We start from the raw sequence: 72,089 nt of genomic DNA, 5'->3' as shown, positions 1-72,089 counted from the left end.
ACAAGTTTTCTGGTCACCCCCTGTGTAATCTGTCATCACACAACTGGTGCAGCAATGGGAAACATCCGGGGATGTGTGTCTGGCTGCAGTGGACAGAGAGAGGGACTGACTGGGCATCAAGCCCACAGAGGATTGAGCCATGAGAACAAACAGTCTGCTAAAGTGTTCTACTCTCTCTCTCTGACTTTATGCCACAGATAGTATAACTAAGATGAAGGGTAATGTAGACAGACAACATTAGAATTATGAGCTCTGTATGAATGTTTCTTCTCACTTGGTACTGAGAGGACATATGGTAAGACCCGTATCAGAGTTATCTTCACCTCAATTTCATCTAGACGCATCAAAGGATGGAACCTGTATCAAATTGCTATGGGTAGTCATTTACATGAAACAATAGATCACCTTGGTGCAAATTATGAGCGCTCACATTTCCATCTCTGGTTCATTCAATAACCTAGGCTACCAGCTGACCTGTGTTATGCACACCTGTCTACATTGTAATTAGTCTGCAGCTGATAAGAGCTTGATTAGACACAGTAATGAAAGTCTCAGTGACATATAATTGAATTACTACTTTGCAACTGTTGGTGTTCTTACCCTTAATGAACATTGGGTAATCCTAGATTGTTCCATGAAGCCAGATCCAAATCCCAATGCACTACTTTGTGCCTGGCCCCAATGGCATCACTTGCGTCACCCCGACGGGATGGGAAGGAAAATTGTTTAGCTGGACAAATTACATATAGTTTGCAGAATGACAAAGAACAGTGATGTCAGGGATTCAATCAAATAACTCATCCTGAAATGTGATTACTGGCAATTCAACCTTGGGATGAAATCCCACTGGTATTTGGACTTGATCTGCAGAGTGTACAGGCTAATGTCAGGCCTCTGTTTCTCTATATATGTATTTTGAAATAAATACTCTTCTCCAACGCGGGAACTTTGCCGTTAAATTTCAGTTGGGCTTTAACGCTTCCGCGTTAAGGTTTGAATAGAGCCCTAGCTGTTCTATTTCAGAATTCAGAGGAACAGGTCTGTGCTCGCCGCCAGCCTTCATATACCATTAGCAATGTGAGTAATGTTCCAAAGGAAAGGGAAGCGGGCTTCAGAAATGCTATCACAGGCCAGGATCTCATGTTTTCTCTCCCCTCTCTCTCACCCCCTCCTGTCTCAACCTACAGTAGGTTATAAACTTGGCTGTCTCTCCCTCCTCTGCCATGCCTGTCGACTCCCCACCCCCAGACAACCCAATCTTACGACACCCTCCTCTCTCCTCTCAGTCTCCATTTTGCTCTCTCTGTCTCCTCAGATCAACTCAAGCATTAACTGGCCAGGCCAGATTCTTCAGTGCATGCAGGTGAAAAACAACAAGTTGTATCACAAAGGAGTGTTGAGGTATGTCTTTTGCTCCTTAGCAGTCTGACCCATGTTAAGGAGGTGAGTATGTTCAGGGACTTGCGTGCAGCGAAAGAATTCAACAACAAAAGAAGGCAGATGCCTCAAAGTCTTCCAGCCTCTCTCCTCTCGCGTTATCTCTAAGCCCCCTGGGATCATCAAGAGTACTGAGAAAGACCAAAACAATGCTTTCCCAGAGCCACAGGAGAGAAGGAAAACATATACTATCATAAAATGCATGTATAATGTAAGGTTGTAAAGGCTCATTACAGATTACAGGGTGTTGATTTAAAGTGAGAGATTTTTCACTGGTTCTTTTAATATAATTCAATCCCCTTTCCTATTTTCCTCGTGTAGCTTTATCTGCAATCAGCACAGCTAAGCCTTATTACAATATGTGTAGCCTGGCGCCAGGGGCAGAACCATCACATGCACTAACTCTTTAGACATGCTGCTCAGAGCCACAACTGCTGAAACCATCATTGTGGAATCCCTAAAGACATAGAAAGAGTAGATGCTCGGTAGACATACCTCTGTGATTAATGCCCAAAGACGTTGGGGGCATTAAAGAGCCACTGACCCTGCCGATTGGCGCTTGTTTTTCTGTTGCTAATTAGAAAAACTTGATTTCAGTCTTGGAGGTGTGTTTCCTGACTGATTCTGCAGTTGGTTAATGACGTTTGTCCCCATGACACACTGTAGAAGCAGAAGCCGATTTCACATCCAAGTCCCCAGAATGAATCTAAAATAACCCAAGAAATATGTCATTATTTTTTTACGGTTTTTGTTGAGGGTGTTTTAGTTCCCCAATTTTACATCTACAGTTGAAGTCGGAAGTTTACATACACTTAGGTTGGAGTCATTAAAACTCGTTTTTCAACCACTCCACAAATTTCTTGTTAACAAACTATAGTTTTGGCAAGTCGGTTAGGACATCTACTTTGTGCATGACACAAGTAATTTTTCCAACAATTGTTTACAGACTATTTCACTTATAATTCACTGTATCACAATTCCAGTGGATCAGACGTTTACATACACTAAGTTGACTGTGCCTTTAAACAGCTTGGAGAATTCCAGAAAATTATGTCATACCAGAAACTTCTGGTAGGCTAATTGACATCATTTGAGTCAATTGGAGGTATATCTGTGGAAGTATTTCAAGGGCTACCCTCAAACTCAGTGCCTCTTTGCTTGACATCATTGGAAAATTTGTAAAAATCTGCCCAAATCAAATTTTTTAGCCCTCCACAAGACCACGCACTCGTCATACCGCTCAGGAAGGAGACGCGTTCTGTCTCATAGAGATGAACGTACTTTGGTGCGAAAGTGCAAATCAATCTCAGAACAACAGCAAAGGACCTTGTGAAGATGCTGGAGGAAACTGGTGCACTTCACAAAATAGATGGCATCATGAGGGTGGAAAATTATGTGGAGGCTTGGTCACAAACGGTTCTTCCAAATGGACAATGACCCCAAGCATACTTCCAAAATTGTGGCAAAATGGCTTAAGGACAACAAAGTCAAGGTATTGGTGTGGCCATCACAAAGCCCTGACTTCAATCCCAGAGAAAATTTGTTGGCAGAACTGAAAAAGCGTGTGCGAGCAAGGAGGCCTACAAACCTGACTCAGTTACACCAGCTCTGTCAGGAGGAATGGGCCTAAATTCACCCAACTTATTGTGGGAAGCTTGTGGAAGGATACCCAAAACGTTTGACCCAAGTTAAACAATTTAAAGGCAATGCTACCAAATACTAATTGAGTGTATGTAAACTTCTGACCCACTAGGAATATGATGAAAGAAATAAAAGCTGTAATAAATCATTCTCTCTACTATTATTCTGACATTTCACATTATTAAATTAAAGTGGTGATCCTAACTGACCTAGGACAGAGAATTTGTACTAGGATTAAATGTCAGGGATTGTGAAAAACTGAGTTGAAATGTATTTGGCTAAGGTGGATGTAAACTTCCGACTTCAACTGTAACTAAGGTGTTTAGTGCAGTATTTCTCAAGTAGAAAAATGCCAGAGCTGCCCACTTTCTATGCTTTGGATAGACAGCAAACACCGTAACTGTTCACACCATGTCAGTGGGCAAATGGACATTTTCAAATCGAAAACCCAACCTCCATTCACCCGTTGTGACGCACAGATGTTCCAAACTCTGTTTAAGACGAGACAGACTTTATAACCAAAATTATCCAAAATTATCCTGTAGTCAATTTTGACAATAGAATAAATGTTTCTGACTCGTATCAATGTCATAAAGGCCATTTTCTAAAAGGAATTTGTTGCTTTTTAAAGGCAGTCGCTCTTTAAAGCCCACAATGTTGCCATTGGAATACATGCTAGTCTCAACATCAGCTTTTGAGGAGCTTAGTTGACATAAATAGAGAGAGCAACATGACACAATCTGAAATTGCCCTCATTTCTTTCAAATGTCTATCTCGGTGAAAATGCAATAGCATCACACATTAATCATGCGTTTAAAAATTGTGAGAGAGCTAGCAAAGGAACTAAGAAGTTTAAGCAGTAGTTGCACCGGACTAGAAATCCTGTTTTTTCTGGATGTGCCCTCAGTGTATTTGGTAAATAGCCTGACATTTGAAAATGTAGTGAGAGCACCGGTAATAGACCTCAACCTCGGTGAATTAGGCAGTGCTGGTGATAATGGGGGCATGCAATAGAATCAGAGTAGGGCTAATGTTTTTGATGGGGCATGATAGAGTATGGGTAGGGGCAATTAGAGCTGAATAAATGTAGGCTATAAAAGGGCATTCTCACGAGTAACAACAAATAAAGCAGAGAGAGGGTGAATGAAAAGGATTGCTAGAAAACAGGTTTTTCACTTCATCATGTTGGTGGTGTTGTATGCAGTAAATATGGAAACTATACCTACAGTGCCTTCAGAAAGTATTCACACCCCTTGACTTTCTCCACATTTTGTTGTATTACAAAGTGGTTTAATTGTCATTTTTTGTCAACGATCTACACAAAATACTCTGTAATGCCAAAGTAGAAGACTTTTTTAATTAATGGAAAATAAAACACTCATATTTTGATTAGATAAAAATTCAACCCCCTGAGTCAATACATGTTAGAATCACCTTTTGCAGTGATTACAGTTGGTAGTCTTTCTGAGTCTCTAAGAGCTTTGCAAATGTGGATTGTACAATATTTGCCCATTATTCTTTAAAAAAAAGTCAAGCTCTGTCACGTTGGTTGTTGATCATTGCTAGAAAGCCGATTTAAGTCAAAACTGTAACTAGGCTGCTCAGTGTTGTGTTGGATTTGCCCCAAACATAACCGTTCTATTCAGGACAAAAAGTTAATTTCTTTGCCACATGTTTTGCAGTTTTACTTTAGTGCCTTATTGCAAACAGGATGCATGTTTTGAAATATTTGTATTCTGTACAGGATTCCTTCTTTTCACTCTGTCATTTAGGTTAGTATTGTAGAGTAATTAATGTTGTTGAGCCATTCTAAGTTTTCTCCTATTACAGCCACTAAACTGTAACTGTTTTCAAGTCACCATTGGCCTCATGGTAAAATCCTTGAGCGGTTTCCTTCCTCTCCGGCAACAGAGTTAGGAAGGATGACTGAATCTTTGTAATAACCGAGTGTATTGATACATCATCCAAAGTGTAATTAATAACTTCACCATGCATAAAGGGATATTCAATGCCTGCTTTTTATTTTATTTTTATCCAACTATCAATAGGTGCACTTCTTTGCGAGGCATTGGAAAACCTCCCTGGTCTTTGTTGTTGAATCTGTGTTTGAAATTCATTGCTCGACTGAGGGACCTTAGAGATTAGATATTCAACACAGAGTCTTTGTGTCTTTTTTATGTGACTTCTTAAGAAAAATTTTACTCCGGAACTTATTTAGGTTTTCCATAACAAAGGGGTTGAATGCCATAACAAAGGGGTTGAACTGCTTTGGACTCAGCTTTTCATTTTAAATTATTTTGTAAAAACGAAATTCCACTTTGACATTATTGGGTATTGTGTGTAGGCCAGTGACACAAAATCTCAATTTAATCCATTTTAAATTAACTCACCAAAATGTGGAATACGTCAAGGTGTGTGAATACTTTCTGATGGCACTTCCGTGTTTTATTCCTTATGTTTTTCATTTTTCTTATTTAACTCTGCATAGTTGGGAAAGAGCTTGTAAGTAAGCATTTCACTTTAATGTGAGAAATACAATTTCCTTCTTCCCACCATATGGATTCACATGCAGTCCTAAGGATGATGATTATGGTGACTAAGTCACCAAAGGTGTTGATGCTGTGAGAGAAGAGGTCTGACAGTGTCTCAGACTGCCTTGTAATCAGCTTGTACACAGTGTGGAGAGATAAGTCTCCCTCCGAGCCCCTGCCAAGCAACAGGGCATCAAGTTCTAGTACTGCAGGAACACACAGCATCAGTAAAGGACATTTTGAACAACAACAAACCAACTGCTACCTGTAGTAGTATTATGTAAACATATAGCATGTAGACTTCTAACAAAGAGAGCCTGTGAAAGTATTTCACTAGAGGACCGAGAAAGGCAATATATCCAGTATATCTCCATTTCTGATACACTACTAAGCTAACTACTAAGCACTCCACAAACCATATACCCACCTTACACATACAGTACCAGTCAAAAGTTTGGACACACCTACTCATTCAAGGGTTTTTCTTTATTTGTACTATTTTTTACATTGTATAATAATAGTGAAGTCATTAAAACTAACCAAAAAAGTGTTAAACAAATCTAAATATATTTTAGATTTGATATTCTTCAAAGTAGCCACCCTTTGCCTTGATGACAGCTTTGCACACTCTTGGCATTCTTTCAACCAGCTTCATGAGGTAGTCACCCGGAATGCATTTCAATTAACAGGTGTGCCTTTGTGGAATTTCTTTCCTTCTTAATGCATTTGAGACAATCAGTTGTGTTGTGACAAGGTAGGGGTGGTATATAGACGATATCCCTATTTGGTAATAGACCAAGACCATATTTAGTCAAGAACAGCTCAAACAAGCAAAGAGAAACAACAGTCCATCATTACTTTAAGACATGAAGGTCAGTCAACACGAAACATTTCAAGAACATTGAAAGTTTCTTCAACTGTAGTAGCAAAAACCATCAAGCGCTATGATGAAACTGGCTCTCATGAGAACCGCCACAGGAAAGGAAGACCCAGAGTTTCCTCTGCTGCAGAGGGTAAGTTCATTAGAGTTAACTGCACCTCAGATTGCAGCCCAAATAAAGTAACAAGTAACAGACACATCTCAACATCAACTGTTCAGTGAATCAGGCCTTCATGGTCAAATTGCTGAAAAGAAACCACTACTAAAGGACACAAATAAGAAGAAGAGACTTGCTTTGTCCAAGAAACACGACCAATGGACATTAGACCGGTGGAAATCTGTCCTTTGGTCTGATGAGTCCAAATTTGAGATTGTTGGTTCCAACCGCCGTGTCTTTGTGAGACGCCGAGTAGATGAACGGATGATCTCCGCATGTGAGGATCCCACCATGAAGCATGGAGGGGGAGGTGTGATGGTGTGGGGGTGCTTTGCTGATGACACTGTCAGTGATTTATTTAGAATTCAAGGCACACTTAACCAGCATGGTAACCCCAGCATCCCATCTGGTTTGCGCTTAGTGGGACTATCATTTGTTTTTCAACAGGACAATGACCCAAAACACACCTCCAGGCTGTGTAAGGTCTATTTGAACAAAGAGAGTGATGGAGTCCTGCATCAGATGACCTGGCCTCCACAATCAATTGAGATGGTTTGGAATGAGTTGGACCACAGAGTAAAGGAAAAGCGGCCAAAAAGTGCTCAGCATATGTGGGAACTACTTCAAGACTGTTTGAAAAGCATTCCTCATGAAGTTTGTTGAGAGAATGCCAAGAGTGTGCAAAGCTGCCATCAAGGCAGAGTGGCTACTTTGAATAATCTATTAGTTTAACACTTTTTTAGGTTACTACATGATTCCATGTGCTATTACGTAGTTTTGATGTTTCTACAATGTAGAAAATAGTAAAAATAAAGAAAAACCCTTAAATGAGTAGGTGTGTCCAAACTTTTGACTGGTACCCACACATTACCTACACTCTCAAAGAAACACAGAAACTATGTTGTAAACATACACTATTGACTATCTGAGGTAGTTTTTGTGAGAAGGCGCCCTGTGAATTGCCCATCGCTGGAGTGGTATGAGCCCAAGGGGTCAGACAGAGACAGGGCATCCAGGAAGGCTCTGGTGTGAAGATGGAGAGGTAGATAGGAACGGGTGAGTGGAGGAAGATGATCGAGGAGAAACATGTGCCACTGGCTGGACAGACTGATGGCAAGACTGGGTTACAGGAGGTTAAGAATGGTGCCCAGATTAGGTATACAGTGGTGATAAAATATACTAGATGCTTATCTCTCCCACTGTATCTATATCTATACACAGAACCATGAGAGTCACTGCGTCAACCATACACTATCTGCCCCTTCATTTGACATTGCATTATAAGGTTTAAGGTTATACCAGGCATCCCACCTGAGGTGGTTATTGTAGAGTTACTCTGCATTGGCCTCTTTAAATACAATCATTATGAATAAACTGGCCAGTAATTGCTGGGCCACTTACTGGGGGAGTTGGGGTACTCTGCTGGGAAAGGCAACTACAATGTCCCACTCGGGTTAGCCAGAGTGGTCTCATAGACTAGACGTAACAGAGTAAATGTAAATCCAGGACACTCAAATTGGTATGATATTCTAAGTTTGGTATGGTTACTTTATTAAGGCAGAAGGTTACTTAAAGCCAAAACAAAAGAAGGGTGGTTGGTCGAGGTGGATAGGAGGGTATATGACACGAATGTCTGGCATCCCAAAGTTTGTGTGTTCGAATCTAATCACAGATAACTTTAGCATTATAGCAACTTTTCAACTACTTACTACTTTTTTAGCTACTTTGCAACTAAACTCAGCAAAAAAAGAAACGTCCCTTTTTCAGGACCCTGTCTTTCAAAGATAATTCGTAAAAATCCAAGTAACTTCACAGATCTTCATTTTACAGGGTTTAAACACTGTTTCCCATGCTTGTTCAATGAACCATAAACAATCAATGAACATGCACCTGTGGAACGGTCGTCAAGACACTAACAGCTTACAGACGATAGGCAATTAAGGTCACAGTTGTGAAAACTTAGGCCACTAAAGAGGCCTTTTTACTGACTCTGAAAAACACCAAAAGAAAGATGCCCAGGGTCCCTACTCATCTGCGTGAACGTGCCTTAGGCATGCTGCAAGGAGGCATGAATATTGAAGATGTGGCCACGGCAATAAATTGCAATGTCCATACTGAGACAGCCCTACAGGGAGACAGAACGGACAGCTCATTGTCCTCACAGTGGCAGACCACGTGTAACAACACCTGCACAGGATCGATACATTCAAACATCACACCTGCAGGACAGGTACAGGATGGCAAAAACAACTGCCTGAGTTACACCAGGAATGCACAATCCCTCCATCAGTGCTCAGACTGTCCGCAATAGGCTCAGAAAGGCTGGACTGGGGACTTGTAGGCCTGTTGTAAGGCATGTCCTCACCAGACATCACTGGCAACAACGTTGCCTATGGGCACAAACCCACCGTCACTGGACCAGACAGGACTGCCAAAAAGTGCTCTTCACTGACGAGTCGTCGTTTTGTCTCACCAGGGGTGAGACCAGGGGTCGGATTCATGTTTATCGTTGAAGGAATGAGCGTTACACAGATGCCTGTACTCTGGAGATGGATAAATTTGGAGGTGGAGGGTCCGTTATGGTCTGGGGTGGTGTGTCACAGCATCATCGGACTGAGCTTGTTGTCATTGCAGGCAATCTCAACGCTGTGCATTACAGGGAAGACTTTCTCCTCCCTCATGTGGTACCCTTCCTGCAGGCTCATCCTGACATGACCCTGCAGCATGATCTGGGCTCTTCTCTGGCAATGACCCAGCCGTACTGCATGTTCTGTGATTTCCTGCAAGACAGGAATGTCAGTGTTCTGCCATTGCCAGAGAAGAGCCCAGATCTCAATCCCATTGAGCACGTCTGGAACCTGTTGGATCTGAGGGTGAGGGCTAGGGCCATTCCCCTCAGAAATGTCCGGGAACTTGCAGGTGCCTTGGTGGAAGAGTAGGGTAACATTTCACTGCAAGAACTGGCAAATATGGTGCAGTCCATGAGGAGGAGACTGTTACTTTTGATTTTGACCCCCCCCCCCCTTTGTTCAGGGACACATTCCATTTCTGTTAGTCCCATGTCTGTGAAACTTGTTCAGTTTATGTCTCAGTTTTTGAATTTTGTTATGTTCATACAAATATTTACACATGTTAAGTTTGCTGAAAATAAACGTGGTTGACAGTGAGAGGACGTTTCTTTTTTTGCTGAGTTTACTTAGCATGCTAGCTAACCCTTCCCCTAACCTTAACCTTTTTAGCTAACCCTTCCCCAACCTTAAACCTTTAACCTAACTCCTAACCTTAACCCAAGCCACCTAGCTAGCGTTAGCTACAACAAATTGGAATTTGTGACATATTTTACATTTGGCCAAATTCGTAACATATTGTAAATTTTTCAAATTAAATACATATATGAATTGTAGCATGTAGCATATTACTCAAAATGGATGATGGACATCCAGAAATTAATACATACCATACAAAATGTAACATATCAAAGTTAACGGAGTGTCCTCGGATTTAAGTAAAGAATAATACGAAATGCTCTGAGACCTGGTTGGGTTAGCCCCTGTGACACACTCTCTCTCTCTCTCTCTCACACACACACACACACACACACACACACACACACACACACACACACACACACACACACACACACACACACACACACACACACACACACACACACACACACACACACACACACACACACACACACACACACACACACACTGACCTTAACCTGCTGTAGCCTGTGCACTGTGCAGCAGACATACACAAGATGCAGCCAAGTCAGTGGAAACATTCCTTTACAGCTGTGGCGAGGATGATCAATCAGGACCCAGGCCAGTCAAAAGGAGCTCTGTAAACCAGAATAAAGATACTTTTTATGTTGCTGTTGTACAAAATGTTTATATCTATGGGCTTCCCACATATTAACTGAGCTGAAAGTAAAGGGGGGTCATTGAAACAGTCAGAGAAAGGGGTGGTGATGGTTGTAAAGGTGGGGCCAGTCTCAGTAGGCAGCAGTGAATGATTGTGATGTCAGACTTTAAGGTAGGCTTCCACGATATTAAGGAATGACATTGGACTGGAAAATGTATTGTCTAAATCTCTCTCTCATTACCTGCTATAGAATAGAATGTCAAAGTGTTAGACTCAGTAACGTCTCGAGAGCAGTGCAGTGCTTAGGTCACTGAAACACTGAACTGGTCTAGAATGTCTGTTCTACAGAACAGCAAGATACAGTAAGATACACACCTGATAATGAACAAATGCAGTGGAACACAACATGAAAGCTATCTGGCAATCTGGATGAGTAAGAATAAAGTGTTTACAAGACAATTCCTAGACATTTTCACTTATCTGGATATCTTGGACATGTTTCATATTTTAGATTCTGTTGGAACCCGTCTAAGATTTTTAAACTGTTATTTCACTGCTCAGGCGTATCTGATCACTTTGTGGCTAAATACAGTACCCAATGGCCTGATCATTTCAGTTCAATGGGTTTAGATGTGTTCTAAGAGGAAAAACATTTCAAATGGTACAGTATAGAGAAGTAGATATTTGTGAACTAGGCCTCTGTGTAGTGATGTTTTTGAGCAAACTGTCAGGCCTTTGTGAATGTGGACAAAATCCGCTCCCCCCTTCTCATGCAAGAACCAAAAAAATCCTCTAGTTGGTCCACACCACCATGATTGTCACGCCCTGACCTTAGTTATCTTTGTTTTCTTTATTATTTGGTTAGGTCAGAGTGTGACGAGGGTAGTTTGTTCAGTTTTTGTATTGTCTAGGGGTTTTGTATGTCTAGGGATTTTGTAAGTCTAGGTGTTTATATGTCTATGGTTGCCTAGATTGGTTCTCAATCAGAGGCAGCTGTTTATCGTTGTCTCTGATTGGGGACCATATTTAGGTAGCCAAATTCCTTGGGTAGTTTTGGGGTTCTTATTCTATGTTCAGTTTCCTGTTCTGCGTGGCGCATATTAGCTTCACTGTTTGTTCAGTGGTCTTTCTTCATTAAAGTAAGTATGTACGCTTACAACGCTGCGCCTTGGTCTCCTCCATATGACGACCGTGACAATGATCCCTGAGTGTCCTCTCAGTGACCACTGTGATAACTTCAAACCCAGTTGGATCTCATGTAGAAGAGAACACTGACCTTCCTCTGCTGAAATGCATTGAAGCAGGGAAGGGCAACTGGCGGCCCTCAAATCAATATCCACAAAAATGAAACAATACAAAATGTATTTATTACTATTTGGGGGGGGAACTCAGTCAGGGTCTCAACTTACTGTTGCAAGGTGGAATAGTAGAATGCACAACGTTCAAATTTGGTTGTGCGTCAACAGGTTTTGATAGTCACTCAATTGGCCCATATCAGCTAACATGTTTTAGATTTTTAAGTTAGTCTAGCGGACAACTATCTGAACTTGTAGTAATCAAGGTCGAATTAGAGCCCAGGAGGTTTCACATTGATTTTGTTAGTCAATCTCAGATATCATATTAGAAACCGCAAACATTTCTCTCCACCCTATGGCAAAATGTGTATAATTGCAAGGAATTATCTGTATAAAACTGGGTTGGGCAACTGCAACCCCTCATTAGTTTTTTTGTGGCAACCCACCTCCATCAAAGTTGCCCATCCCTGCATTGGAGTCTCAATAACCTCCACTGAACTCAACAAACCTCTTCATTGTCTTGATCACAGCACCTGTCTATTACACCAGTGAGTTGTTAAATATGTATTATAACAAAGGGAGTAGGCAAAGGCAGGTTGGGGACAGGCGAGAGTTCATAAACCAGGTCAGAGTCCAAACAGTACCAGACCACAGGCAGTCTCGAGGTCAGGCCAGGCAGGGGTCAGAAACCAGATCTGAGTCCAAAACAGTACAAGGGGATAGGCAGGCTGGTAGTCAGAACAGGCAGAGTGGTCAGGCAGGCGGGTACAGAGTCATGACAAGCAAGGGTCGAAACCGGGAGGACAAGAAACAAACAGAGACTGGGAAAAATACAAAACTGGCATAGAGAGACAGGACACAGGGATATATACAGGCAGAGTAGTCAGGCAGGTGGGTATGGAGTTCCCGAGTGGCGCAGAGGTCTAAGGCATTGCATCTCATTGTAAGAGGCGTCACTGCAGTCCCTGGTTCGAATACAAACTGAATCACATCCGGCTGTGGTTGGGTCCCATAGGGCGGTGCACAGTTGTCCGGGTTTGGTCGGTGTAGGCAGTCATTGTAAATAAAAATGTGTTCTTAACTGACTTGCCTAGTTAAATAAAGGTTACACACACATACAGTTGAAGTTTACATACACTTAGGTTGGAGTCATTTTTCAACCACTCCACAAATTTCTTGTTAACAAACTATAGTTTTGGGAAGTCGGTTAGGACATCTACTTTGTGCATGACACAAGTAATTTTTCCAACAAATGTTTACAGACTTTCACTTATAATTCACTGTATCACAATTCCAGTGGATCAGACGTTTACATACACTAAGTTGACTGTGCCTTTAAACAGCTTGGAGAATTCCAGAAAATTATGTCATACCAGAAACTTCTGGTAGGCTAATTGACATCATTTGAGTCAATTGGAGGTGTATCTGTGGAAGTATTTCAAGGGCTACCCTCAAACTCAGTGCCTCTTTGCTTGACATCATTGGAAAATTTGTAAAAATCAGCCCAAATAAATAAAAAATGCCCTCCACAAGACCACGCACTCGTCATACCGCTCAGGAAGGAGACGCGTTCTGTCTCATAGAGATGAACGTACTTTGGTGCGAAAGTGCAAATCAATCTCAGAACAACAGCAAAGGACCTTGTGAAGATGCTGGAGGAAACTGGTGCACTTCACAAAATAGATGGCTTCATGAGGGGGAAAATTATGTGGAGGCTTGGTCACAAATGGGTCTTCCAAATGGACAATGACCCCAAGCATACTTCCAAAATTGTGGCAAAATGGCTTAAGGACAACAAAGTCAAGGTATTGGTGTGGCCATCACAAAGCCCTGACTTCAATCCCAGAGAATATTTGTGGGCAGACCTGAAAAAGCATGTGCAAGCAAGGAGGCCTACAAACCTGACTCAGTTACACCAGCTCTGTCAGGAGGAATGTGCCAAAATTCACCCAACTTATTGTGGGAAGCTTGTGGAAGGATACCCGAAACGTTGACCCAAGTGAAACAATTGAAAGGCAATGCCACCAAATACTAATGTGGCAGTGTATGTAAACTTCTGACCCACTGGGAATGTGATGAAAGAAATAAAAGCAGAAATAAATCATTCTCTCCACTATTATTCTGACATTTCACATTCTTAAAATAAAGTGGTGATCCTATCTGACCTAAAACAGGGAATTTTTACTAGGATTAAATGTCAGGAATTGTGAAAAACTGAGTTTGAATGTATTTGGCTAAGGTGTATTTAAACTTCCGACTTCAACTGTATACACCGGGGATAATAAGGGACACCTGAAGGGGGTGGAGGAAATCACAAGGACAGGTGAACCAGATCAGGGTGTGACACAGTTAGATCATGGATGTTAATAATACACAATGGCAAAGGTGTGACATGGTTCAACGCGCCTGTAAATCAGGACAATACACTTTTTCGTTTTTTTCAAATGGCCACAGTCTTGAAGCTAGAATTGGCTGTATACTATGCTAATGACGACACAAAAAAGAGTAAAGAAGAGCAATGTACAAAACAGCAAACTTAGCAAACAAGGCATTTGTTGAAAGTGCATAGGGGCTGCCATCTTTATGATCCTCCGCTATTACAATGAGGAATGTGTAATAAAGTACACTAAAACAGGCCAGCAGGGTACTGACACTCTCCCCACTGATCTATCCCAGAGGACACAATGATGAACTGAAGCGTCACTGCTGCAAACTGTCTCCTCTCCTCCTCCCCTCGCTGTCTCTGTCTGTGTCTTTCTCTCTTTCTCTCTCTCATCCCTTTTTGTCCTCTGTTGCCATTGTGCTGGCGCCAGACCAAGTGAACCATGGCCTCCTAACTCAGCTCTATGACCCATTCACTCATCCAGAGGAAGTGCAGAGGGACATGACTCTCTTAAAGAGATGGTGCCATATAGGGCTGTGGTGGTCATTCAATTTTGTCAGCTGGTTATTGTCATGCAAAAGATGGCCGGTCTCACGGTAATTGACCGGATTATGAATTGGCCTACTGTAGGCCTATGTTATCTGGCTATGCTCCATGCCATTGGCTGTAGGCTTGTTCATTTAGCTGACAAGATATGCTTATAAGTCCCGTGCCATTATTTTATTTTATATGATTTTATAGTAAGAAGACTATAATTGAGCTTGGCTGAATAAAATAGAAAGGATATTTTTTCCATTACAGAGTGGGTTCTTCTGTATTTTGTCCATTACAGAGCAGGTTCTTCTGTATTTTGTTCATTACAGAGCGGGTTCTTCTGTATTTTGTCCATTACAGAGCGGGTTCTTCTGTATTTTGTCCATTACAGAGCGGGCTCTTCTGTATTTTGTCCATTACAGAGCGGGATCTTCTGTATTTTGTCCATTACAGAGCGGGATCTTCTGTATTTTGTCCATTACAGAGCGGGATCTTCGGTGCATAAAGTGGCAAAGTTGAGCGTAAAAGTGATCATTTGAAACAGGTCCTATATATGCTAGATTTAGAGTTATTTGGCAACTTTAGTTGTGAATGATACGAACCTTAGAATGTCTTAGAAATCAAACCATATATGGGCTGCATGGTGCGACAGTAGGCTATTGATGATTTCAGAAAGTACAGTGTTCCTTGCCTCAGGCTGCACAGCTGTTCTCTCCTCAAGGGACCATATTTTCACCCATCAGACTCAATTCTCAATTTAATCTTGTCTTTACTAATATGTCAAATTAGTTTTGATTTAGAATGGCCCATTATTAAATGGGAAGGAACAGGGGCAGGGGAAAAAATACATCATCTGAATGCACTCAAATAGCGAATGGAGGCTGCACGCTTTCCCGCAGGTCCATTTTGTAGGCTACTTAGGTTTTTATAGCAGAGCATGTGCTTAATATGAGCAGCTGAGAAATACATATAAGAACACTTATATTACTCCAGTATCAACCACTGTTTGGGGAGCATGCTCTTGCTACACGACAGGTGATATTCCGCCCAATCTCTATACTCTATAAAAGGTTCCATGTAGAACCCTTTCCACAAAATAGTTCTACCTGAAAACAAAAAGCTTTCTCATATGGGGACAGTCAAATACCTTTTTTCTAAGAGTGTATGCCATGGGCACTCAAACCTTGTTCCTGCAGCTACCCATTGGGCTGGCGCCAGACCAAGTGAACCGGGACTTGAAAACGGGTGGAATATGCTCCAAAATTAGAAGTGGTTTGATGTGAACACTGACAGTGATAGGCTACTGGACAAAACCGAGTTGCGCAGGACAGCAAGACGGATCAATCAATTCAAGCTACCACATGGAGAATTCAGTAAATCTTATTTTTAATACGAATAAATTTGCTAAAGTGCCAAAATTCTGCATTTTGGCACTTTGGCACCCTCTGTGACTTCTAGGAAGATTTGAACCACTTAACCCGAACATTTATCTAAGTTTTCACCATCATTGTAAAGCCCTAGTTATTTTGTTGCTTTGACAGTCATTTTCTGAAGACTATTATTAATTTAATGTGATTAATCTGTCCCTCATGTTAAGGTCAACCCTGTTATGCGAACTGAACTATCTGTGAAACTATTCCTTTTTAAATATTGTTTTTCAAAATAAATATTGAACATCAATAGTCAAATCATAGTGTAAAAGCAGGTGAGCTTGTTCTACTCTTTTTGGCAATTTTCTGGTGTTTATATGGTGGTAAACTGAGTGGGTCGAGCATAACACGTTAACCCTGTTACCATGGAATGACAGGCTACAACTGTTTTAACGTTTTTGTGTGAAGCTTGCATTCAATTGCCACTCACTGTTGTACACAACAAGCTTCCATTCCCCCGTCACAAGGGGATTGATGGTTGATTCAAGATGAAATCGTCAACCCTGTTACAGTCAACCCTACTTATTTGGCACTGGGCACTTACTATAGTATTTTTTATAACCTTTTGAGATGGAAAAACTTGTTGAACATTTGCTCTTTATGACAGAATGTAAACATTTGGTGATTTTTTTTTAAACCAAGTAACACTTCTCGAAAGGCACCAAATTTGTGGAACGACCCACATCAAGAAATGAACAAAGTATCACAATGTATTACAGGTCAATGTTGCATTGTTTGCCAAGTAATGCTACCCACATTGGGTGTTTTAAATGACATGTTGTGACAATGAGTTTTTGAAACTAATGTAGCAGCATTATCTTATTTTCTCCTGACGATGACTGTGTTTACTGGCTTTATGTCTAATATGCGCTACCCATGGGCCTCTTTTGGACTTGGAAGCCGTGGAAGCCTGTCATACCTTGTTACTCCAAAACAAAAATACAAGCCCAGCTCCACACGTATTATAGCTCTAATGAGAAGGTAAGGGAGTCAAGCTGCGGAGAAGGGTTTTCCTGAGTTGATTACAACCTGATTGACAGCAATTTCCCAGCTCATTGGCAGGTCGTTAGCCCTTCTCCAAAAACGAACTGTACACACACATAGTTCACACATGCACATAAATACATGCAAGTCCAACACAAGCATACGCTGTGGTCAACTTTTGTTTGTCTTTTTCAATTCCTCTTTAAGATAACAGGAAAACCCTACTTCGACATGTGCAAGGTGTTCAAAGGAAACCCCCACTGTAAATACACTGTACCATACTGTATGATGCAGAGAGAAACCATATGTATGCATTTAGGTGGTTATCAGAACTCCTTGGTCCGATGACCCCAATAATAACCCTGCTGTTTGACCTGGAACTCCCTTTAGGGAGGACTGTGGAAGGATAGAGGGCATTGGTGAGCACACAATGTTCGCTGGAACACAGTCTTCTCTATGGAGGGCTCCAGAAACAGCAGCATGTGGTTACACTCACAGGGTAATGTGCGTGATTTCCCCACGACCTGATAGCTGTGGAAGGCTAAACAATGTTCTGTCAGAACTCCCCCTAAACCCCCTGATCTCATTCAGCATCTGCTCTCACTAGAGGGACCACTCTGCTCGTGGGCTTTAACCCCCTCAGGGTTCACACCCCGGGCCAAGGCAGAAGAAACCTGCCAGTTCTCTCTCACTTACATTGTCCAGAACCATTCACAAGCAGGGCCGAAACCAAGAGCGTAGCTAGTACAGCGACCAACCTAATGGAGGTCGACGTCTGTTGTTGTAACAGTAAATATGATGTGTGTCAGCCCTTTTAGACTTGACATCAGAGAAGATGGGTCCTCCACTTCTTACAGAGGGCTTGGTATGCAAAATACAATAACAGTAAAGAACGGGTCATAGAAGGTAATACAGATTAAATAAATGAAATGCTAGTGTGACAATTCCCAAAGAGTACATGGATATTTTGTAAAACTACCTATAAAAAAAAAAACAGTCAATGAGTCAATGGAGTGTTATGCAACATTTCTTGAGAAATTAGGAATGCGCTGCAAAACACACTATGTTACATTCACTTTCTGGTCTGACATCTTATGCATCACAAATCATGGAGCTCATTGCATTGAGCAATTATTGGATTGGCTTGCTGGAGAGAACATTCATACTACATGCCATTGCTCCCAAGGGCCCAGAACTGACTTTGATGAGGAATCTTAAATCAGAACTGATTAATATATGGAACCATAACATAAATATGTCACTGAGAATGATTGTGCTTTCTCAGTTGGTGGTGCAAAGTCCCTGGTATTATGCTCTGATCAATGGCAGATAAGTGGAGAGGCCTCTTGTGTGGTTGTCATATCAGGGTGGGAGGGTCAGACTGTTTTGCACTTGCAGTTTCCTCTTTTCCCCCTGTAGTCTTGATTAGCTTCTCATGCTAATGGAGAATTTCCTGTGTAAAAAAATACCTCTAACAAACTTAGACTGGGCACTTGTAAACTTCAGATAAACAGCAGTCACAGCATTCGAGAACTGCGGAAGGAGTTAAGTGTAAAACATTTTTTTTTAAATCTCTGTCCTGATAAGTCAAGCCCGTCTTTGAACCGATGGGAACCTGACCTTAATGAATCCCTATAGTTGGATTACTGATCAATTTTGGTTGAACTGCTGGAAATTGTTAAAATAAATTGGACACAATAACAAACTTTCCCCCAATGGCCGATTTGTTTATACTGAATCCGTAATATGATGTGATTTCAATTACATTTTTGTTTGACTGACCTAAAGCCTCCCAGGAAATCTTTGGGGTGGTGGCTCCTTGAGAAATAAGCACTGCTGGAAATGTCAGTATAAAGCTACAAAAGTTTGGACACACCTACTTATTCAAGGGTTTTTATTTATTTTTACTATCTTTTATATTGTAGAATAACAGTGAATACATTAAAACTATGAAATAACACATATGGCGCAACAAAAAAGTGTTAAACATATCAACATGTATTTTAGATTCTTCAAAGTAGCCACCCTTTGCCTTGATGACAGCTTTGCTTGGCAATCTCTCCACCAGCTTCACCTGGAATGCTTTCCAAATGTTTTGAAGGAGTTCCCACATATGCTGAGCACTTGTTGGCTGCTTTTCCTTCACTCTGCAGTCCAACTCAACCCAAACCATCTCAATTGGGTTGAGTATGGGTGATTGTGGAGGCCAGGTCATCTAATGCAGCACTCCATCACTCTCCTTCTTGGTCAATTAGCTCTTACACCGCCTGGAGGTGTGTTGGGTCATTGTCCTGTTGAAAAACAAATTATAGTCCCACTAAGCACAAACCAGATGGGATGGCGTATCACTGCAGAATGCTGTGGTAGCCATGCTGGTTAAGTGGGCCTCAAATTCTAAATAAATCACAGACAGTGTCACCAGCAAAGCACCCCAACACCATCTCACCTCCTCCTCCATGCTTCACGATGGGACCGGAGATCATCCGTTCACCTTCTCTCAAATTTGGACTCATCAGACCAAAGACTCATCCAGCAGTTCACCCAGACTGTTAAACAGCCACCACTAACATTGAGTGGCTGCTGCCAACACACTGACTCAACTCCAGCCACTTTTATAATGGGAATGGATGGGAATTGATGTGCCTATCTATCCTACCGTGCCTTTCTAAGGTCTTCGAAAGCCAAGTCAACAAACAGATTACCGACCATTTCGAATCTCACCATACCTTCTCTGCTATGCAATCCGGTTTCAGAGCTGGTCATGGGTGCACCTCAGCCACGCTCAAGGTCCTAAACGATATCTTAACCGCCATCGATAAGAAACATTACTGTGCAGCCGTATTCATTGATCTGGCCAAGGCTTTCGACTCTGTCAATCACCATATCCTCATCGGCAGACTCGACAGCCTTGGTTTCTCAAATGATTGCCTCGCCTGGTTCACCAACTACTTCTCTGATAGAGTTCAGTGTGTCAAATCGGAGGGTCTGCTGTCCGGACCTCTGGCAGTCTCTATGGGGGTGCCACAGGGTTCAATTCTTGGACCGACTCTCTTCTCTGTATACATCAATGAGGTCGCTCTTGCTGCTGGTGAGTCCCTGATCCACCTCTACGCAGACGACACCATTCTGTATACTTCCGGCCCTTCTTTGGACACTGTGTTAACAACCCTCCAGGCAAGCTTCAATGCCATACAACTTTCCTTCCGTGGCCTCCAATTGCTCTTAAATACAAGTAAAACTAAATGCATGCTCTTCAACCGATCGCTACCTGCACCTACCCGCCTGTCCAACATCACTACTCTGGACGGCTCTGACTTAGAATACGTGGACAACTACAAATACTTAGGTGTCTGGTTAGACTGTAAACTCTCCTTCCAGACCCATATCAAACATCTCCAATCCAAAGTTAAATCTAGAATTGGCTTCCTATTTCGCAACAAAGCATCCTTCACTCATGCTGCCAAACATACCCTTGTAAAACTGACCATCCTACCAATCCTCGACTTTGGCGATGTCATTTACAAAATAGCCTCCAATACCTTACTCAACAAATTGGATGCAGTCTATCACAGTGCAATCCGTTTTATCACCAAAGCCCCATATACTACCCACCATTGCGACCTGTACGCTCTCGTTGGCTGGCCCTCGCTTCATACTCGTCGCCAAACCCACTGGCTCCATGTCATCTACAAGACCCTGCTAGGTAAAGTCCCCCCTTATCTCAGCTCACTGGTCACCATAGCATCTCCCACATGTAGCACACGCTCCAGCAGGTATATCTCTCTAGTCACCCCCAAAACCAATTCTTTCTTTGGCCGCCTCTCCTTCCAGTTCTCTTCTGCCAATGACTGGAACGAACTACAAAAATCTCTGAAACTGGAAACACTTATCTCCCTCACTAGCTTTAAGCACCAACTGTCAGAGCAGCTCACAGATTACTGCACCTGTACATAGCCCACCTATAATTTAGCCCAAACAACTACCTCTTTCCCAACTGTATTTAATTTTAATTAATTTATTTATTTTGCTCCTTTGCACCCCATTATTTTTTTATTTCTACTTTGCACATTCTTCCATTGCAAAACTACCATTCCAGTATTTTACTTGCTATATTGTATTTACTTTGCCATCATGGCCTTTTTTGCCTTTACCTCCCTTCTCACCTAATTTGCTCACATTGTATATAGACTTGTTTATACTGCATTATTGACTGTATGTTTGTTTTTACTCCATGTGTAACTCTGTGTCGTTTTATCTGTCGAACTGCTTTGCTTTATCTTGGCCAGGTCGCAATTGTAAATGAGAACTTGTTCTCAACTTGCCTACCTGGTTAAATAAAGGTAAAATAAATTTAAAAAAAAAGTCAAATATATCACTAGCCACTTTAAACAATGCTACTTAATATAATGTTTACATACCCTACATTACTCATCTCATATGTACATGTATATGTATATACTGTACCCTATATCATCTACTGCATCTTTATGTAATACATGTATCACTAGCCACTTTAAACTATGCCACTTTGTTTACATACCCTACATTTCTCATCTCATATGTATATACTGTACTCGATACCATCTACTGCATCGTGCCTATGTACCATCACTCATTCATATATCTTTATGTACATATTCTTTATCCCTTTACACTTGTGTGTATACGGTAGTAGTTTTGGAATTGTTAGGTTAGATTACTCGTTGGTTATTACTGCATTGTCGGAACTAGAAGCACAAGCATTTCGCTACTCTCGCATTAACATCTGCTAACCATGTGTATGTGACAAATAAATTTGATTTGGACAGATTTCAACCGGTCTAATGTCCATTGCTAGTGTTTCCTGGCCCAAGCAAGTCTTCTTCTTATTGGTGTCCTTTAGTAGTGGTTTCTTTGCAGCAATTCGACCATGTAGGCTTGATTCACGCAGTCATCTGAACAGTTGATGTTTAGATGTGTCTGTTACTTGATCTCTGAAGCATTTATTTGGGCTGCAATTTCTAAGGCTGGTAACTCTAATGAACTTATCTTCGGCAGCAGAGGTACCTCTGGTTCTTCCTTTCCTGTGGTGGTCCTCATGAGAGCCAGTTATACCGCTTGATGGTTTTTGCGACTGCACTAGAAGAAACTTTCAAAGTCAATGTTTCCCATTGACTGACATTCATGTTTTAAAGTAATGATGGACTGTCATTTCTCTTTGCTTATTTGAGCTGTTCTTGCCATAATATGGACTTGGTATATATTGCCAAATAGGGCTATCTTCTGTATTCCACAACACAACTGATTGGGTCAAACGCATTACAAAGAAATTCCACAAATTCACTTTTAACAAGGCACACCTGTTAATAGAGGGGTGGCTACTTTGAACAATCTAAAATATACAATGTAGAAAATAGTAAAAATGAAGAAAAACCCTTGAATGAGTAGGTGTCCAAACTTTTGACTGGTACTGTACATACCAGCGTACCATAACAACATTTCCATCAAATTATTAATGTATGAAAACAGCAGTTTCTGTTTGTTTGGATTCACCAACAACATGCTGACATGTGAATGCCTCAAGTCCAATTGCAACACAGACTCACTCGAACTTGTGTCAAGCACATTACTCAAAATGGAAGACTAAAACAATTTCATATTCATAAATTCATGAAAATACACATCTCACTGGGCGCAGATGTCAGTTCAACGTCCAATTTTGATTTGTCAACTAATGTGAATTCACTTTGAAATCAACACAAAATGTCACAATGTCGTTGGATTTAGGTTAAAAGTTGAGTGAAAATAGAACTAAATTACATTATGTTGCTGACTTTTTGCAAATCCAATAAGTTTTCAACATTGACTCAATGTCAACACATAGATTTTTTTTATTGAAATGACTCTAAAGAAATTTGGATTCAACCTGTTTTTGCCCAGTCGGATAGCTCTTTTCTTCCCAGATCTCTAATTTGCTTCACAAGGTTTTTGATCCATTGCCATAGGCCACTTTAGTAGGTCATCTAAGAACAGAGACAGCAACAGTTGTGTGAGAGCACTACCTAATTGGATCACATCATCATATAGGTTTCCATAGTAATGAAGGAAACATTCCCATGCCATGGGCAGGGTGTTTAATAAACAGGCTCTCTAACCCTGTTTAATGGATTGTTTGGATTTTTTTTACCAAATCTCAATTTTGTATCTAAATAGCACGTTATACACTGAGTGTACAAAACAATAAGGACACCTGCTCTTTCCATAACATAGACAACCAGGTGAATCCAGGTGAAAGTTATGATCACTTATTAATGACACTTCAATCAGTGTCGATGAAGGGGAGGAGACAGGTTAAAGAAGGATTTTTAAGCCTTGAGACAATTGAGACTTCGAATGGCAAAACAAAATATTTAAGTGCCTTTAAACGGGGTATGGTGGTAGGTGCTAGGCGCACTGGTTTGTGTCTGTTAAGAACTGCAATGCTGCTGGATTTTTCAAGCTGTGGGAAGCATTGGAGTCACCATGGACCAGCATCCCCGTTGAATGCTTTCGAGGGGTTGCACCTCAATATTAGGAAGATGTTTTGTTCACTCAGTGTAGAAGGGTCCAGGCACTTTTTTTTGTGATTTCAAGGTTTAGAGAAATTTACCTCAAACAGCAAATCTCTTTGAGTCGCACAACATGGAATATAACATTGTGGATAAAGTTTGGAATAACACAACTTCATGTGTACAACATCTAAAGACCTGCATCACAATACTGAGAGCTTGGCTTTTTTCTAAAAGGTCGCTTTGGAGTTAAACAAATATTTTGTTCATGTTTTTTTCAGGGCCAACTACACAACTAGGAAGTAATTTGCTGTTTGGGGTAAGTTTCTCAAAAATAAGTGAAATCACAACAACAACAAAAAAGTCCCTTCTATAACATTCCATTTACATCACAAATAGAGATTTGGTTGTAAAACATAAAACTTCTCCTTTAATGGCATGTGATAAACAAGGCACTACTTTCTCAGGCAGCAGAAGAAATTTGGCATGCAAATGGTCAAATGTGATGTCATCTTCCTTCCCCTTGCTTGAGGAACAATAGAGGAACACTTGTGTCATGTCATGTCTGTTGAGATGTGCCTTTTGTTAAGTAAATCAGGTGTTAAATGATGTGAAAAGGAGAATGGATAACTTTAATTACTTTCCTATGGTTGTTGCATTGTCGAGAGGTAAACCTGCGAATAAGCATTTCGTTGCACTGTGTACTCCACGTATATCATGTGTATGTGCAAGAAAAAAAACTAACTATCTCTGACAGCTCTCATGATTTACTGGCTGACACTGCATTGAGCAGCTACTGTAGCACCTTTGCATTTTGCAAACTGGGTTTCCCTCCTATGAAAATTGAGTTGCTGCTCTTTAACATCTCCAAGGACGCAGAGTTTGTTTGTCATGGGCAAAAATATAGTAGACGTTAAGAAAGACCTTGAACAGATACACACCTGTGTAACCTTTATTTAACTAGGCAAGTCAGTTAAGAACAGATTTGTATTTGCAATGACGGTCTACACCAGCCAAAACCAGACAACGCTGGGCCAATTGTGCACTGCCCTATGGGACTCCCAATCACAACTGGTTGTGATACAGCCTGGATTTGAACCAGGGAGTCTGAAGTGACACTTCTAGCATTGAGATGCCATGCCTTGACCACTGCACTACTTGAACAGTATGTTGCTAGTTAGTTGGTTCAGAATAACGTCTCTAGAATTAACCAATTTTAAAACAATTTCACTGCAAAGAGGTGGAAGGTCAACACAAAAAAATGGATCCAAATTTAGGAGACCATGTGCAGTTACCCATCAATGGCTTTTTATCTTTGGCTTAGGCTACATGCCACAAATTTCCCAAGTGGCATTTGTGTGAAATAAATCACAGCCATGATAGGGGAATGCAGTCTCCAGAAATGATGTCAACAGTCTGTCCAGTGTGGAAGGGTAAAAAAGCTGTACTCCTATCGGGCCCATTCCTCCATCAACAGCTCAAACTGTGCCAGTCACCATGCCCAGCCGCTGGACTAGCACTAGCTCCGGATTCATCCATGGCATCTTCTCACGCAAAGACAAATGAGCAGCTGTCAAGCTGTCATCTCGTTCACACAGTCTCTCCCCTGATGCATTCAAAACCGGCCATCCGGGCCTCTCTGCCACCACCCCAGTTAAGCACAGTGTTACCTTACCTTACCTTTCCCCTCTGCCCTCCCCACTACCCTGCTTCCTCTCTGAGCCGTACAGCACCACAGAGCCTTGAACAAAGAATGACATACAGTAAGAGGATTCAGGGGAAGAGGGAGGGACTCACTCTGGAGAGGACACAGGCAGTTAGTGGTAATGCATCTTGATGACAGAGAGAAGTACATGCTTTAAATACAATTAAATTAAGCATCTAAAAAGGTACCTATTAGTTTCTGTCTAATGGAACATTTACCTTAGAGAGAACATTTATTGCCCAGGTAACAAATGAGTACGGATGCAGACAGTCAGACTTCCACTATGACACAAGAACACTGAGTACATATTTAATTAACTTTTTTCCCCTTCTTAAACTATGGTTAATAAAGACAACTTAATAAACATACTGTAATCAGTGGCGTGTCCTGAACATTTTAAATGGGGTGGCCAAGGTGGGGTACAGACCCAGTTTGGGGGGGCAATAACATTTTGAACCATAATCGATGCAAGGTGGAGTTTTGCAATATAATTATGATGGTTCAAAACATTAAATGCTTCAGCTTAGTTTTGATACATTTCCCTGTTCAAATACATATTGATACAATGTTTGCCTTCAAGGTCAGGATTTTATATAAGGGTATTAGCATATAGCAGTAAATTCCCTTGAAAGTGCCATCCAAAGTGTGAATTATACTGCAACATTCATAGTCAAAACATGTTTATAGTCAAGACATGTAATTCAACTGTAAACATGTATTACCTTTTAATGTGTCATGAACAGCGGTGGGAAAAGTACCCAATTGTCATACTTGAGTAAAAGTAAAGAGTAATAGAGTAAAAGTAATAGTAATAGAAAATGACTCAAGTAAAATTCGCCCAGTACAATGCTACTTGAGTAAAAGTCTAAACGTATTTGGTTTTAAATATACTTAAGTATAAAAAGTAAATGTAATTGCTAAAATATACTTAAGTATCAAAAGTAAATGTAATTGCTAAAATATACTTAAGTATCAAAAGTAAGAGTAAACATATTAATAATTTCAAATTCCTTATATTAAGCCAACCATTCGGTACCATTTCCTTGTTTTTTTATAGCCATGGGCCAGGGTAGCCAGGGGCACGCTCCAACACTCAGACATAATTTTCAAACGAAGCTTGTGTTTAGTGAGCCCGCCAGATCAGAGGCAGTAGGGATGACCATGGATGTTCTCTTGATAAGTGTGTGAATTCGACCATTTTCCTGTCCTGCTAAGCATTCTAAATGTAACGAGTACTTTTGGGTGTCAGGGAAAATGTATGGAGTAAAAGTAAAAGTTGTCAAAAATTAAAATAAACTCAGCAAAAAATGAAACGTCCCTTTTTCAGGACCCTGTCTTTCAAAGATAATTCGTAAGAATGCAAATAACTTCACAGATCTTCATTGTAAAGGGTTTAAACACTGTTTCCCATGCTTGTTCAATGAACCATAAACAATTAATGAACATGCACCTGTGGAACGATCGTTAAGACACTTACAGCTTACAGACGGTAGGCAATTAAGGTCATAGTTATGAAAACTTAGGACACTAAAGAGGCCTTTCTACTGACTCTGAAAAATACCAAAAGAAAGATGCCCAGTGTCCCTACTCATCTGTGTGAGCGTTCCTTAGGCATGCTGCAAGGAGGCATGAGGACTGCAGATGTGGCCAGGGAAATAAATTGCAATGTCCGTACTGTGACACGCCTAAGTGACAGCCCTACAGGGAGATAGGATGGACAGCTGATCGTCCGCGCAGTGGCAGACCACGTGTAACAACACCTGCACAGGATCGGTACATCCGAACATCACACCTGCGGGACAGGTACACGATGGCAACAACAACTGTCTGAGTTACACCAGGAATGCACAATCCCTCCATCAGTGCTCAGACTGTCCGCAATAGGCTGAGAGAGGCTGGACTGAGTGCTTGTAGGCCTATGGGCACAAACCCACTGTCGCTGGACCAGACAGGACTGGCAAAAAGTGCTCTTCACTGACGAGTCGTCGTTTTGTCTCACCAGGGGTGATGGTCGGATTCGCATTTATCATCGAAGGAATGAGCGTTACACCGAGGCCTGTACTCTGGAGCGGGATCGATTTGGACGTGGAGGGTCCATCATGGTCTGGGGTGGTGTGTCACAGCATCATCGGACTGAGCTTGTTGTCATTGCAGACAACTCAACGAGGTATGTTACAGGGAAGGCCTTCCTCCTTCCTCATGTTGGTACCCTTCCTGCAGGCTCATCCTGACAAGACCCTCCAGCATGACAATGCCACCAGCCATACCGCTCGTTCTGTGCGTGATTTCCTGCAAGATAGGAATGTCAGTGTTCTGCCTAGGTCAGCGAAGAGCCCGGATCTCAATCCCATTGAGCACGTCTGGGACCTGATGGATCGAAGGGTGAAGGCTAGGGCCATTCCCCTCAGAAATTTCTGGGAACTTGCAGGTGCCTTGGTGGAAGAGTGGGGTAACATCTCACAGCAAGAACTGGCAACTCTGGTGCAGTCCATGAGGAGGAGATGCATTGCAGTACTTAATACAGCTGGTGGCTGTATAGGTAGGTTAACCAGGTTACCAGATTACCTGGTTACGTTCGTCTATTCTAAAATAAGTCCAGCATCCGAACAGTACACTGTACACCCACCATTTGAATAGAAAGGGATTACGAACACCATTTGTGTAATGGCATTCAGCCGACAAAGTGACGTGTATTTATGGATGCCAAGGGAAGCCATGCTTCTCCAAAAATGTTAACACTAAAATAAATAAACCATTTTTAATTTGTGTCTACGATTCGCAAGAGGCTGAATCTATTTCACCAGAGAAAGCATCTGAGCAAGGCAAACAATGCCCCTTTGTCTTAGTGTCTGAAGCCCATGTATCTGACGCTGTTGCCCAAAAAGAATATGACATGTCACTCCCTGGACACGCCACTGACCACTGATGTTTCTACAACTTGATTGGAGTCCACCTGTGGTAAATTAAATTGATTGGACAGGATTTGGGAAGGCATACACCTGTCTATAAAATGTCCCACAGTTGACATTGCATGTCAAAGTAAAAACCAAGCCATGAGGTCGAAGGAATTGTCTTCCTAGAGCTGGCCGCCCGGCCAAACTGAGCAATCAGGTGAGAAGGGCCTTGGTTAGGGATGTGACCAAGAACCCAATGGTCACTCTGACAGAGCTCCAGAATTTCTCTGTGGAGATGGGAGAACCTTCCAGAAGGACAACCATCTCTGTCGCACTCCACTAATCAGGCCTTTATGGTAGAGTGGCCAGACGGAAGTCCCTCCTCAGTAAAAGGCACATGACAGCCCACTTGGAGTTTGCCAAAAGGCACTTAAAGGACTCTCAGACCATGAGAAATAAGATTCTCTGGTCTGATGAAACCACGATTGAACTCTTTATCCTGAATGCCAAGTGTCACGTCTGGAGGAAAGCTGGCACTATCCCTACAGTGAAGCATGGTGGTGGCAGCATCACCTGTGGGGATGTTTTTCAGCGGTAGGGACTGGGAAACTAGTCAGGATCAAGGGAAAGATGAACAGAGCAAAGTACAAGAGATCCTTGATGAAAACCTGCTCCAGAGCGCTCAGGACCACAGACTGGGGTGAAGGTTCACCTTTCACCAGGACAACGACCCTAAGCACACAGCCTAGACAACGCAGGAGTGGCTTTGGGACAAGTCTCTGAATGAACTTGAGTGGCCCAGCCAAAGCCCGGACTTGAACCCAATCAAACATCTCTGGAGAGACCTGAAAATAAATGTGCAGCGACGCTCCCCATCCAACTTGACAGATCTTGAGAGGATCTGCAGAGAAGGATGGGAGAAACTCCCCAAATGCAGGTGTGGCAAGCTTGTAGAGTCACACCCAAGAAGAGTTGAGGGTGTAATCACTGCCAAAGGTGCTTCAATAAAGTACTGAATAAAGGGTCTGAATACTTATGTAAATTAATATTTCCGTTTTTATTTTTAATACATTTCCTAAAATGTCTAAAAACATGTTTTTGCTTTGTCATTATGGGGTATTGTGTGTAAATTGATGAGGGGGAAAAATTATTTAATTGATTTTAGAATAAGGCTGTAACATAACAAAAATTAGGAAAAAGTCAAGGGGTCTGAATGCTTTCTGAATGCACTGTAAATTCCATTACATCCACCAATTCTCCCTGCAGCCAATAAAGCAGTTACTGCATCATCAATAGATTGATCCTACAGGCATGTCCTTGACCAAGGCACCTAAACTAAACTGCTGCATCGATGAAGATCATGATTTTTATTTTTTATTTCACCTTTATTTTTATTTAACCAGGTAGGCTAGTTGAGAACAAGTTCTCATTTACAACTGCGACCTGGCCAAGATAAAGCAAAGCAGTGCGACACAAACAACAACACAGAGTTACACATGGAATAAACAAACATACAGTCAATAACACAATAGAATAAAAGTCTATATACAGTGTGTGCAAATGAGTTAAGATAAGGGAGGTAAGGCAATAAATAGGCCATAGTGGCGAAATAACTACAATTTAGCAATTAAACACTGGAGTGATAGATGTGCAGAAGATGAATGTGCAAGTAGAGATACTGGGGTGCAAAGGAGCAAAAAAAAATATATAACAGTATGGGGATGAGGTAGTTGGATGGGCTATTTACAGATGGGCTATGTACACGTACAGTGATATGTGAGCTGCTCTGACAGCTGGTGCTTAAAGTTAGTGAGGGAGATATCAGTGATTTTTTAAATTCAGTTCCAGTCATTGGCAACAGAGATTTGGAAGGAAAGGCAGCCAAAGGAGGAATTGACTTTGGGGGTGACCAGTGAAATACACCTGCTGGAGCGCCTGCTACGGGTGGGTGCTGCTATGGTGACCAGTGAGCTGAGATAAGGCGGGGCTTTACCTAGCAAAGACTTATAGATGACCTGGAGCCAGTGGGTTTAGCAAGTAGAGTAGAGTGTTGGAGGCCATTTTGTAAATGACATCGCCGAAGTCAAGGATCGATAGGATAGTCAGTTTTACGAGGGATGATCCATGGAAGCCATAAGTAAATATGGCTGATGTTCCTTATCGTCATTAATTACCATTATGCCAGAGGGGTCCCTCATGTTCTGTTTGTATTCCTCTGACCATTTGAAATATGATCTTAATTCAAACATAAATCTAAATGTTTATCCAAGATAAATCCTAATCAGATGCCAGTTGTCATATCCTAGGAACAAAAAGGCAAGTGGCTGTACTGTCCTCACCACAATGAATCAGAGAAACAAAAATGACATTGTCATTGTGAAAGATACACACTGAGTCAGTAAAAGGCATTCGGAAACTGCTATTACAGAACTGGCCATAGAAGGAACTACGATGATAAATGGCAAATGGCGGATGGCATTCCAGACATTTTCTTGATTGTTCTCCCTCAATGTACTAGCTGGCGTGAGTTGTGTCAAGATAACAATCTATTATTTTTAGTGTTGGTGTACTAGAGGGAGGAAACTGGTTTCCTTTTCAGCTGGGGGTGTCTTGACTTGCAGTCTACACTTGTTAGAGAGACTTTTACCACAGATTGTGTTAGAGTTTGTAAACAAACAATTTAATGCACTTGTCCAGGTAAGAAACCTGTCAACTTTCATCAGAAATGGGAAGTGATGGTATATGTGACAAAGTATGAAACAATTATGTGTGACAAAGGGTGACAAACAATTCAAATGTGTTTGTATGTTTTATATGCAATTCCAATACCATCTGTAACAGTATGGAACAACTCGAAAAGTTCTGTACAGCATGCAAGTATCAGTGATTCAGAGAATCATGGGTTAAATCATTTAAAGGCCACAGAATGAAAAGGTAGATGTCTATCTCTATATGTCCAGCAGTGAACAAGTCTGTCAAGTCATGGGCATTATCAGTTGATGGCAACAAAGTCATGGGTTAACCTACAGTAAAGTCATGTAACCTGTGGCAAGGCTAAAAGGTAACACCAAAAGGCGCAGAACTTGATCTTAATGAGTGAAACCTTACCTCATATAAGAAATTGAATGGTGGTGGTAGGAGTATCTTTGAGTTTTTGAGGGTTTTGGCCTGCATGAGTGGCCCGTGACTGGTTTAATTAGAATTCTACTGAGTGTGTGTGGTAGTGAGCAGAGTGCTGAGCAGAGTGCCCCCAAACCCTTACCCGACTTGCAGTGTCTCAGCATGCACACTTCACAGCACCTCCACTCCCACAGCTAGGGTGTGAGGGTGACCGGCATTCTGGGTTACAGACCTGAGAGAGAGGGAGCGAGAGCGAGAGACACACAATTAGACCCAACCAAATCATGAGACAAAAAAATATAATTAACTGACACATTAGAATGAATTAACAAAAAAACAGAGCAAACTGGAATGCTATATGGCCCTAAACAGAGTGTACACAGTGGCAGAATACCTGACCACTGTGACTGACCCAAACTTAAGAAAACTTTGTCAATATACAGACTCAGTGAGCATAGCCTTGCTATTGAGAAAGGTCCGTATGCAGACCTCAAATCAAAGTTTATTTGTCAACAGCGCCAAATACAACAGGTGTAGGCCGAGCAATTGCCGTACCAGGCAGTGATGCAACCGGTCAGGATGCTCTCGATGTAGCAGCTGTAGAACCTTTTGAGGAGCTCAGGACCCATACCAAATCTTTTTAGTTTCCTGAGGGGGAATAGGTTTGTCGTGCCCTCTTCACGACTGTCTTGGTGTGTTTGGACCAATCTAGTTTGTTGTTGATGTGGACACCAAGGAATTTGAAGCTCTCAACCTGCTCCACTACAGCCCCATCGATGAGAATGGGGACATGCTCGGTGCTCCTTTTCCTGTAGTCCACAATCATCTCCTTAGTCTTGGTTACGTTGAGGGATAGGTTGTTATTCTGGCACCACCCGGCCAGGTCTCTGACCTCCTCCCTATAGGCTTTCTCGTCGTTGTCGGTGATCAGGCCTACCACTGTTGTGTCGTCAGCAAACTTAATGATGGTATTGGAGTCATGCCTGGCCATGCAGTCATGGATGAACAGGGAGTACAGGAGGGGACTGAGCAAGCACCCCTGGGGAGCAGATGTGTTGCTACCTACCGTCACCACCTGGCGGCGGCCTGTCAGGAAGTCCAGGATCCAGTTGCAGAGGTAGGTGTTTAGTCCCAGGATCCTTAGCTTGGTGATAAGCTTTGAGGGTACTATGGTATTGAACGCTGAGCTGTAGTCAATGAACAGCATTCTCACATAGGTGTTCCTTTTGTGCAGGTGGAAAAGGGCAGTGTGGCGTGCAATAGAGATTGCATCATCTGTTGATCTGTTTGGGTGGTATGCAAATTGGAGTGGGTCTAGGGTTTCTGGGATAATGGTGTTGATGTGAGCCATTACCAGCCTTTCACAGCACTTCATGGCTACGGACGTGAGTGCTACGGGTCTGTAGTCATTTAGGCAGGTTGCCTTTGTGTTCTTGGGCACAGGGACTATGGTGGTACGCCTGAAGCATGTTGGTATTACAGACTCAATCAGGGACATGTTGAAAATGTCAGTGAAGACACCTGCCAGTTGGTCAGCACATGCCTGGAGCACACGTCCTGGTAATCCATCTGGCCACGCAGCCTTGTGTATGTTGACCTGTTTAAAGGTCTTACTCACGTCGGCTACAGAGAGCGTGATCACACAGTCATCCGGAACAGCTTATGCTCTCATGCATGCCTCAGTGTTGCTTGCCTCGAAGCGAGCATAGAAGTGATTTAGCTCGTCTGGTAGGCTCGTGTCACTGGGCAGCTCCCGGCTGTGCTTCCCTTTGTAGTCTGTAATAGTTTGCAAGCCCTGCCACATCCAAAGAGCGTCGGAGCCGGTGTAGTATGATTCAATCTTAGCCCTGTATTGACACTTTGCCTGTTTGATGGTTCGTCGCAGGGCATAGCGGGATTTCTTGTAAGCTTCCGGGTTAGAGTCCCGCACCTTGAAAGCGGCAGCTCTACTCTTTAGCTCAGTACGAATATTGGTGCTGGCTTGGACCTGGCTCTCAATAGAAGACAGGTTATGTTCACACTGGCCACAAAATGAGGTAGAAACTGAGCTGCACTTCCTGACCTCCTGCCAAATGTATGAACATATTAGAGACACACATTTCCCTCAGATTACACAGATCCACAAAGAATTTGAAAACAAACCCAATTTTTCTAAACTCCCATATCTACTGGGTGAAACACCAGCATGCTATCACAGCAGCAAGATTTGTGACCTGTTGCCACAAGAAAAGGGAAACCAGTGAAGAACAAACACTATTTATGTTTATTTATTTTCATTATTTGCACATCGTTACAACACTGTATATAGACATAATATGACATTTTACATGTCTTTATTCTTTTGGAACTTCTGTTAGTGTAATGTTTACTGTTCAATTTTATTGTGTATTTCACTTTTGTTTATATCTACTTCACTTGCTTTGGCAATGTTAACATGTGTTTTCCATGCCAATAAAACACTTGAATTGAATTGTGAATTGAGAGAGAGAGAGAGAGAGAGAGAGAGAGAGAGAGAGAGAGAGAGAGAAAGAGAAAGCAGGAGCGAGAGAGAGAGAGAGAAGGGTACTGAGAGAGAGCAGGGGAGTGAGTGAGAGAGAGAAAGAGAGCGAGAGCAGGGTAGAGAGAGAGGTAGGGAGTGATATACAGCCAAAGAGGGAGGGCAGCCACTTGGTGCACTCTTGTGGTTCTAGCAGGAGCGTCACAGCTGCTTGCTCTCTGACAGTGTGGCATCGCTCTCATATAGCACACAGCGAAAAGTGCTCCAGACAAACATTACAGTATGTATGATTGGACTTCTTTCAGAGGAATATGGGTTTGCCTCCTTTTTAAAAAGTTTTTCTAACTTCTTGAATTGGTCATTTTTTCACTATCCTCTCCAGGGATGTATAAATCCAAGACAAAATGAGCAAAAAGGATTGTTTTCGGGGTTTTAATTTGGACATTTTGGATGCATTGCATTGACAAGACAACATGTTGTCACCGGTGTTTGGAGACATAGGAGACAGACATACATTTTTGGATTATCTGGACACTTACCAGTGATACATGAAAGCTGTGAAACATGTCAGCGGGAGATTTACATTTGCTTGGAATGAACAAAAACGCAAGGGTGTGACATAGAGAGACCAAATTGTTGTGTGTTTGACTTTAAAAATGCTATTACAAAATGTTGTTTTTTACTCTTAATGCATGAAAAATCAATTTTACCTTTGTGTATGTCTTTTCTTATGAAGATGGATTTTAACTTGAGTAGCATAGTGCTCTACGCGGTCAACACCACTGTGACCCCCTTTCACAACAATACAGGACCCTACCATCCTGCAGCGGGACCCTGGAGTTTACTATTGCTGGTGATCATCATCATGACCATCGTGGTGGGCAACTTGCTGGTCATCATCGCTATAGCACGCACATCCCAGTTACAGACTATGACTAACATCTTCATCATGTCCCTGGCCTGTGCTGACCTCATCATGGGGGTCCTGGTGGTCCCTCTGGGGGCCACCATCGTGGTGACGGGGAACTGGCAGCTGAGTGACATCTCCTGCGAGCTCTGGACCTCTGTAGATGTGCTCTGTGTCACGGCCAGCATCGAGACTCTTTGCGTGATTGCAGTGGACCGCTATATTGCCATTACAAGGCCCCTCAGGCACAAGGTTCTGCTCAATAAGTGGCGCGCCCGACTAATAGTGTGTGTGGTGTGGATTGTGTCTGCTCTGATCTCTTTTGTGCCCATCATGAACCAGCTTTGGCGGGCAGAAGAGGACCCGGAGGCCTTGGTGTGCTATCAGGACCCTGCCTGCTGTGACTTTATGACCAACAGCACTTTTGCCATTATATCCTCTGTAGTGTCATTCTACATCCCTTTGCTCATAATGATATTTGTCTATGTCAAAGTCTTCCTCATAGCCACACGACAGGTACAGCTCATAGACAAGACCCGGCTGCGCTTCCAGAATGAATGGCCAGCGCCGACGACAACACAGCTGAGCAACCACAGTTGCAACATTTTGCCCTTGGGCTATGGTGGCAGTAGCAGCTGCACCAGCTCACCTCGCAAGAGAAGCTCCAGGCGAAGACCCTCACGGCTAACCGTCGTCAAGGAGCACAAGGCCCTCAAGACCTTGGGCATTATCATGGGCACCTTCACCCTCTGCTGGCTGCCTTTCTTTGTGGCTAACATCATCAACGTGTTTGACAGGAACGTGCCCCCGGGAGAGATCTTCCGCCTGCTCAACTGGCTGGGCTACATCAACTCTGGCCTCAACCCCATAATCTACTGCAGGAGCCCTGAGTTTCGCACTGCTTTCAAGAACTTGCTGGGCTGCCCCTGGTTTTCCACCCCACGATTAAACACCTTAGGTGTCTATAAGGAGAAGCGGACACACTGCCCCTGCTTCCTGGGTTCGCCTGAGGCAGCCAGCTCTTTCCAGAAGCCCCCTGCTGCTGCCAGGCCTGAGGGGGACGAGAGCCTGGCTAGCAGTCAGAGCAGCGACAAGAGTGAGGAGCCTTCCCCAGGACCCCCACACTTTAACGGCAACACACAGTTCAGTGAATTCTCCAAACCAGAAAATGAATTGTAAGTTTCCTATTGTTATCATCTAAAATTTTGCACACTACATTTTCTCGTTCCATGATAAATACTTTAAACAATGCATAGATAAATGGGGAGGGGGGGTCATTGTTTAAATTATGTTATGAATGTTATAAATTATGTTTAAATTTCACAGATATCTCAAATTTGCACTTATTAGCATTTACACTATTCGATTTGATAGTGATAGATTATCTTGAGAAGACGCCATGGTCCATGTCTATACAAGCCTTTTGTTGTCATGCAAGGCGACAAACCTAATTCTCAATCCTCCAGTATCAAAGTGAATTAAAAGAGTTCACTGACATATATTTCACTTTAGAAAAAATCCCTTTAGAAGTGAATTGAAAGATGACAGTTTTATGACAAAATATACAAGCATACTGTAAACCAAAGCAAGCACTGAACTTAAAGTTCAGCTTGTAAAATAAGGACCGACCAAATACAATGGGAACAAAATAAAATCAACAGAAGTACCAGAATTAACATTCCGTAGATGCTATAAATGTTTAACTTCAGCTTACAAAAATGTTACTCCTAATTGTATTTACAAGTCTAGGCCAATTGATATCTGCTGACACACACACACATAAATTGCGTAATCAACCTATGGTAGTGTATTTCCACATTATGAAGGGAAAAGTCTGTTCATAATGTTGAAATACACTACCATAGGTTGATTACGCAATTTATGTGTGTGTGTCATTTGTCAACCATTCAATACATAATTGAAACAATGCTAAGACATCAGGAGGGGAGTGTACTGCTGCAATCCAGAGGGCATGTTTAGAATCATGTCTGTAGTTTCGCGGTATTCCTTTGGGAGAGGGGATACGTTTGGTAAATCAAACCATCTCTTTGAATCCTTCACTCACAGGTTTCGTAGAGCTCACTGGGCATGCATGTTCAATATATTTGGATATGTTCTGAATACACTAAGCTGCTGGAACAATGTAGGCCTAATGAATGTACTCAATGCTTACATACTGAAAGATTAATATTACAACATTATAACGCAATGTGAAATGTAATATGCAAATGTTCATTGTGTAGATCCATATCAAAGTAATTAATTTCAAGACTGTAGATGAATTTATAATTGCTGCTACCGTATTATGTTACCTGTTCATCTTTGAATGCGGCACATGTCAACATTATACAAATTAATAACATATTACCAAGGGTTCTCTAAAAAACAAATCATTTCAAATCCCCATGTGTAATTTAGTGCTTCTGTAGCTGTTTACTCTACTATACCCTTAACCACCTCTTCTTGCTGTGTCTTGGAACCTTCAATACCAATTAATTATCCATTTAGAACCTAAAGGTTGATAAAATGGTAAGAAAACATACAAATTAATATAGCTTTTTTAATGACAAAAAATATGCATTATAGTAAAGTATTGTACATCAAAACTAAACCCAATTAAAAGTGTCAAAAAGTGTGAATGTCTGATGCAGACATTATAGAGGGGCTTCCCAATAGAGTGAGTTGATGGTGTTTATGCCTCTGCTAGGGCCCCTCTGCAGCCTGTCCAACACCCGCCCACAGCTGATAACCCTTTATCACTGAGCCACAAGACTTCCGCTCACCGGGAGAGGCTGTTTACAAGACAAATAGCCATTGGGAGCACACATAAGAGCATGGTTTGTTTATGGTTGGACTGCTAAACATGTGTCTTACCAAACCAATCCAATTTGCAGAGTCACTTATACTATACAGATGCTGGGATCAGGTTACCTTTTTAATAACTACCAATTTAATCCATAACAAGTGCCTTCACTCACTTCTGAATTCTCACTGCATCAATTTACAGTTGAAGGGTAGTAGGCTGTGTTATCTATACTGATCTTGTTCCGTGGGTTTCAGGGGCAGTTAGGAATCATTATGAGTGCACATTCTTCTCACACATGCAAATACTGGATCTAAAGATGACTTTAAAAGCTCTATAGCTGACAACAGTCCAGTAATATGAATAGGCCAGTGACATGCAATTATATATTTTTTATCTAAACAGTTCATTTGCAGTGTTACAATTGTTTCCGAAATGTTGCAATCTCTGAGCTCTTTAACAGATGCAATTAATTGGGCAGTAACGTAGGAACCATTTAAGAGTGTCCAGTAATTCAGCCTGAGTAAGAAGGCTATAGCTCACTGTACTAGAGTGAGATCATTAGGTGTATCAGAAAAACCGGGCCGTGGCTTTAACAGTCTATTGAATGTGAATGATAATGTGTGAACTCCCTATTGGCCCCGGCAGGCAGGGGGGATAGGCTAGGACACAGCATGAATCAGGGACCTATGTCTTCTGCAGGTGGTGATAAGCCAGCGCTTAGTGCTTGGTGAGAGCAGTGTTGTCCTATGGTAATTTAGCCTAAATCCTTCCTACAATGTTGTGGGAATTGTGCAGGATACCTAGCTAGCACATAACATTCTGAGAACCATATGTTTCTTAGGTGGGAATTTCAGTACTTTAGCATAACATTTTCTATAGGTTTCCTCATGGTTCTATTTAAAGTCATGTTCTCAGAACATTAAGAAACCTTTCCATAAAAACCACTAGAAAACATTAGTAACATTCAAAGAACTTTCTAAGAATTATATTTTAAAACAGATACATTCTGTTCTCACCATCAACAAAACTCTCTCCATCCTCTATCTGGTTAAGTGTGTTCAGGTGTGTTGGCCACACCCACTAATTGGCCACACGTAATCTTAATGAATGCTTGTTTCCTTTGAAATGGGGTCTGTTTGAATCAAAGTGAAAAATAGAGGACTCATCATAGATATCTGTTTTAGCATGGACAATGCCATTTTTATTAGACATTGCCATCATCCACCATTTTAAAGCAGTTAAGTAGTTAACTGGTTGGGGATTCCTGTGGTTTTTAGCCTCAATGGCACTGCCGATGCCATCAAAGACGCTATAATGGCACTGATATAAAGATGAGTCCTCTATATATCTCTGTGGTTTGACTAGACTAGAGGACGACTGATTAATCGGAATAGCCAATTAATTAGGGCCGATTTCAAGTTTTCATAACAATCGGTAATCGGTATTTTTGGACACTGATTGGCCAATTTTTAAAAACATTTTTTTTACACCTTTATTTAACTAGGCAAGTCAGTTAAGAACACATTCTTATTTTCAATGACGGCCTAGGAACGGTGGGTTAACTGCCTTGTTCAGGGGCAGAACAACAGATTTTTACCTTGTCAGCTCAGGGATTCGTTTTTGCAACCTTCCGGTTACTAGTCCAACGCTCTAACCACCTGCCTTACATTGCACTCCACGAGGAGCCTGCGTGGCAGGCTGACTACCTGTTAAGCGAGGGCAGCAAGAAGCCAAGGTAAGTTGCTAGCTAGCATTAAACGTATCTTGTAAAAAACAATCAATCTTAACATAATTACTAGTTAACTACACATGGTTGATGATATTACTAGTTTATCTAGCGTGTCCTGCGTTGCATATAATCAATGCGGTGCCTTCTCATCGAATCACAGCCTACTTCGCCAAACGTGTGATGAAGTGTGAACGTGTGATGAACGTGTGAACGTGTGATGATGCAAGCAGTCAGGGTATATGCAGGAGTTTGGGCCATCTGGCTCATTGCGAACTGTGTGAAGTACATTTATTCCTAACAAAGACTGTAATTAATTTGCCAGAATTGTACATAATTATGACATAACATTGAAGGTTGTACAATGTAACAGCAACATTTAGACTTAGGGATGCCATCCGTTAGATAAAATAGGGAACGGTTCCGTATTTCACTGAAAGAATAAACGTTTTGCTTTCGAAATGATAGTTTCCGGATTCAACCATATTAATGACCAAAGGCTTATATTTCTGTGTGTTATTATATTATAATTAAGTCTATGATTTGATAGAGCAGTCTGATTGAGCGATGGTAGGCAGCAGCAGGCTCGTAAACATTCATTCAAACAGCACTTTCAAACAGTGAGTTTGCCAGCAGCTCTTCGCAATGCTTCAAGCATTGCTCTGTTTATGACTATCAACTCCCGAGATTAGGGTGGTGTAACCGATGTGAAATGGCTAGCTAGTTAGCGGGGTGCGCACTAATAGTGTTTCAAATGTCACTCGCTCTGAGACTTGGAGTAGTTGTTCCCCTTGCTCTGCAAGGGCCTCTGCTTTTGTGGAGCGATGGGTAACGATGCTTCGAGGGTGGCTGTTGTTGATGTGTTCCTGGTTCGAGCCCAGGTAGGGGCGAGGAGAGGGACGGAAGCTATACTGTTACACTAAAGTGCCTATAAGAACATCCAATAGTCAAAGGTATATGAAATACAAACGGTATAGAGAGAAATAGTCCTGTAATAACTACAACCTAAAACGTCTTGCCTGGGAATATTGAAGACTCATGTTAAAAGGAACCACCAGCTTTCATATGTTCTCATGTTCTAAGCAAGGAAAATATTGCACTTTTACTTTCTTCTCCAACACTTTGTTTTTCCATTATTTAAACCAAATTGAACATGTTTCATTATTTATTTGAGGCTACATTGATTTTATTGATGTATTATATTAAGTTAAAATAAGTGTTCATTCAGTATTGTTTTAATTGTCATTATTACAAATTAATTAATTAATTGGACGATTAATTGGTATCGGCTTCTTTTGGTCCTCCAATAATCGGTATCGGCGTTGAAAAATCGGTCAACCTCTAGACTAGACTAAAATAAACAGCTTTGTATGAGTTTTAAAAATATGGCATGCTAGCTCCATCCTGGTGGCGCAGTGGACTAATTAGATGATTTTTGAATGACTACCTCATCTCTGTACCCCACATATACAATTATCTCTAAGGTCCATCAGTCGAGCAGTACATTTCAAACACAGATTCAACCACAAAGACCAGGGAGGTTTCCAATACCTCACAAAGAAGGGCACCTATTGGTAGATGGGTAAACGTTTAAAAAGCAGACATGCTTTCCCTTTGAGCATGGTGAAGTTATTAATTACACTTTGGAAGGTATATAAATACACACAGTCACTACAAAGATACAGGTATCCTTCGGAACTCAGTTGCCAGAAAGGAAGGAAACCGCTCAGGGATTTCATTGTGAAGCCAATGGTGATTTAAAACAGTTACAGAGTTTAAAGGCTGTGATTAGCTGTGATAGGAGAAAACTGAGGATGGATTAACAACATTGTAGTTACTCCACAATACTAACCTAAATGACAAAGTGAAATGAAGGAAGCCTGTACAAAATAAAAATATTCCAAAACATGCATCCGGTTTGCAAGAAGGCACTAAAGCGATACTGCAAAACATTTGGCAAAGCAATTCACTTTTTGTCCTGAATACAAAGTGTTTGGGGCAAATCCAACACATTACTAAGTACCACTCTCCATATTTTCAAGCATGGTGGTGGCTGCATCATGTTATGGGTAGGCTTGTAATCGTTAAGGACTGTGGATTTTTTCAGGATAAAACATTTACGGAACGGAGCTAAGCACAGGCAACATCTTAGATGAAACCTGGGTTCAGTCTGCTTTCCACCAGACACTGGGAGATTAATTCATCTTTCAGCAGGACAATAACTTAAAACACAAGGCCAAATCTACACTGGAGTTGCTTACCAAGAAGACAGTGAATGAGTGGCTGAGTTACAGTTTTGACTTAAATCTACTTGAAAATCTATGGAAAGACCCCAAAATGGTTGTCTAGCAATGATTAACAACTCATTTGACAGAGCTTGAAGAATTTAGAAAATAATAAATAGGCACAATTTGCACAATCATGGTGTGGAAAGCTTTTAGAGACTTACCAAGAAAGACTTACAGCTGTAATAGCTAACAAAAGTGTTTCTACAAAGTATTGACTCAGGGGTGTGAATACTTTTGTAAATGAGATATTGTTGCATTTCATTTCCAATACATTTTTAAAATGTTCTAAAAACATGTTTTCACTATTATGGGGAATTGAGTGTAGAGTGAATTTGTTTTTTGCTCCCATTTTGAATTCAGGTGGTAAAACAAGAAAATGTAGAATATGTCAAGGGGTATGAATACTTTCTGATGGCACTGTATGTTGGAATCTCACTGATGCCACTCCACAATAAAAAATGAATGTGTTTGCATGATTAATGCCTATGAAAAATAATTTCAATGTGTCTTATCTGTGCTTGGAGTTCAAAACAGTTAAGCCAAACTTAGCTAGTAGTGTTATTAAAGGTATTATTGAAACATGTTCTCAGAACGTTATTTAATTACCTTCAAATAACTTATAATTTCTGTTCTCAGAACATGAATAAAGCCTCCCAGGAAATTTTTCAGGGAACCATAGTAAAACATTCTCAGAACCTCCCTGCAACCTAAAAATGTATGTTCCAGAACAGGCGAAATGTTCACTTCCGTTCTCAAAAGGTTTAAAAAACACTCAATTTTAACGGTCAAGAAACGTATGGCTTCATTCCCAGAACCAATGGGAAACTTAAAACTTATGTTCCCACAACTTCCAAGGAACTAAATGTGCTAGCAGGGTAATGACTATTGTTATATCTAGTCTTATGACTAAATACGGAATGGAGCTTTGTACAAATTATTGCTAATTCAATGTTCCAAACAAAGTCGATGCCACATGGGAAATTCATGATGGTAGTTAGATGTCCACATACTCTTGACCATGCAGTGTATTTTATAAATGATACATATCACATACATATCATAAATATCGAAGCTATCCTTCATTAAGAAATACATGGAATGTGACATCTTTAACTAAACCCTGTGTAATTTGTTCATTCTGTACAGTACAGCAAAATAATCAAATTACTGTAGCTAATGTCCTCAGAGTTTCTCATATCAAACTGTTTTTAGATCTAAAGAGGAACAGCTGCTACTGTTTTAGTCCTCATGATGCGGCAGCACTACAGCATCTTGTAATAGTTATCACATACTCATTCTCTTTCATAAGCAGTGGTATGCTCTGCAGTGGCCTGCTCAGTATGGGTCAGGGGAAATGTGATAAGACTGTAATGCAAGGGAAAACAGTAAATGATTGAAGAACACAACTTGTTCTGTGCCAATATTTAAAAATGGCAGTGGGGTGAGAACTCACAATTATTTTTTTTGTCAACACTTCACCTAACGTACAGATTATTAAAAATGTTCCACTCTTCGAAGCAAAATGCCAGGAGTTTCTTTGACGTAGATTTGAGAAAAGGCTTAGTCTTGAAATTAATAGAAATTCAACTAAAGATCATTCTAATTTAAAATGTGCTCTAATACTGTTTGGTTATACAAGGCCAACACAATCAAGATTGCAGGTTCAACCTCTAGAGCACTATTTCATTATCTTCAATTGAGCCATTCAGCAAAGAGTGAATGCCTGTTTTGTTAACAATTCAGCCAGACTCAGATAGAACAAACAGGACATTTCCTCCACGGACAAAATGACTGTATAATAGAGAGAAGCCGTTATCACAAAAAAATAACATGTGATCATCATATTAATTAAGCATCAATAATGGCAGAGCCTCTATAAAAGCATGATAGAAGATAGGTTTGTTTTACAATGGCTTTGCAATCATTAGCTCAGTGGTACTAACTTTTGTGTTTGCCCTGGCACTAAAAGGTTGTGTCCCAAATTACCAACTGACAGAGTCCTGCAGCTTTCAGTGGAATAGCTTTGTGGGACATGCCTGGAACAGTAATTCCCATCTGATGGCTGATGGACTAAACTCTCTTTCTGTATGCTACCAAGCAACTGAGACTGAGGCATGATCTCACCCCTTGGGGTGATCCAGGGCCAAATGCCTCAAGATATATTTATCCAAACACCATGTCCCTCAACAGAAACATGTAGTGTGTCAGATATTGTTATCAAATTCACCTCCCAAAATACAGCAAATTAAAGATTCCTAGAATTCTCATCAAATTCTCACAGAAGTCCTGGGTTAAGAAGTTGCTGTATGGCACCTATATTCAGTTCAGTAATGGATTAGTGCAATAACACTCACGAGGTGTCACAACAAGCAATGAAGGCCAACATGTTGTGGCAGTTTGAACTCAGACACAACTTTCTAATGGATATGTTCAGAGCAAATTGAATTGCACAGATTAGAGAGACACATTACACTGTATTTTCACCCTCTGAACTTGTGTTGTTGTTTCAGCTTCCACTTGTTTGGCATGGCAAATATATCAGGCAAGAAATAGCTTTTGGAGAGAATCCACCAAGAGGAGAGGCAGTGGAAATATGTCGATCTGCGGCCCAGCCTAATGTACTGAGTGATTCAGAGTGCATGCCGCAATTGGCTTATTACTCCAAATGACTGAGTAAACATTTATACACACATTAGGTGACACCAGCACTATTTTCAACAGACATTGGTGATGTCCTGGCTTGGGTCCTAGATATAGAGCTACATGCTGAGTTTGTAATGCTACCCAGCAATGTGTAAAATCTAAATCCTTTCTCCCGGAGAGTGGAATGCAACGCTGTCTTATTATGAATAAACAGAAACATTGTACTCTGTTGTACATCATTTGTCAGTTAAACAGCATTTGTCATCATCACTAGTATCAATGGTAAAAAGTCCAGTCAATATTTAGAAAGGCTAGTCATTACAGTTTGTCCATGCATCTATTTCTCATAATGGTATCAATGAAATACACTGTACATACTTTTCAGTTATAGGCATGCAGGATGACCAGAGAAAATATGCGCATCAATTAAGTTATATTTGTAAAACGAATAAAACAGTTGACAGATGAAAGCAAGCCTTTTCATTCTGGCACAAATAAATCACATTGTACAATCTTTAACACAATGGTCACTTTTTCAAATTACAGCAGGTGACAAGAATTGTATATAAAAAAAAATGTCACGATTCTATAAAATTAGAAACTGCAGCAGTAGCGACTTACCCAGGAAATGACCTGAACTAGAGCTCTTTTCATGTGCAGTCGTCCATGACAGACCAAAAATGTTCCTTTTAAATATGTGAGCACTGCCATCAACTGAGCACCACATGCCATATAAGTATTTTGTTGGATTAGAAAGAGATATTACCTCAGAGAGCATGAAATTAGGAACAGGGTCAGCTAAAGCATGGTAATGACACTCTTCGACACTCATTGTCAATGAGAGCTGAGTATCTGATCAAATCCTACAGCTAAATGGTGTGGTTTTGGAGTTGAGTAAGTAGTTCAGTATGGGACACATCTTAAAATGGTGAGAGAAGGTTGAAGTCAATGTTTTACTGCACTGTCTGCAGTTGAATAAAGCAACAAAAAAAATTGGCAAGTAATTTAAATCAACTTAATCTCATTGATTGTTTCTTTCCAATTTACTGTAGTGTGGATAGTAATGCCCTGAGGCCTGGAAAGAAACATCTATGTGTTGGAAGGTTCTTAATGGTGAGGAACCATGTGCTCCAGGTGGTTCTTAAGAAACTGCAAACAACTTGATTGAAATATTTTAGCGCCATCAATCATAGAAATCAACATATTTGGCACTTCCACTGTAGTAGACAGGATTACAAAATAAACCCTTTGGCCCCATACCTGCCAGAGGCAAGACCTCAATTTCTGACCACAAAGTCCACCTTCGCCTGTTGACGTGTACTGTAAAAGAAAATACACTTAACTCAAATGATGGATGTCTCTGCCTGAGACTTTGGGATGAAGCGAAAGCCAAATTTGAACTAGGATTTAAACTACACAGACAATTATTTCCCTCAGAAGACCAAGTGAAAGTACAGTACTTGCTTTATAAGGGCTAAGGGTACTTGAGTCATATTTCATAAAATGCTTTCATCTTTCTGTAGATTTCTCTAGCAAAACAATGGTGGGCATTGTTTATATTTTCCTGCGTAGACATGTACTGTAAAACTGATAGGATCAGAATCTCTGGCATTTTGAAAAAAGGATTGGTTGGGTATGTTTGGGGGAAAGAGAACCCTAGAGTACACACTACCATGAAGTGATTGATGGGGATAGGATGGAAATTAATCAATCAGGAGAGATATGTTTAAAAGCTCAAACTCAAATAAGCAGTAAAACTGTTTCCCAGTTAAAAAATGAACCCAAATCCCACAATGTTCAATACATTTATGTAAGCTACACATTTCAACCTCCTCCCACCATGTCAGAGTAACCTCTCACAAAGGGCATTTGCCAAGTCAAACAAACACATAATCTCCTGATGAGACCATTAGTTGGCCTTCATATCTGGATTCTTTAACAGTAAAGGAGCATGTGTTTGGGATTTAATGGGAGGATGGGGTGAACAACAAGTCTGATATTGCAAATTAAATGTAAATGACATGATCAAATAAGATGTTTGGATCAATTTCAGGGTTGGATCCCAATGCTTTGAATTCCATTCCATCATTTTGTAAAAATAAATATTTTCCAAAAAGGTGATGTCTTGAATATACAGTATCAATGCAAAAATCTCATCTTCTCCAAGGCTGGGAAAACAAAACACCTTTTATTATAGAGTCGATATTTCACCATTGATACAATAGCCACTTTCTGCTGGCTCTGAATTTGTTACAGTAAAATGTGCTTAGTATATTTTGGCTAATATGGCATCAACATTCCTCAAAAGTAATTATCTTGCAAACTGAAATGACATTCTTAGTACTCAGTGAATCATAGGCTTTAACAATGTCTGGAATATGAAGTATGACAGGAATATGACTCAATACAGTAAGCACAAAAAAATATTTATCCTTATTAACTCAGTTTCACATTACAGGAATTGGACGGGTGAAAAACTGACTTTCACAACTGACTGAGCAGAGATTGGAATGGCTGAGATGAGACTGCACAAAGGAAAACCAAAGGAGATGGCAGACGAGCTGGTCCTGGTGAATATGGGCAAGGAAGATTGACTGATGTCAAAACCCTGAGAAGGAGAACTGGACTGGGCAGTTTGGGTTGGCTGGTCTGGACTTTGGGAGTAGCACCAGTTTAAAGGTGCTAATCACAAGACCTGAAGACCAACTGTGTTAACACACCACCCTGCCACATGTTGGTAGGCCTGAGACTGTGAGGATAGCTCACTGTTCACTGCAATACAACATAAAATAAATCATAATCATTAACTGACTTATCCTGGCATTGGCTACCACCAACACACTCACAGCATACTGTGTACAATAGGACAGACTCTTCCCCGACAACCAGAAAGGATTTCAGTAGCTCTTAGGACGTGACGCAGTAATACACAGTGTGTGATGTATGGTCAAAAGTGGGGAATCAGAATACATTTTGTACATTATCTAATGCTAAATTATTTATTTATTTATTATATCTCAACTTTATCTGTAAATGCAAAACTTGTCAACTTAATACAGGAATATTATGCCATATGTCTTTACTGTCCAGTAATGTCCATAGTGTAGCAATTTCATATCATCAACCTCTTCACTGCCAAATCAACCTAATTAAAAACTGCAACTGAAATATAAGTGTTCTGATCAAGGACATTAACATATTATTTCATAAATAGTGATATGTAACTAAAATACATAAATTGCACAAAACAGTCAATTATGAATGTAAGGCAATGACTGCCAACTAATCCATGAAAACCTAAGATGATTTGAAGCATCAGCCACACTAAATTTACCAGCACACCTATCAGGTGTACTGACCCACAGCCAAATTACATCCTTATGGTGCTTCGTACACACAGCAGGACCATCTGCATCACTGATTGCAGACATTGCATTGACCCATAAGATCTACTAACACTTCCTTGCATCTCGTGCAGCATATTTGCTCATAACTTATTTATTGTGTATCATTGTTGATGCTATAGGATGTCATATGAGTACAAAAATGTGTTCATTTTTTATTTTTACACAGCAATGAGTGTTATGTAATTTCCAAAAATAACATTAATTCAATATTGGTATGAACTAAGTCATTATGAATTCTGACAATTGGTACCTCTACAAACCTTTCACTAAACATATGACTGTACAACTGAAGTAAATGACAAGGTTTCCATGATCCTTCTCACTTGTATCAATGTGTGAAAGAGAGGGAGCAGAGAGAGACAGAAACAGAGAAAGAGAGTGAGTCAGTGAGTGAGTGAGTGAGACAGAGTTAGAGACAGAAACAGAGAAAGAGAGTGAGTCAGTGAGTGAGTGAAACAGAGTTAGAGACAGAAACAGAGAAAGAGAGTGAGTCAGTGAGTGAGTGAGACAGAGGTAGAGACAGAAACAGAGAAAGAGAGTGAGTCAGTGAGACAGAGTTAGAGACAGAAAAAAGGGAGACAGACAGACAGAGATAGTGGAGGGTGAGTGAGAGGGAGAATTTTGGCTGTAGAGAAATACATGTAGTCTGTCTCTCACTCTAGGGGAATAAGCCCTGGAACGCATAACGCTCACAGTAACTGTGTGGGGTTGAAAACACTCATGCTACAAAAACATCCATATCTCCTCAACTCCTTGGGATGGAAACAATTATCCGGACCGGAGTTCAACTCGATTCCTATCAGGTAATTCCTGTTACAGTTTTTAAGTGGCAGGCTGGTAAAGCCTTCATTAATCACACACAACCTACTGTACTGGTCATCTACAAGGATAAACAACCCCTCACTGCTTTATAACCAGTGGCATGTATTCATGGATGCCAAGGGAGGCCAGGCTTCCGCAAAAAATGTACCAATACATTTTTTTTTAAATCTCTACAATAATTTATCTTTTGTCTCTGTTTCATAATTTTCTCAAGAGGCTGAATGTATCTCACTGGAGAGTGAGCGAGTGTCTCTACAGGCCATCTATCTGATGCGGTTTGGTCCAAACGATTATGAGATTGTTGCCGGGGGGGGGGGGGGTCTCAATGAACAAGCACAAGCAAATTACAGTTTGGTGAGACAATGATGATGCAAAGGTCACATACCCATAAATGAAATCAATCATCCTACACAAACCAGATAGTCATTGGCCGTGTCTGAATAGCCATAGCCCACTTGCATTATAAATAGTAGGCATTTTGGGTATGGGAAAAAATGTGTTTCATAGTATGTGAAATGTAAAAAATTGTAGTGTGCTTTAAATGTCAGGATGTCATACTCTTCGGTTTTTCATCTAGTACAGTGGTTCCCAAACTTTTTATAGTCCTGTACCCCATCAAACATTCAACCTCCAGCTGCGTACCCCCTCTAGCACCAGGGTCAGTGCACTCTCAAATGTTGTTTTTTGCCATCATTGTAAGCCTGCCACACACACACTATACAATACATGTATTAAACATAAGACTGAGTGTGAGTTTTTGTCACAACCCGGCTCGTGGGAAGTAACAAAGAGCTCTTATAGGACCAGGGCACAAATACTAATATAATAATAATCAATCATTTTGCTCTTTATTTAGCCATCTTACATATAAAAATGTATTTGTTCATCGAAAATTGTGAATCACCACACAGGTTAATGAGAAGGGTGTGTTCGAAAGGACGCACATAACTCTGCAATGTTGGGTTGTATTGGAGAGAGTCTCAGTCTTAAATAATTTTCCACACACAGTCTGTGCCTGTATTTAGTATTCATGCTAGTGAGGGCCGAGAATCCAACATAAAAAATAGGTACGTGGTTGCAAAGGGCATCAGTGTCTTAACAATGCGATTTGCCAAGGCAGGATACTCCACGTATACTCCCTCTCCGGCCTCTAGGTCATCAGGCTGCTGATTATCCCGCACATCTGTCACCATCGTCAAGCGCACCAGCGCCTCATGACACTCACCTGGACTCCATCACCTCCTTGATTACCTTCCCTATATCTGTCACTCCCCTTGGTTCTTTCCTCAGGTGTTATTGACTCTGTTTCATGTCAGTGCATTGTTTCTGTTTCGTGTTTATTGTTTTGTTTATTTATTAAAACACTCACTCCCTGTACTTTCTTCCCAACTCTCAGCACACTCGTTACAATTAAATTACATTTTCACAGAACCGCTTGTTGCAATTTCGATGAGGCTCTCTTGTTCAGATATCGTGAAGTAGACTAGAGTCAGGGCATGAAAGAAAAAAACGAATCCAGTTGTTTGTGTGATCCGTTTTGGGAAAGTACCTGCATAATTGGGCACCCAACTCACTCAGGTGCTTCGCTATATCACATTTGATATTGTCCGTAAGCTTGAGTTCATTAGCACACACAAATCATAAAATTATGTGTTGTCCTTGCTAATGCAGATAGAAAAGAGCTCCAACTTCTTATTAGCCTCAAATTTGACCCTTTTTTGAAACAATTCTATTACACTGACTCTATGCACACACACTGTCTGAACTAGATTCCCTCAATCTCACACAAATTATCAAGGAACCTACTAGGTACAACCCTACTCAGACGACACCATTCTGTATACTTCTGGCCCTTCTTTTGGACACTGTGTTAACAAACCTCCAGACGAGCTTCAATGCCATACAACACTCCTTCCGTGGCCTCCAACTGCTCTTAAATGCTGGTAAAACTAAATGCATGCTCTTCAACCGACTAGCATCACTACTCTGGACGGTTCTGACTTAGAATATGTGGACATCTACAAATACCTAGGTGTCTGGTTAGACTGTAAACTCTCCTGCCAGACTCACGTTAAGCATCTCCAATCCAAAATTAAATCTGGAATCGTCTTTCTATTTTGCAACAATGCCTCCTTCACTCATGCTGCTAAACATACCCTCATAAAACTGACTATCCTACCGATCCTTGACTTCGGCGATGTCATTTACAAAATAGCCTCCAACACTCTACTCAGCAAATTAGATGTAGTCTATCACAGTGCCACCCGTTTTGTCACCAAAGCCCCATATACTACCCACCACTGCGACCTGTATGCTCTCGTTTCATATTCGTCGCCAATCCCACTGGCTTCAGGCAGTGTTGCCAACTCCTCAGTAAGGAAAGTACCTATTGGCAGTCCTAAATGTCGCTAGAAGTCGCTAAATGACGCCATCGCCTAATTTGCATAACTGGCCATGTGCATGTAATTTTGATGGACGCTGAATACCGTCGTGGGAGAGACAAAAAGTGAGTAAAAATCACCCTAAATATGTTTAGAACTACAAATGAACTTTCTGTCGATTCTTTTTTTTATTTTTATGTCACAATTCCAACCTTCCTCCTTTATCCGGGCTTGGAACCGGCAAAAGTGAACCAAAAGAGACACTGGCGGTGTTACTTATTTTTTTTGTTTATTTTTTTTGTTTATTTTTCTTAATTTGGTTTTGTTTTTAACCTTATGGTCCACTTAGGAGCCTACAACAAGTCACAGAAAACATGAACATTTTTAACTATATCATTTTTTTATTTTTTTTGTTAATGTAGATTGTATACAATCTAAATGGACCAAAAAGAGACCATACAAAAAACTGTCAATGGCAATGTGAGAAAATTATGGTAACTAGTCTGGCCCTAATTCAGGTTAATTGTTGTTGTTTTTTCAGACCCCCCTTCACACACATACAGGCTATGCTGGCTCACAGAAAGAGTGGGTCATCGTCATTTTGGTCAAGGCTCTCTATGGCAGGTTCAGCAACTGAGGGAGCTGACGTAAATGAGTAAGCAGCTGATGAGCCAAAAATCTGCAAAACATTATCAGGCAGCTGGTGCTCATAGCAAGCCTCACCAGACAGCTTCAGTCCATATCGAATGTACAGGATGTAGTTAAGGGTCTGCAAGGACATCCGATTTCTAAGTTTGCTTTTTACCACACTCATCTGGCTGAATACTCTCTCGACTTCAGCATTCGAGTGTGGCAAGGACAACACAGACACAGCAGCCATGGAAAGTTCTTGAAAAGGGTTGATATCAGCTGCATCCCTGAACTTCCAAATCTCACTCCAGAAGCCCAGTGTGTTTTTTGTCTCATTTCATTTACTAAGATGGATGGCACGCCATTGCTGGGCAATCTTGTCTATCTCTGCAGAGGAGTAGCCAAGGAGCTTGGCTATTTTTTCTATTTCTCCATCGCTCTTATTGTGCTTTAGAGTTTCCTCCACATTGAAAACTGATATGTACTGCAATGCTTCGATGTTGTCCGGCAGTCTCACCCTCAACTCATTAGTGAGGGAGATGGTGACGGCTACACACCGCTTTCGGACATCGTTTTCATCCTCAGGCGCAAGGTGGAGCTCAGCTGCCTTTGACTCAAAAAGGTAACCAAGGTAAGGTTTGGGACTGATGTATCCATATTTTGGCCCTTTGAGTACATCAACATTTGCCAGTGGATTCAGCACCCTGCTACTCACAGACTTGATCAGGCTAACCAAGCTGTCAAGTAGCTTAATAGGATCTACTTGCTCTCCCTCAAAAGCATTGATGGCAAACTGTACCTCGACCAGCACTGACTTCAAAAAAGTCAGATACAATATGTTTTGAGGATCACTGTACATGGAGTATAAAACCTCTGCCATGTAGCAGTGTTCACTGGACTTGGTGACTATGAAATGCAGCTTAAGCTCCTCCCACTGGTCCAAAATGCGTGAAACCGTTCAATGGAGAGCCAACGTGTGGCACACACCTTGGTTACCTGTAAAGGTTTCTGCCTACAGTTGATGGTCTCATATGTGGCCTTGTAGGCCTCCCTGTGCTTTGGAGACACTGAAAACCAGTTATAAGTCTCTCGTACCAAGTACTCCACACTACGGGGGATGGTGTCATTGGGAGCTTACAGCAAGCTGCAGCTGACTTACAGCAAGCTGCAGCGAGTGGCACACACAGTGAATAAGAACCAGATATTTGAGGCCAAACTCCTCCTTCAGCACTTTATGGACCCCATTGTTAATCCCCGTCATAACAGAGGCATTGTCAGTCCCTATCACCAGGAGTTTCTCTTTTTTAAGACAACACTTCTCGAGGAAAGCCACAACAGTACAGGCTATAGATGTGGCATCTCCTCCAACTCAACAAGCCCCAGAAATGTTGATACAATTGTCTGCTTGGTGTCACTAAAGTACCTTATCACAACCACCAGGTACTTAGAAACACTTACATCCGTGGACTCATTGAGGAGGAGGCTGAGCTGCTGGTCACCCACACATACGACCAACTTTTAGTGATAGAACACAATTAATCATTACAGTGCACTTTGTCCTGTGCATGTTGAAGTGGGTAGCAGCAGTGGAGTCTGAGAAAGCAGCTCTACATGCTTCTCCAATGTGATCACATGCCAGCATGGAACAGTGTTCAGCAATAGCTAATGCCATGGTGGCCTCAGCCTTTTTTGCAGAGTCAAGTTTTTTAACCATAAATGGCAGCTTGTTTTGGGTGGAATTGTTATAAGGCTTTGCATTTTGAGTATGTTTTTGAGTTGTCATGTGTTTTTTACATCACTAAGTTTGGCATAGAAATCTGCCTTACAATAAACAGCTTCAACCAGCCTTTGAATTGAGTGTTTGATTCCCACTGCTTTCTGTATTTTTGAGTGTACAGTTTAGACTGTGACATGATGAGCTAGCCAGCTAGATGTTTAGCTTATGTCACAGAGAGGCACACACACAGTGGACAAGGTGAGTAAGTGACCTTGTCCACTGATGCAGTGATTTATTTTGTGCTGTGATTTATTTTAGACAAAGAACATTTTACATTTACATCCCATCCTGAATGTAAGCCAGGGCGGAATCAGCCAGCGGCGGCTTCCCGCATGCGCGATTCATTTGCAATCTGGACGCGGAGGGGTGAACATCTCCTGCTCTGACTGCAGCTAGGAGGGACTGCTGCGTGAGGACTGGGCTGCCTGTGAGTGCTTTGGGACAGGGGTGGGGCCTCCAATAACACCAGAAAAAGTTGCTAGATTTGTCGCAAGTTGATTTTTTAAAAATTTGTCGCTAGAGGGGTCTGAATACTCGCTAAATATAGCGATGAAGTCGCTAAGTTGGCAACACTGGCTCCAGGTCATCTATAAGTCTTTGCTAGGTAAAGCGCCGCCTTATCTCAGCTCACTGGTCACCATAGCAACACCCACCCGTAGCACGTGCTCCAGCAGGTGTATTTCACTGGTCATCCCCAAAGCCAACTCCCCCTTTGGCCGCCTTTCCTTCCAGTTCTCTGCTGCCAATGACTGGAACGAAGTTCAAAAATCACTGAAGTTGGAGACTCAAATCTCCCTCACTAACTTTAAGCACCAGCTGTCAGAGCAGCTCATAGATCACTGCACCTGTACATAGCCCATCTGTAAATAGCCCAACTACCTCATCCACATATTGTTATTTATTTTGGCTCTTTTGCACCCCAGTATCTCTACTTGCACATCATCATCTGCACCTCTATCACTCCAGTGTTAATGCTAAATTGTAATTATTTTGCCACTATGGCCTATTTATTGCCTTACCTCCATAATCTTACTGCATTTGCAAATGCTGTATATAGATTTTTCTATTGTGTTATTGACTGTACGTTTGTTTAACCCATGTGTAACTCTGTTGAGGTCATTTTTGTCGCACTGCTTTGCTTTATCTTGGCCAGGTCGCAGCTGTAAATGAGAACTTGTTCTCAAATGGCCTACCTGGTTAAATAAAGGTGAAATACATTAAAGAAATTACATTAAAAACTGGACTCTACCCACACTGACATTCCACCACACACACACACCCATACACACATGCGCACACATGCATACTAATGTAACAGTTTTGCTCCTGTCCCTCTCCTCGCCCCTACCTGAGCTCGAACCTGGGACCCTCTGCACACATTAACAACTGCCTCCCACAAAGCATTGTTACCCATCGCTCCACAAAAGCCGCGGCCCTTGCAGAGCAAGGGCAACAACTACTTCAAGGTCTCAGAGCGATTGACGTCACAGATTGAAACGCTATTAGCGCGCACCCCGCTAACTAGATAGCCATTTCTCACCAGTTACACTGACGCCACACACACATTCACACACACACAAAAAAACACAAACACACCAAATCAAATCAAATCAAACCACGTAATGTATGTCGCTGCTACTGTCTATTATCTATCCTGTTGCCCCTACCTCTATGTACATTTTTTATTTGACCTTTATTTAACTAGGCATGTCAGTTAAGAACAAATTCTTATTTTCAATGGCGGCCTAGGAACAGTGGGTTAACTGCCAGTTCAGGGGCAGAACGACAGATTTGTACCTTGTCAGTGTCACTATTTAAAAAAAAAAATGTTATACGCATCTTTAACTCTGTAATTTATGGTTGACGCAGGTTGGTGGCCATTAGCCAAAGTTCAAAGCACATGAATGCATCTAACTGGTATTTACGACTTCACAACTGGTAATTGCCTTCCCACTTGGTTATGAATGCAGCTTTACTGGATTTGTTTTTTAATAAACAGTATGTTCTAAATAGTATGTTGTACAATTAGTACTCAGTATGCAGTTTAAGTAAGTAGTAGCCCAGCCAGATGTCGGACACTGCCATACTGTACAGAGAGAGATGCCTATCTGATACATCTGAAGGTCAGGCAGCTTCTCTGCAGTGATCAGTTTGCATAATACACAAGAATGTATTCACACAGTGAAGTGCAGTCATACAGTAGGTCAGGATGAGGTTCTTGTGAATCTATTGGATCTTGTGAATATATTGGCATCAAAAGGGGTTTAAATTAGGTCAAATGTTAAGAGAGAACAAACATGAGTTTCATCATTCACAATGCCCAAGATTAAAAGAGTACCAACATGTTGTATTCTGTGAAGAAGGGTTCCAACAAGAATCAGGGGCTCAAGTACACCTACTGCAAATGGAGCAAGAACGATTTACTTAAACATGCAGTGCCACCTAGTGTACAGCTGAGTCTGAACAATCTGCCTCAAATGTTGTAAGTGACCACAAATGTGAGCTTTTATTTGCTCTTTAATGATGTGCACCAAGTTCACACTTGTTGAATGCAAAATACAATGCATTGAATGTAAACGTGAGATGAGACAGTAGCTCTATATGTTACATTTCTAGCTGCAAATTTCAGAAAAATCTTGACCCTCTAACATGCAAATTATCTTAAAAAGGTGCTTCAGTCAGCCACCATGTGTCTACACTTGCTACTATACTGGGATTCAATAGGAAAACTGCTGTGTCGGCATCATCAATGCAGTCTGACTGGGGGCCTTGAGTATAATGCTTAATTGTGCCTTACTTTACAAAGGGACAATTTGGTTTGAATGGTTCAAATGTTCAATCAGGAACATGGAGTACTTAGAACATGGAGTAAAACTGTTCATTTTAAAAGCAGCATTTACATTTAAAACCACACAAAAGAGTTTGTAGCTTGTTGACAGGGATAATCTAATTCATATTTTTCAATTCTCTCTTCTGTGGGTCTCTACAGTTGGGTTTTGAGGAACAGGAGCAGGGCGCCATGTTTAAAAAAGCAACTTTTTGTTTCCATAGGCCTACATTTTTACTGTATTAACGTTATATTGCCAAAAAATGAAAAGGACATACTTTCATTAAAGGAAAGCAAACGCCACAATTTTACCTGTTCTTGAACACTTCCTGGGAAATCGCTAGGTTGAAGATTACATCATTTTTTTAACCTAGGAAAATTGCAGCTCAGTGTCGATGCGAAGGCTACTCAGCATAGAGGTCAATAAGAACGAAATCTCAAACCTGTCAATTTATAAGAGTCTTCCCTAGTTACCACAATCACTAAATCCTAAACCCGACCTATTTCTGTAATTTATCTTCTTAAAATTAGATGTTAAACTTAACCCTAACCCTAACCTTAACCAAATTGCTAAACTTAAGCTTAACCCTAAACTTAAGTTAATTTTTACGATATTCAATGCTGACTTTATGGCTGTGGTAACTAGTGAAAACCGTTTATATTATTTATAAGAGAACCGTAGAAGCCATCCATCACAGACGTTGCCAAGATACGGTATTTAAATTGATGTTGTGTAGCTAAGCAACAACCATAAACAAAGGCTTGGTGGCTTGCTTAGTGCTGACAGAACAGGCTGATGAAACTAAAAAGATGAGGCAAACATGTAATAGTGATGGTGGAGTGGGTTCCACTGAAAATGTTCAAGCCCGGGGAATAACTCTTCTCTCTATATTCGTCGACACTCCAACTGCCGAACCGAATCCTGAAACCAAGCTATTGGCTGACTTCAAGACAGACACTCATCTCCGCAAAGTGTACTTGGCGGGAAGAGGTGAGTTAGCTCATAAATTCAGCTTGATGACTTCTATGCATCTCATTAGCGTTTGTTGTCACTGACCCTAGTGTCTGGTCCTTGTGCCTTGAGTAAGAACCACTGACTGAGTTCACTAAACGGCAGAATATCACTACTGATCAAATAATATATATTTTAAAATGATTTAGTTAAGCTTGTGAAGTTACTATTTTAGGGTAATATATTACAGTTTATTCTAGCCTAAGCATTAAAATATTTATTGTCATAACTATTTTTTGGGACCTCAGAGTATCTCAACAAGGAAGGTCAGACCTCTGTGAGCCCGCTTATTGGGAAAATAATGCAACAGATCTGCACAGACCCCACTCTCTGTCCAGAGTATCCATCATCCTTTGGCCTTCCAGAATTCACCAGGAGAGCAACAGAATTGGTTTTGGGCAGGGACTGCCATGCCATCGTGGAGAACAGGGTAATCTTTGCTGTCTACTGTATATGTTCCATGGATCAACTTGACCTCATGTGTGATCCTCACAGTTTTCTCATACAGTAGGTGGCTTGCTGAGCTCAAGGTTATGAAACTGTATTTAAATAAGCACTGCACCAAGCCATCAGTCAAGAACAGCCATCTGGACACAAAGATAGGCCTTTCACAAGCTCAACGGCAGCGTAACCTATGTAATTACACTTTGCCCACCCCTTCCCTATCCACACACTACTTTTTATGTAATCAATCAACATCAGCTTGTAAGTGGCATTGGATAATACATTATGGCTGTGAGTATTTAGATTTTACTCCCCTCCCCTATGCTCATTATTCTATAGGTGTTGGGTGTGCAAACTGTGGGCTGTACTGGGGCTGTCCGTCTGGGGGCTGAGCTCTTGAAGCACTGGTACAATGTGAGCGGTGTCTGGTGTGGGCCAGTCTATCTCTCCTCCCCCTGTGATGGTAAGTAGCGGGGGGAGGAGAGCATGCACATAGTTAAAAGCACAATCACAGAGCAATATAGTATTGGTATTGCTGATGATATTGGTGCTGAAGCTCTGGTCATCATGTTCCTTTCTGCAGACTCCTTGGCTGGTATCTTTGAGGCAGCAGGGATCCAGGATGTCCGTCGGTATCGGTATTGGGATACAGAGCAGAGGGGTGTGGGTGTGCAAAAAATGATGGAGGATCTGGAGATGGCTCCAGAGCAGAGTGTCATTGTTCTGTCTGCTTCTGCTCACTGCCCTACTGGTTCAGATCTCTCCCAGAAGCACTGGAGACTCCTCACACAGCTTATGGTGGTACTGCTCCATAACCCAACTGTTTTTACAGTCGTTAGTAATGTAACAGATGTTATACATTTGACATTTTAGTAATTTCGCAGACACTCTTATCCAGAGTGACTTACAGTTCATGTATTCATCTTAAGATAGCTAGGTGAGACAACCACATATTACAGTTGTAGTAAGTAAATGTTTTCCTCAATAAAGAAGTTATCAGCAAAGTCATTTATCAATGTTTTTTTTTCTTCTTTGGAGGTCCTGGCATCAGTCTATCCCAGGGAGTAGCATTTCTACAGTAGAAACACTTGTTATAGTAGTCCTCTTCAGTCTCCTCATGCTCTCTCTATTCTTCTCTCTGCATCTTTTTTTCTACACTCTCAGAGGTGTAGGTTTTTCCCTTTCTTCCTGCTGCCTGCACAGGGCCTATGCCATGGGGATTTTCAACAAGACGCCTGGCCAGTGCGCCTGTGTGCCTCTCTGGGGATGGAGCTTCTGTGTGCCCAGTCCTTCTCCCACAGCTTTGGGCTTTACGGTGAGCCATTTCAAGGGTTCACTTGTCTCTTAGTGTATTATCAATTGACGTCTCTTACTTTCATCGAATGTGACGAATGTAAGATCCCCAGGACATATATTGACAGTAAATCTCTATATGGAAATGCATTTTCTTATATTGTCCTTACTACAGGCGAGCGAGTTGGACACCTCTTATGTGTCCTAAAGCAGAGCTCCACACTGCTAGCTGTTCAGTCCCAGGCCGAGAAGCAGGTCAGGGCTTTGTGGTCCCGGCCATCTGTCAGAGGAGCTCGTGTGGTTGCCACGGTGCTCAGTAACCCTGCCCACCATGTGGAGTGGTAAGTCATTATGGCTAGTCTATGCTTCAATAGCATTGTCTGCAAGGCTTCTCTAGTATAAAATGTGATCATACAAAGTCTGGTTACAGTACGTGGAACTAGTGCTTCATGATAAGTTAAATAGACCTCTGTAAATCCTTGTCCCAGGCAGGAAGGAGTGAAGAGTATGGTGGAGAGGGGCATACTGGTCAGAGAGAGGTTGAGAGAGAAGCTAAGGCTTCTTGGATGTCCTGGCAGCTGGGATCACCTGATCCAGCAAGGTGGACTGTACTGTTGCACTGGGCTGAATGGTGAGCAAACCATATTAAGCCCCGTTTCCATGATGTTTCGGGTGAAAATGCATTGGTTGCGGGTTTTTGAGCTATTCCTAAATTGCACTGTGGCCGCCATGTAATTTCTCTTGAAAAATATATATATTTCACTGTGACCAGCTGCTGACTGTCAGGCATTGATGCAGGCTGTTGCTGAGTGAGTGAGTGGTGTGTGTGTGTTGAGTGAGCAAGAGGAGAGGGAGCAGCACCCGCATGTTGTGACAACTTTTTAGTTGAAGGTAGGCTATTTAGATTGTCATTATGGAGACACCTACTTCCAACCATTTTTCTGTAAAACATGAGCTAGAGCTGATGCACATCAAGAAATAATGGGGACAGAGCACCGGAAAACGACTTTGGGTGCATTAGAGCGCATTACATAAATTCGCTCAGAGGTGGTTTAAACTGCATTCTAACGTTGACTTTGCATTATCAAGCAAAGTGTTTTATGCATCCTCAGTTCTTGGTTCTTGGAGGCTGCTCGAGTGGAAATTTAACATGGAAGTTATGGAACTCCTTCACTTGGTTATTTTTATGGGAAAACAAAAACATTTGCCTCTGTTGGCCATAAAGTAGCCAATTAATGTACAGTACCAGTCAAAAGGGTTTTCCAGGGTTTTTCGTTATTTTTGTATAATTTTCTACATTGTAGAATTATAGTGAAGACATCAAAACTATGAAATAACACATATGGAATCGTGTAGTAAGCAAAAAAGTTTTTATATTTGAGATTCTTCAAAGTAGCCACCCTTTGCCTTAATGACAGCTTTGTACACTCTCTAGCAACATTAGCGAAGCCAGCTGCAGTCACATAATGGCTACCTAACAACATTACATCATTTCTCATTTCTGGAGGCAGTGGAAACGCAATTTGAGCTAGCCCACTTAAGGCCAGCCCAACCTGGGTTGACTTTAAAGTGCCAATGGAAACGGGGCTTAAGTTAAGTTTAGGATTTGTCATCTTTCAACCTATTCAAACAGTGGTAGAGCACTGTACCTGTCTATGGGCTTGATTAAATCAGTATCACCGAAGTTCAGCGCTATAGCACCCTTAAAATGTAAAGTTAATTTCCATTGAGCGTTTCCATACAGCGTTTCCTGTAAATGTAGTCTCCGCGAACGCGGAGCTATAGCGCTGTACTTCAGGGATACTGATTGAATCAAGTCCTACAGTACATTCGGAAAGTATTCAGACCCCTTGTCTTTTTCCATATTTTCGTTACTTTACAGCCTTATTCTAAAATTGATTAAATAGTCCCCCCCCCTCATCAATCTACACTTAATACCCAATCATGACAAAGCTAAAACAGGTTTTTATAAAATATCAGGTTTTTATGAAATATCACATTTACATAAGTATTCAGACCCTTTACTCAGTACTTTGTTGAAGCACCTTTTGCATAAATTACAGCATCTTCTTAGGTATGACGCTACAAGCTTGGCACACCTGTATTTGGGGAGTTTCTCCCTTTCTCGGCGTATCCCCTCAAGCTCTGTCAGGCTGGATGGGGAGCATTGCTGCACAGCTATTTTCAGGTCTCTCCAGAAATGTTCACTCAAGGACATTCAGAAACTTGTTTGCGAAGCCACTCTTGCGTTGTCTTGGCTGTGTGATTAGGGTCGTTGTCCAGTTGGAAGGTGAACCTTCGCCCCAGTCTGAGGTCCTGAGTGCTCTGGAGCAGGTTTTCATCAAAGATCTCTCAAATCAAATCAACTTTTATTAGTCACATACGCCGAATACAACAGGTGCAACAGACCTTACAGTGAATTGCTTACAAGCCCCTAACCAACAATGCAGTTTAAAACATACAAATAAGAATAAGAAATAAAAGGAACAAGTAATTAAAGAGCAGCAGTAAAATAACAATAGTGAGACTATATACAGGGGGTATCGGTACAGATTCAATGTGCGGGGCCACCGGTTAGTCGAGGTAATTTAGGTAATATGTACATGTAGGTCGAGTTATTAAAGTGATAATGCATAGATAATGACAAGAGAGTAGCAGCGGCATAAAAGAGGGGATGGGGGGGCTGAGCAATGCAAATAGTCTAGGTAGCCATTTTGATTAGATGTTCAGGAGTCTTATGACTTGGGGGTAGAAGCTGTTTAGAAGCCTCTTGGACCTAGACTTGGCGCTCCGGTACCGCTTGCCGTGCGGTAGCAGAGAGAACAGTCTATCACTAGGGTGGCTGCAGTCTTTGACAATTTTTCGGACCTTCCTCTGACCCGCCTGGTATAGAGGTCCTGGATGGCAGGAGGCTTGGCCCCAGTGATGTACTGGGCCGTACGCACTACCCTCTGTAGTGCCTTGCGGTCGGAGGCCGAGCAGTTGCCATACCAGGCAGTGATGCAACCAGTCAGGATGCTCTCGATGGTGCAGCTGTAGAACCTTTTGAGGATCTGAGGACCCATTCCAAATCTTTTCAGGTTTTTCAGGAATATGTTTTGACGTGCTCTCTTTACAACAGTCTTGGTGTGCTTGGACCATGTTAGTTTGTTAGTGATGTGGACACCAAGGAACTTGAAGAACTCAACCTGCTCCACTACAGCCCCGTTGATGAGAATGGGGGCGTGCTTGGTTATCCTTTTCCTGTAGTTCACAATCATCTCCTTTGTCTTGATCACATTGAGGGAGAGGTTGTTGTCCTGGAACCACAAGGCCAGGTCTCTGTCCTCCTCCCTATAGGCTGTCTCGTTGTTGTCAGTGATTAGGCCATCGGCAAACTTGTCATCGACAAACTTAATGATGGTGTTGGAGTCGTGCCTGGCCGTGCAGTCATGAGTGAACAGTAAGTATAGGAAGGACTGAGCAAGCACTCTTGAGGGGCCTCTGTGCTGAGGATCAGTGTGGCGGATGTGTTGTTACCTACCCTTACCACCTGGGAGTGGCCCGTCAGAAAGTCCAGGATTCAGTTGCAGAGGGAGGTGTTTAGTCCCAGGGTCCTTAGCTTATTGATGAGCATCGAGGGCACTATGGTGTTGAACGCTGAGCTGTATTTAATGAATAGCACAATAGAGATTGCATCATCTGTGGATCTGTTAGGGCGGTTTGCAAATTGGAATAGGTCTAGGGTTTCTGGGATAATGGTGTTGATGTGAGCCATGACCAGCCTTTCAAAGCACTTCATGGCTACAGACGTGAGTGCTACGGGTCGGTAGTCATTCAGGCAGGTTACCTTAGTGTTCTTGGGCACTGGGACTATGGTGGTCGGCTTAAAACATGTTGGTATAAAAAACTCAGACATGGAGAGGTTGAAAATGTCAGTGAAGACACTTGCCAGTTGGTCAGCACATGCTCACTGCTCACAGTCAGCGCATGCTCAAAGTCCTGGTAATCCGTCTGGCCCTGCGGCCTTGTGAATGTTGACCTGATTAAAGGTCTTACTCACATTATCTGCGGAGAGCCTGATCACACAGTCGTCCGGAACAGCTGGTGCTCTCATGCATGTTTCAGTGTTACTTGCCTCAAGTAGTTTAGCTCATCTGGTAGGCTCGTGTCACTGGGCAGCCCTCAACTGTGTTTCCCTTTGTAGTCTGTAATGGTTTGCAAGCCCTGTCACATCCGACGAGTGCCGGAGTATGATAGTATGTAGTAGTATGATTCAATCTTAGTCCTGTATTGATGCTTTGCCAGTTTGATGGTTCGTCGGAGGGCATTGCGGGATTTCTTATAAGCTTCCGGGTTAGAGTCCCGCTCCTTGAAAGCGGCAGCTCTAGCCTTTAGCTCAGTGCGGATGTTGCTTGTAATCCATGGCTTCTGGTTGGGGTATGTACAGTGGGGAGAACAAGTATTTGATACACTGCCGATTTTGCAGGTTTTCCTACTTACAAAGCATGTAGAGGTCTGTCATTTTTTTTTTGAGAGAGATGGAATCTAAAACAAAAATCCAGAAAATCACATTGTATGATTTTTAAGTAATTAATTTGCATTTTATTGCATGACAAGTATTTGATCACCTACCAACCAGTAAGAATTCCGTCTCTCACAGACCTGTTAGTTTTTCTTGAAGAAGCCCTCCTGTTCTCCAGTCATTACCTGTATTAACTGCACCTGTTTGAACTCGTTACCTGTATAAAAGACACCTGTCCACACACTCAATCAAACAGACTCCATCCTCTCCACAATGGCCAAGACCAGAGAGCTGTGTACGGACATCAGGGATAAAATTGTAGACCTGCACAAGGCTGGGATGGGCTACAGGACAATAGGCAAGCAGCTTGGTGAGAAGGCAACAACTGTTGGTGCAATTATTTGAAAATGTCAGTGAAGACACTTGCCAGTTGGTCAGCACATGCTCACTGCTCACAGTCAGCGCATGCTCAAAGTCCTGGTAATCCGTCTGGCCCTGCGGCCTTGTGAATGTTGACCTGATTAAAGGTCTTACTCACATTATCTGCGGAGAGCCTGATCACACAGTCGTCCGGAACAGCTGGTGCTCTCATGCATGTTTCAGTGTTACTTGCCTCAAGTAGTTTAGCTCATCTGGTAGGCTCGTGTCACTGGGCAGCCCTCAACTGTGTTTCCCTTTGTAGTCTGTAATGGTTTGCAAGCCCTGTCACATCCGACGAGTGCCGGAGTATGATAGTATGTAGTAGTATGATTCAATCTTAGTCCTGTATTGATGCTTTGCCAGTTTGATGGTTCGTCGGAGGGCATTGCGGGATTTCTTATAAGCTTCCGGGTTAGAGTCCCGCTCCTTGAAAGCGGCAGCTCTAGCCTTTAGCTCAGTGCGGATGTTGCTTGTAATCCATGGCTTCTGGTTGGGGTATGTACAGTGGGGAGAACAAGTATTTGATACACTGCCGATTTTGCAGGTTTTCCTACTTACAAAGCATGTAGAGGTCTGTCATTTTTTTTTTGAGAGAGATGGAATCTAAAACAAAAATCCAGAAAATCACATTGTATGATTTTTAAGTAATTAATTTGCATTTTATTGCATGACAAGTATTTGATCACCTACCAACCAGTAAGAATTCCGTCTCTCACAGACCTGTTAGTTTTTCTTGAAGAAGCCCTCCTGTTCTCCAGTCATTACCTGTATTAACTGCACCTGTTTGAACTCGTTACCTGTATAAAAGACACCTGTCCACACACTCAATCAAACAGACTCCATCCTCTCCACAATGGCCAAGACCAGAGAGCTGTGTACGGACATCAGGGATAAAATTGTAGACCTGCACAAGGCTGGGATGGGCTACAGGACAATAGGCAAGCAGCTTGGTGAGAAGGCAACAACTGTTGGTGCAATTATTAGAAAATGGAAGAAGTTCAAGATGACGGTCAATCACCCTCGGTCTGGGGCTCCATGCAAGATCTCACCCCGTGGGGCATCAATGATCATCAGGAAGGTGAAGGATCAGCCCAGAACTACAGGACAGGACCTGGTCAATGACCTGAAGAGAGCTGGGACCACAGTCTCAAAGAAAACCATTAGTAACACGCCGTCATGGATTAACATGGATTAAAATCCTGCAGCGCACGCAAGGTCCCCCTGTTCAAGCCAGCGCATGTCCAGGCCCGTCTGAAGTTTGCCAATGACCATCGGGATGATCCAGAGGAGGAATGGGAGAAGGTCATGTGGTCTGATGAGACAAAAATAGAGCTTCTTCGTCTAAACTCCACTCGCCGTGTTTGGAGGAATAAGAAGGATGAGTACAACCTCAAGAACACCATCCCAACCATGAAGCATGGAGGTGGAAACGTCATTCTTTGGGGATGCTTTTCTGCAAAGGGGACAGGACGACTGCACCGTATTGAGGGGAGGATGGATGGGGCCACGTATCGCGAGATCTTGGCCAACAACCTCCTTCCCTCAGTAAGAGCATTGAAGGTGGGTCGTGGCTGGGTCTTCCAGCATGACAACGACCCGAATCACACAGCCAGGGCAACTAAGAAGTAAGAAGCATCTCAAGGTCCTGGAGTGGCCTAGCCAGTCTCCAGACCTGAACCCAATAGAACATCTTTGGAGGGAGCTGAAGGATCTGGAGAAGGTCTCTATGGAGGAGTGGGCCAAAATCCCTGCAGTGTGTGCAAACCTGGTCAAGAACTACAGGAAACGTATGATCTCTGTAATTGCAAACAAAGGTTTCTATACCAAATATTAAGTTCTGCTTTTCTGATGTATCAAATACTTATGTCATGCAATAAAATGCAAATTAATTACTTAAAACAGTCCTGTAGCTTAGCATCTGCTTTATCTGACCACTTTTTTATTGACCGAGTCAGGTGCTTCCTGCTTTAATTTTTGCTTGTAAGCAGGAATTGGGAGGATATAATTATGGACAGCGAGGGAGGGCTTTGTACGCGTTTCTGTGTGTGGCGTAAAGGTGGTCTAGAGTATTTCCCCTCTGGTTGCACATTTAACATGCTGATGGAAATTAGGTCAAACGGATTTAAGTTTACCTGCATTAAAGTCCCCCGCCCCTAGGAGCGCCACCTCTGAATGAGCGTTTTTCTGTTTGCTTATGGCGGAATACAGCTCATTGTGTGCGGTCTTAGTGCCAGCTACAAAAAATACAGATGAAAACTCTCTAAGTGAATAGTGTGATCTACAGCTTATGAGATACTCTACCTCAGGTGATCAAAACCTTGAGACTTCCTTAGATATCATGCACCAGCTGTTGTTTACAAATATACATTGTCCGCCACCCCTTGTCAAATCAGGCGCTGTTCTATCCTGCCGATACTGCGTATAACTAGCCAGCTGTATGTTGATAATGTTGTCGTTCAGCCACGACTCCATGAAGCATAAGATATTACAGTTTTAATGTCCCGTTGGTAGTTTAATCTTCCTCGTAGGTCACCGAATTTATTTTCCAATGTTTGCATGTTAGTTAGTGGAACGGAAGGCAGTGGGTGTTTATTCGATCACCTACAAATTCTCAGAAGGCAGCCCGTCCTCATTTTCTCTGTCTTCTCTTCACGCAAATGACAAGGATTTGGGCCTGTTCCCGGGAAAGCAGTATGTCCTTCAAGTTGGGCTCGTCGGACTCATTAAAGGAAAAAAAACTTCAGCCAGATCGTGGTGAGTGATCGCTGTTCTGATGTCCAGAAGTTATTTTCGGTCAGAAGAGACGGTAGCAGCAACATTATGTACAGAATAAGTAAAAAAAGAAGTTACAAAACAACACAAATAAACAAACAAAAAACACAGTTGGTTAAGGGGCACGTAAAAAATGTCAGCTATCTTCTCCTGCGCCATGATACTCTCTGTACTTTGCTCCATTCATCTTTGTGTCACACCCTGATCTGTTTCACCTGTCCTCATTATTATCTCCACCCCCTCCAGGTGTCACTTGTTTTCCCCAGTGTATTTATCCCTGTGTTTCCTGTCTCTCTGTGCCAGTTCGTCTTGTATGTCCAAGCCTACCAGCGTTTTTTTCCCGGTTTCCTGCTTTGCCTTTTCTCCTTTTTCTAGTTCTCCCGGTTTTGACCCTGGCCTGTTTCTGGACTCTGTACCCACCTGCCTAACCATTCTGCCTGCCCTGATCTCGAGCCTGCCTGCCACTCTGTACCTCCTGGACTCTGATCTGGTTATAACCTTTTGCCTGTCCACGACCATTCTCTTGCCTATTCCCTTTGGATTTATTAAACTCCAACCATCTGCCTCCTGCGTCTGCATTTGGGGCTCGCCTTGTGCCTTTATACTTTGCCTCGATCCTGACTAGTCTCCCAGTCCCTGCCGCTGAAAAACATCCCCCACAGCATGATGCTGATACCACCATGCTTCACCGTAGGGATGGTGCCAGGTTTCCTGCAGACATGGCGCTTGGTATTCAGGCCAAAGAGTTCAGTCTTGGCTTCATTAGACCAGAGAATCTTGTTTCTCATGGTCGGAGAGTCCTTCAGGTGCCTTTTGGCAAACTCAAAGCTGGCTGTCGTGCCTTTTACTGAGGAGTGGCTTCTGTCTGGCCAATTTACCATAAAGGTGGTGGAGTGGTGGAGTGCTGCAGAGATGGTTGTCCTTCTGGAAGTTCTCCACAGAGGAACTCTAGAGTGACCATCAGGTTTTTAGTCACCTCCCTGACCAAGGCCCTTCTCCCCCAATTGCTCAGTTTGGCCGGGCGGCCAGCTCTAGGAGAGTCTTTGTGGTTCCAAACTTCTTCCATTTTAGTATGATGGAAGCCACTGTGTTCTTGGGGATCTTTACTGCTGCAGACATTTTTTCCCGTACCCTCCCCCAGATGTGCGCCTCGACACAATCCTGTCTCGGAGCTCTACGGACAATACCTTCGACCTCATGGCTTGGTTTTTGCTCTGACATCCACTGTCAACTGTGGGACCTTATATAGACAAGTGTGTGCCTTTCCAAATCATGTCCAATCAATTGAATTTAGCACAGGTGGACTCCAATCAAGTTGTAGAAACATCTCAAGGATATACACTGTACCTGAACTCAATTTCAGGTCTCATAGCAAAGGGTCTGAATACTTGTAAATCCTTTTAATACATTTGCTAAAATGTAAAATAAATGTTTTCGCTTTGTCATTATGGGGCATTGTGTGTAGATTGCTGAGGATTTTTATTTATTTAACCCATTTTAGAATAAGGCTATAATGTAACAAAATGTGGAAAAAGTCAAGGGGTCTGAATACTTTCCGAAGGCACTGTATATCAGCATTTTTTTGTATTGTTTCCACAAACAATGTAGACAATTTATGCACTGCATCAAGACAGTTGATTTTGTTTCTTTGCATTATCTAGCTAGCCTTTAGTGTCAGCAATTTTATCTCACAATTTTCATCTCTAGTTGGCTTTCATCCACTTAATTCTAATATATTCTTTATATCTTTAGCAATGATGTTGTACAGTTTTATTGACCTGAATTCTACCCCTTATAGCCAAGCTGAGTCGTGCTTCGTAAAAACTTCTGCTAAATGGCATATACTTTATACTGTACAGTATATGTCCATGTCCACTATACTGTTTATTGTACACGTAGGTACCAGTAATTTACGTAAGTGCTATGTTCCATGTTGAATGTCCTTAATCTTTGATTATGATCTCTTCACCTGTCTCCTTTAGTCCAACAAGTGGAATTCCTGGAAAAGAGGAGACATATCTACCTGCATCCCAATGGCTGTCTGAATGTGAGTGCTATCAACAGCTGTAACCTAGACTATATAGCTGAGTCCATCCACCTGGCATTGACCTCTGTCTTCTGATGTCAATTACAATACCTGGGGACTCATTTATAAAACGGACTTATGATCAATTTTGATCTTAAATATGACTTAAGCAGAAAACCACGTATAAGTAGTTATTTATAAAACCTTACTTTGACATGGAAATGATCTTATCCCTACGCAAAGTCTAGACTCTAAGTAGGTGATTTTCCTGCTGGTTATGTAGGGCTATTCTTTTTTTCCCCTTGCAGTTTAAGGTCAGACACTTTCTTTTTCACATCAGCCACAGTTCTGTCTTGCTGCCCCACCTGGTTCACTGCAGAGGCGACACACTCCCAAGCTAGCTGTTTGGCTTTGTTTGTCAACCCACCGAATAATACGTGTTTCCTGTCTTCGATCTCCTCTACCATCGCTGTGATCTCATCTTTCAAAAGGTTTGCTTTTCTATTTTGGTCCATGGCTATTCCTGACTAAACCCTCATTTGTGCTAGCATTCTATAAGGGGAAATCGTTGATTGTAAGGCACGTTCAGGTGCCGTCAATTTTAAGTTAATTTTAGATTTATAGATCACAGGTGCGTACGTTACAAAATGGGATTCTTAGAACCTGTGTAAGCAAGGTTTTTTATGCCCAGTATCTTTTATGAATCGAATGTAAGCACACCATCGGAAATTATCTTACGACTAAGTTCAAGTATAAATGAGGCCCCTGGTGACAGCCTCCATAAAATCCTTATTCAGCTTGACTAAATCATGTGAAGGAAGCATCTTTATGTCACATACAATACCAAATGAATTAGGGCTGAATTCATAGGGAAAATGGCTGTTATTTATCATTTATTTAAACAAATTAACAATTGAATTTAGTATGTAGAGTGTAACATCCAAGCGTTAAATTAGAGGTAGGGATTAAGGAATAGGAACTATGGCATATGGTATTTTGAACCTACATAGCTGGAAATATTGTAGGCATATAGTTGTGCTGTGGTAGTCCAGTAAGGAGCACTCTTTCCTCTGGTACAAGTAGATCCTAATGCCCTAGTTGGGTAAAAGGGTTCTTGTGTAGTCAAGACAAGGGTCCATCTTTTGGAGAGATGTTAAACAGAGATCCTGACCTTATAGCGACAACTATTGTGACACTTACAATATGGGAGTAGTAGAGGGATTGTCCTAGCCACGTTCCCAGTCGGATTCTAGTAGGCCTATCAGTCTGCCATTTAATAATCTTTGAATTCTTCATCCTCTTCACTGCAATGACTGTTGTTTGTGCTCACAGAACACTCACAGAACACTGCCCAATTGGATAGTTTCACCCTTTTGTAATTTTGAACATGTTATTTTAACTCTAGTGATAACGTAACCATGAAATTATTAAGGTCAACCTTTTTAGTTTTTTATTGACCAATTTATTTTATACTGTAACCTATTGTTTGTGGCACATTGAAAGATATTATTTTGAATGCATACAGGTAGTTCCATGGTAGAAGGTCAAATAAATGTGCAGTGACAATTAATTAAAAACCTTCTTAAAACTTTTCAAATTAAGTTAATTAACTATACCAATTATCATAATAAGATGGTCCTCATGTCATTAGGAAATACATCCATGTTGTTTACCTGAATATTGATTGTTTGATTACAACCTCTGTTTGTTGTAACGGATACACATTGCATTGGAGCAAAAACAATCTACGTTTTGTGTGATGATGTAAGCTAGTCTTTGTAGTTGCTGTCATATCGTAGCCACTAGCCAGAGTTGTTGAAAAAGAACACTACTACTCTGACTGCTTGTCTACCTCCTGCTTAGCCATTGTTTGCAATGATGATTAAAAAAATAACATTACATCGCTAATTAGACTGTGTGTCTTTGTTTTGCTTGTGTTTGATGTACTGTCTAGATAGATGCATGTAACTCCCCACTTGAGTTTTGCATTGGGGCAAAAAACAATCTGCGAGTTTGTATGAACATGTTGATCATGTCTTTTGTGTACAACATGTAAATAGCTACATGTAGCCTAGCTCCCCAACTGAAATAAATAACATGGAATCGAACTTAATATTAGATTAGTTTACACCAAAGACGTTCATCGCTGATCGAGGAGGGGAAAGCAGCAGCGTAGCACTGAGCAGCATCTACGTAGGCAGAAGAGTGAGCAGCATCTACGTAGGCAGAAGAGTGAGCAGCATCTACGTAGGCAGAAGAGTGAGCAGCATCTACGTAGGCAGAAGAGTGAGCAGCAGCTATGCATAAAAAATCCTGCACATGTGCAGAAAACTCCTTATTTTTATCCACGGTTAATCAGGTTTCCAGAAATCCGAACAACAGCCCTCCGAAATCTAAAACATGAAATGTTCAGTGTCATTTACATGAATACACTACTACAGTCTTTGTACATTCACAATCTGATTCCCCATTGGAGTCCAGTTATTTCAGCCAAAAAACGAATGGCATTCAGTAACATGTTTTAGAGTTATACCCTTTTCATACATAGGACGCCGCTACAGTAACGGGTCAATAGCGACAATCGATAAACTTTCAGACAATTTAAAAAAGTGCTGCATCAGCGTCTGTACCTTTTTAGACAGTAGAATTCTGTTCCGGCATAGAATGTTCTGTATTTATTCCCTGACAACAATAAATGTTGCTGATCGATGTGCTGTAGTGTTGTTTTTCTGCTGTTTTTTTCTGGTAGGGTAGATAGATGGGTTTTCTTTCTACTAAATGTATTTGTAAGCATAGCGGCGGGAAGTAGGGGGTTGCGCTAAGAAAAGTAGTGCACTGGGCCTTTAATAGTCCTGTATTAGCCAACCGATATAGCCGCCTGCAGCGCCAGCGCGGGCAAAAATACTTCCTTGTTGTATTTTAGAAACAATGATATTATTCAGAATAATTATGAATATATAATCTGCAATCTACGGTGAAGTGAGACTCAGTAGACAGGCAATGTTGTGGTCCAGATGTTTGCTAAATGCAAAGGTGGTATCTAGAGGATGCAGATTGAAATTCCAAGCTGTGCATAAGGAACTACTGTTGTGCCCCTGAGCAACACAACATCCATTACTGAGAGGAGCCTTCAGTACTATCCAGACTGATTTTAGTGCCTTCGGGGGAATCTCAATCAAATGCAAAACAATATTACAGACATAACATTTCTAGTTCAATATAAAATATCTGAGGGAATAAAAATGGATATGGAGACTTAATAATATAGTCTTAAATCAACAGGATCCGTCTTGTGAAAAGTTACTGAAGGCTTTTCCCAATAGAGATGTCAGCAGATACACTACATGACCAAAAGTGCGTGGACACCTGCTCGTCGAGCCCCTTCTTTTTAAACCCGTCCCCTCACAAAATGCCCTTGCTTTATTGTTGCCTAATATTGAACCTTACATGTCAGTGTGACAATGTGAGCGGAAAGGACAAAATATGCATCCACCACAGCACACACCTACACCTCACATA

The 72,089-nt window shown here is 41.6% G+C and overlaps 2 protein-coding genes across 4 annotated transcripts; both read left to right on the top strand.

Annotated features, from left to right (window-relative positions):
• Positions 1-34,036: 34,036 nt before the first annotated feature.
• On the top strand, positions 34,037-47,980 carry LOC109895889 (beta-1 adrenergic receptor). The gene is made up of 2 exons (XM_020489964.2): positions 34,037-35,967; positions 46,714-47,980. The coding sequence occupies exons 1-2, from the start codon at positions 34,574-34,576 to the stop codon at positions 46,751-46,753; spliced, it is 1,434 nt and encodes a 477-aa protein (XP_020345553.1). The 5' UTR covers positions 34,037-34,573; the 3' UTR covers positions 46,754-47,980.
• An 8,809-nt stretch (positions 47,981-56,789) lies between these two features.
• got1l1 (glutamic-oxaloacetic transaminase 1 like 1) lies at positions 56,790-70,478 on the top strand. 3 transcript variants are annotated; one of them, XM_020488765.2, is made up of 9 exons: positions 56,790-57,090; positions 57,360-57,541; positions 57,895-58,018; positions 58,139-58,356; positions 58,720-58,870; positions 59,024-59,189; positions 59,337-59,479; positions 68,527-68,591; positions 68,911-70,478. In XM_020488765.2, the coding sequence occupies exons 1-9, from the start codon at positions 56,910-56,912 to the stop codon at positions 69,043-69,045; spliced, it is 1,365 nt and encodes a 454-aa protein (XP_020344354.1). In that variant the 5' UTR covers positions 56,790-56,909; the 3' UTR covers positions 69,046-70,478. The 3 variants fall into 3 exon arrangements, with proteins under 3 accessions (XP_020344354.1, XP_020344355.1, XP_031685948.1); XM_020488766.2 differs by having other exon boundaries at positions 68,879-70,478; XM_031830088.1 differs by having other exon boundaries at positions 68,527-70,472.
• The last annotated feature ends 1,611 nt before the right edge of the window (positions 70,479-72,089 follow it).

The sequence above is a fragment of the Oncorhynchus kisutch genome, linkage group LG8 (genome assembly GCF_002021735.2).
Source record: "Oncorhynchus kisutch isolate 150728-3 linkage group LG8, Okis_V2, whole genome shotgun sequence".
NCBI classification, from domain to species: Eukaryota; Metazoa; Chordata; class Actinopteri; order Salmoniformes; family Salmonidae; genus Oncorhynchus; species Oncorhynchus kisutch.
This window is presented reverse-complemented; position numbering and strand designations above follow the sequence as displayed.

Coding starts and splice junctions, on each gene's coding strand:
- LOC109895889 (XM_020489964.2), top strand. CDS start 34,574: ATGCATGAAAAATCAATTTTACCTTTGTGTATGTCTTTTCTTATGAAG. Junction 35,968..46,713: donor TCCAAACCAGAAAATGAATT/GTAAGTTTCCTA, acceptor TTCACATTACAG/GAATTGGACGGGTGAAAAAC.
- got1l1 (XM_020488765.2), top strand. CDS start 56,910: ATGAGGCAAACATGTAATAGTGATGGTGGAGTGGGTTCCACTGAAAAT. Junction 57,542..57,894: donor ATGCCATCGTGGAGAACAGG/GTAATCTTTGCT, acceptor ATTATTCTATAG/GTGTTGGGTGTGCAAACTGT. Junction 59,480..68,526: donor CTGTTGCACTGGGCTGAATG/GTGAGCAAACCA, acceptor TGTCTCCTTTAG/TCCAACAAGTGGAATTCCTG.